Here is a 52,786-nt window from a genome sequence, read left to right as displayed (position 1 = left end):
AACGCAAATGCAAGGCCTCTAAAAATGTTACTTTTCACCGAAACAGTGTATTTTGTCAAAAAGTGGTGGGCTGACGTCACGGGTGTGCTCGTTAGCACCGTCAGCGTGCTTCCACACAAGCGCACGATCAACGCTGCTGCTGCGCGCCCATAGCGAGTGGCGCGCGGTCTTAAGTTGTTACGCCAAGCTTTTTCTTTTCGGGAATGCACTGAGGAAACAAAGGCATTAAAAATGTGCCCTTTAAGGGCGTCAACATTTATCCACTCACTATACATCCGTTTTGTGCATCCTTTTCTTCTTTACTCCTAAAGTCTTTGCGTCTCAAAGTCCAGTAATTATGAGAGCTGCCACAGTGGTGGGAATGACTCTCCGACAAAACGGAGGCCCCAGAAGTGGGACAAAACGAGGAGTCAGACTGTATTTTTATTAACATAACCCTCAAAACAATACAAAGTCCTCAAAACAAACAAAAATGTGGAAAAATGGTCCTTTCTGAGCCCACAGAGACTGAAATCAAAGTCCGAGGTCAACTTTGATGTCAAATTTGGCATCAGCATACTCTAAAACATGAGATATAATGTTAATTTCGACAGCAAAATTTTTGACCGACTAAAACCCTACCAAGATTTGAACCCGGGTTCCTTGGATTCGGTCGGAGGTTCATTAAATTGTAAAATATTGAAAGGGAGTTACTTTGAGCCATTATTAGATGCTTCACACCAAATTTGAAGGCTCTACGACCAAGAGTGGCAGAGAAATTAATTATAAGCGGCTAGAATGCGATTCCAGCCCACTGTGCGTCTGAATCCATTTCAACAAGCCTGAAGCTTCTCAGTTGGGCCAGTTCATTGCAATGGGATGGCGCAATGGACCCTTTCAGTCATCGCCGTGTGAAGAACAAAAGTTATAAAAAATTCTGAAACCAGCAGCGCGCCGTCTAGTGGCGGTTACCGTAAACTGACTAAAGCTGAATCCTGATTGGTCTCAAGCGTGGGTCTTGACGAAGTTCACAACAGTGGCCGCTGCACTGAAAATGAATGGTCGGACACTTGGCCGAGTTATGGCGTGACAAAAAGTCACGCCCAAAAATTGGCGTGACAACGTGTGCATCACGCCGTCATCTGGCGTGAATGCACCATGTGGGTTGGTGCGTTCAATGCGTTTTATGAGAAAAGTCGTGCCAAAACCCGGCATGACAGGAGAGTCACGTCAAAACTTGGCGTGAATTTCTGTCACGCCGCTGAAAACACTCTGTTTGGACCTATAGTTGCCTCGCTCACGGGCGTTAAGATTGAGATAAGTGAAGGCGGTTTGCGGCCAAATGCCCCTTGAACTCGAATCTTCCGTTGTTGGTACCTCAGATTTGGCCATGGCATAAAGAAAACGTGAGCAAAAGCCATGAGAACGTGAGATAAATAGTAATACCTACTTTTACTTTGTTCGCCTTTCCCACAAACAATTTAAGAATTATTTTTTATTTTTTTTGCATGCCCGTGGTACTGACCGTACACTCTAAATGTAGGGTGTCCAGAAACTAGGCGCCTTTGTCGCCTGCTCCACTTTTTAGGGTGCCAAATGTCGCCCAGTTTCTGGGCACCTTTGTCGCCTAGTCTCGGGGTGGGCAAACCATTAAGGAACCTCACACTAAATTACTATGTAGGTTTTTCTGCGCGCTAATGCACGAAATTGTACATGCACTTCGTAACGCACGAATTTGTGCGCGATAATGCACGATTTCGTGCGCAAGTATGCAGGAAATCGTGCATTGTCGCGCACAAATTCGTGCGTTAGGAAGTGCATGTACAATTTCGTGCATTAGCGCGCAGAAAAACCTACATAGTAATTTAGTGTGCTGCCTTCACCCATGGCTCAGCAGCGACTAAGGTGCCAAAGGTGCCCAGACTCTGGGCACCTTAGTCGCCCAGGAACTAGACATCTGTGCATGCTGTACCATGGGAGAGGGCCGGTTACTGCATGATTAGTCCACCCCGAGACTGGGCGACAAAGGTGCCCAGAAACTGGGCGACATTTGGCACCCTAAAAAGAGGGGCAGGCGACAAAGGCGCCCAGTTTCTGGGCACCCCATATTTAGAGTGTAGCCACGAGTGTCCTGATAATAAATTTTTAAAATTCCGTTTTTTATACTCAAACCGGAGAGGCGCAATCGTGGCAGAAGTGGACCAACGTCGAAAATTTATGAAGTGAACAGTCTCCCTGCTATCCCTTCCTCCAATATTGATTTCTTTGATTTGGTATGTTTTTTGACTGAAGAACCAATCTCATACATTTGATACTTTTGTCAGAATGATCCTTTTTGAAACCTCTGCATTATCACCGGTGTGCACCCTTCACGAATTCGTTTTGATATAGGGAAAGAATGTAGACATCGTCGGGTATGTAGCTCGAAAATGCACGGCAAAAAGAAATGAGAATAGGACAACAGTAGCACAACAAAAACAACACACTAAAAGTACAAGAGTTGTACAAACCAAAATGAGGGCTGGACTCCGCAGCACTAGTCATGCCGGTTCCATTGTACTTTGTACGACGATTGTTGTACTTCTAAAGTACAATAAATTCGTAATGAAAAATTTGCCTGGAATTTTTGTTGGGACTTTTGTTGTGGTTTCTTTCTCGCAGTGTGTAGGTTTTCCGGTGATTACTCGGAAACCAAATGAGGTATCCAAATGGCCTAGGTCTCAAAAGTTGCGAAATTTTACACTCTAAAAAAATTGTGGTAGAAATCCTATAAAAGTATCGGACGCATTTAACCTATTCGGTATAGGATTTTTCCCACACAGGACATGGTAATTTTACCATATGTCGATATGGCAAAAATCCTATACGTGTTGTTGGGTTTCTACTATATTAGGGTGTGGGAAAAATCCTACACCGTGTATGGGAAAAATCCCATACGACTTGTGGGATGTTTTCGTTACGTGAGGTGGTGAAACTCCTATTCAAGCATAGGAGAGCTTATTTACTGGATCATAGAACATCACTCGGGAGAACATGGCATCACCTCTCTCGGGATGGTGTTTCAAAAAATGACGTAGTGAGGACTCCAGTAGAGGTGACCTCCAACTAGAAGGACAGAGCGGTCCTTTCCAAGCTACTCCAATACGAGATGGACCGCTTGGCCATGAAGAAGATCTTGCGTGCACCCAACCTAATGGCCGACCGCAGTCGCCAGCGAGTGGCAACATGGAAATACGTTTTTCTCGACTATAGTGTAATATTTTGTTTAAAACTGGAAGCCAATGGCTAGGGCTGACACTTACTTAGGTAACAAATGATATAGTTGTCGAAAATTATTTACTTTAGTATCATTAATCGGAAATACTTGTTGGTGAACGGGCACGGCGCTCCAAGCGCCACCTAGCGGCAGGTTTGTGAAACCTGGCGCCAGGCGGCTAACAGTGGACCAAACCCTTACCCACAGTTCACGTTTTACAAGGTAACTTAACAATAGACGATGTCATAATGCTTTGGAGCGCTACGTTTATTGTCAGTCTCATTATAATGTCACGTAAAATTTCACGAGGATTTAAAACCATGGCTCATTTATATAGATAGTTCTCAGAGTTGCCGCGATTATCAGAGACGAACCCATTTCAAGTTTTACTGAAGAAGTCGAAATAATCGAAAACCATATGTGATAATGGGGTAGAACAAGATTCAAAATAACTTTAAACCGGTGTTAACGAATCGTCTAGTGCTAATTTCTATCCAACGGTTTGACGCACATGAGCTTCTGTTTACTTTTCTCGGGGCAGTTTTGCCGCCTTAGTCCTTGTGCGTGCAGCCTGTTATCATTGAATATCCGTTTTGTTCCCCTCTCTCCTGAAAAGATTTTTCAGAAATGTTTGGTATTCTTACTAATGCGTTGTAGGAAAAGCACTATACGACGGCCTGAAGTAATAGGATTTCTACTAAAGTGTGGCAAAAATCCGATCACGAGTAAAGGAAATCAAATTCCTATACTCGGTTCGGATTTTTACCACACCGCGTTGGCAAAAGAACGAAAAGCATAGGAATTTTCCAAATCACGTATAGGATTGTCGATTCCCATACCGAAGTTGGTACTTTTACCATACGACGGTGTAGTAGAAATGCCATTATTTTTTAGAGTGTATCCTCTTTCGATTGGCGTGACGCAGGACTTAAGGGCTACTCATTGCTGGAGCAACATTGTGATAATTTTGACTAGTGATTCAAATGTAAGGTATTCTAAAGATCAATACTACAATGAAGGACGCATAAATAACTATTTTATTACTTCAGCACAGTTAAACACAACTCTTGTGCGAAAGCCCGAAAGACTCACAATCACTACAGCAGGATATTTGTACTTCATCGCACAGAACGAGACGAACTTTCACAGAGTAATTGGAGCAAGGCCTCAGTATGAAACGTAAATAAAAATAAATTCTGAAAAGCTTTGTTTGGAAAAGTAAACTTCCTCGCTTCAACCTAATAAGCACTAGAAGAAGGAGATAATGATGCCGGTATGACAGCGCAGCAGACGCTCATTCTATGTTCAGACGGTGGTCGAGGTCGTTGCGTCCCGCGGCGCGTGAAGCCCTGCAAACACAATTACACTGCATGAAATTCATTTATAGTAAACGGTAGGAGGAAACGTGAGCCACGAACTAAGAAGTTTGCCGCCCTCAGCACACTAAGAATGAAAGAGTCACCACCATGGCCCTTTTATTGGGTGACGCACGCATCGTCGCTCAAATTTGGGTGACGAGCCAGCGGTGACCAAATTTTAGGCTGTCACAAAATCGTCGCCCAAATTTGGGTAACGTCGTCGGTGACGCCGTTAGGTCCCCGATGACGTTCTTCCGGGGCCACCACGATGACCGCCATGTGGCGTTGAGGCCTCCGGTCATCCTGGTGGCCCCGGAAGGACGTCATCGGGGACCTCATTGCGTCGCCGACGACGTTGCCTAAATTTGGGCGACCTAACGCCTGTTACCAAATTTCGGGTGATGAATTTTCGTCACCCAAAATTGGGCAACGAAGTTGCATCACCCGGGTGACGTACTCGTTTAACTAGGGTTGGTCTGGTACTTTTAACCAGACTTTTGTGTCCGAGGGCGCGTTACGTTCGCCCAATAGCCTATAATGAAGCAAGTACGTGGCGGATGATCGGTAGAGAAACCCAGAAGGAAAATCACGTGACTCAGTAATTTAAGTCAAGGCCAGTTCCAATGGTAGCGCGGTTCCATCGTTTGTTTAAGGCCACATAAGTGCACCGGTGACGATCGTGTCGATTGCTAATCAATAAGATCACGTAAATGGAAGATTGTGCACACTCATATTCCCTTCGAAAGCCTACGAACTGCCCCACCCTCCGTTATTCTCAAAATACTTCGTAAGATTTAAAGCGTGCACGTTAATTTAAGGGAATACGTACACACTATAAAACTTACACTGGAGAAAAATCCACGGGAAAAGATACAGGCACAGTCTGGTAGACAATTTGCCTGGTACCACCGTACCTCAGCCAGTACGGCTTTTGGGGTAGGGAGTACGGTTTTTCATAACATGGGCTCTTATGGGAAGCACGGTTTTTGGGTATGGTTGTACTGTACACCGTGAGGTACGGTCTAGCCGTCCCTTCTTCCTTGAAATGTACGGCTTTTTTAACAGTGTAACGTGGACAACTCCACACTTCCTGGTGTGGAAGTCTCCACACCTGGAAGAACAGAGTTTGCAGTCTCCACACTTTGAGTGTGGAATAGCTCACGGAGCCCTTATCTCTTTGCATGGTGCAAATGTGGACAACTCCACATTTTAAGTGTGGAGACGGCAAACTCTGCACTTCCAAGGAAATTGCAAATTTTAGCAGTCATAATTTTGTTCATGTCGTATCATCGTATCTTAAATTCAGCGCCTGAATTCGTACAACAACTTTAAAGTCGCTAGCTATGGGAGATACCCAATCTGTGTGATACCTCACCCTTAGTCTTGGTTATGACAATAATTCTCAGTGCAGAAGTAAAATAAAAGTCAACTTACGCCTCGCAAGAACGTTCCAATTCTTCCTCGGCAAACTTGACACGGAGACTGTTCACGCACAGCAAAGGGTAAGCCACCAAGCCTGGAAACAGAAGCAACCAGAAATAACACCTCAACCTACTTCACTCTCAAAACCTTGCGAACCGATTACTTTGATCTCAAAATTACGAACTACCACACACTTAATGTTAAATTTTGTACGAGACATCTCAGTTTTTTGTGCACACAAACTTTCCGTACAATTTTTGTACGGACCCAGCCAACACGGTCTATGACGTCATATTCGGAAATGTGACTTGTGTCTCGTTTTTTCAATGTGATGTCACATTCGTTTGGATGTTGATCCACATTCAAAGGGGATTGTCTAGTTGGACGGCTGAGTCATGTTGAAACGACTGTGACACCGTATTCGGATGAACGTGACACAATTCATATTTTAACGCATAAGACGTCGCATTCGGTGATTAACAGTGCACACTAAATGTCATGGGACTTTTTTTGTCCCACGGTTTATGCAATTTTAAGCACATCCGACGCTGATACAATTTTGTTCCCGTCTGGTGACACATTTTGTCCGGCGCCAGCTGCAACTTGTACTTTCACTAGACAATTTGTCCCGCTTGGCGGACACAAAATTGCATCACCACCGGATGTGCTTAAAATTGCATAAACCGTGGGACAAAAAAAGTCCCATGACATTTAGTGTGTGCTGTGCTGTCGGTGTGTTGACATACCAATGAGAGGCAGCGTCCCCAAGAGCGACACCACTGGCCACAGCTTCCCCGCCCAGATGGCCAGATGAATAGCCACAGCCACGCGCAAGTGCAGGAAAATCACGAAAGGCATCAGCTGAGTGTGGCGTCTCTGGAACATTCGGTAAGTAAAAGTTGAACGGTGGAGGCCCCGACGACCAATTAAAGTAGTACATCAGCTAGTGCTTCCCGCCAAAAAATTTTGAAATTGAAATTTGTCGTAATGCTCTGAGCTTTGCATCAAGTTACAGATAAAGCTCCAAACTCTGTTTTAAGTTATATGCAATTTTGATGTAACCCTACAGGGTTTTGACCAATTCAACTATGAAAACGGCCGAAGTCGCGTTTTGACCCAAAAGAGGGCATTTTTCGGACATTCTTTGTTCTGTAGTTCTCATCTATGGACAGGGACCCCCGTTTTTCTGGAAGGATTTTGATTCTATGTAGTGTTTTTTATCTAACTATAGTTTTTCATTGCCTTCTTATTACTCCTTATGTGCCAAAAGTAAACGTTAGCATGTTTTTTAGACCCATTCCCCATAAGACCCATGTTAAAAATCCCAACTTTGACTGCATTTATCTCAGAAACGAGTGCAGGAAGGAGAATTTTGTTTGGTAACACTGACTTCAGCGCATGATTTTCTATCGATATGGATCAAATGGGGAACTTTTTTAATACTTTGTTTGTTACTGATGTACTACTTTAACAAGATCGAGCGCAAGGCACGTGACTGGTGAGATAGGTCCGATCCCAACGAGTAGGACTGTTCGAAGCCGAATCGAATCGGCCCTGATTCAATCCGATGCCAGCACAAGTCGATTAGATAGCGAAGATTTGAACCAGTCCAAATTTGGGCTCTATTATTTTTGAGTTTAGGTAGTGCAGAGAGTGAATACAATATCACCCGTGCCTTAAAATTTCAGAGAAGGTTTTTGATTGTAAAACGGCTTTTAAACAGGTTTCTTTCTTACATGCAGCTCTAAGAGTTACGACACAAAAGCAGAATTGTTTAAAATTGGGTATGCAGAAGTTCACGAAAGCCGCTCGTTCTCCCGAACGAGTAAAAGTACTTCGAATGATTGACATTTTCGTTTAGAGGAATGTTTGAGATTTTTTGAGGACCCTTAGTATGTCAGCTTCGATAAAGAAGAACAATTTAAAGAAAAAACTTTGAAACTTTAATTCGTACGAACAAAATTTAAGGGGCAATACACTGAAAATGACCGAAAACTGACGATTGAGCACTTGAATACGTTTTGTTCCACGTTTTTTTTTTTTTTTTTTTATTTAAAATTTCCGTCGTAAGACCCTTTATAAGGAAGGATTGTAAGCCAAGAATGGCGGCGAGGAGGGAAGCAGCTTCCAATCAAAGTTTCATAAAAAAAAAAAAAAAACCAACTGGAGGAAGTCCCTCAGTCCGCAAAAATGAAGATGTCGCAGCCCCGTTAGCGCCAAAATGTAGATAATGCATTCAAATGCGACTAACAGTTCCGCAGGTAATCGCAGAGAACGTATATCCATTCACAAAAGGCGAAAAAAATTCAAACGTGCGCTACTCGGACCCCTTTAAGACTTCGATAAAAAAAAATGGGAAACTTTGATAGGACAATTAGACCAGTGTAGGGATGGTTAAATGCCGGTATTTTATATTTTGGTATTTTAAATCGGTTTTAAACCGAATAAAATACTGAAACATACTGGTATAAAACCGTAAAATACCAAGTAATTCAGAGTTCTCGGTTTAATACCGGGTTTAAAACCGTATTATACCGTAAAATACCGGAGCCATCCCTAGATCAGTGACCGATGCACTCTCAGAACCTTGCGAAGAATGTGTCCCCATTAAATACTAATTGGTTTGCAGCTTGCGAAGAAATTGGCTTTATGGTTTTACGAACCGGTGTTTCGCATTGCCAACAATGTGTCTGCAAGTGGTCATAGGTTGTTCCGCAAATTGAGAAGCACTTGTTCGGATGTTGCGAACTTCTGACTGGCAATACGGATGCATTCTTCGCAAAGTTTCAAGAGTACGCAAGTTTCTTCGTAATACGAAGCAATTCTACAATGCCTTCATTTTCTTCGTAGTTATGAAAAAAATCCTTCGTAGGCTATTAAGAGTGTGCACGTTATATCCCGTCGCGCTTTGTTTACAGGTTAACCTGTACTTCATACCTGATAGAATCCCATGAGGAAGATTATCGATGCCAAGAAGCAGACGAAGCCCTCGAAAATGAGAGTCATAATCCAGATGATACGGAGCAGAAGGGGAGAGAGGCCGTGGCGTTCCTCTGGCTGGCTGTACTGTCCTTGGTAGATCACGTTGTAGTCCGGAGTCCTCACCATAGGCTGTTCCATCTCGTAGATGGCGTGTCGATATGCTGCAGCACCACGCCTGGGTGTTGGAGGCCGAGGATAGTCTAAAGGGGGTGGAGTGTGGCGGTAGCCGTCGCCTGGACTCAGTACCAGCGCTCTCGGTGTAAAGCTGTCACCATGTTGACCACCCACGGAAACTACCACCAACAGTCCCAACATCACGCAGAGGCTCGCCACCTAAAACAGAATAGTTGCCAGTTGACGAACGAACCAGAGCACTGGTGAGGTCCCAACCCGTCCCAACCCAAACAAAACAAAAGGATGAAAAGAAAGCTTATAGAACAGGACTAACAATCAGTACGACTTTTCAAGAAGTTTCGTCCAAATCAGTGAGGTCAAAACTGGTTTCTGAATAACCCTCCTCAATTGACTGTGAGTGAAATGACGAAAATTTCTCGACCCTCGGCACATTGTGAAGAACATGAAATGTCAGAGTAGCTTCGGAAGGTAAGAAGTGAAACTAAGTTGTGAAACACGCATCATGAAATCTGTAATACTTTTTGTCCTTCCTAGATAAAGAATCACTCTTTCAGACTTAGAAGCCCCGTAACTTTTAAAAAGCTGGTCCTACGATTCGTACGGTTTTTTCGTGAATTGTAAGCGAAACGCAGGACAAACTCACCGCAGAGAAGTATCCGAAGACCTTGCAGAATGTCTCCAGAGAGCAGCACCAGCAGCCCTTGTCCATACGAGGAAGCCAACCCAATCGTCGGAATGCAGCCATGTTCTGTTAACACAAGATAAAGACAATTCAATGTGCCGAATACTTTAAAACGGCGTGAAATAAGACATGCAGGCAAATCGAGGATGCGCCGTCGTCGTGCCCCTCTGTAAATCCAAAGGCGATACTTTTAGTACCTTTTTCGGCGATACAATTGAGTATCGCCAAACGGCCTTACGGAAAAGTATTGCCTTCGAAACGGCGAAGGACGGCCAAAATATGGCGATACTCTACAAGCTGAAGTGTGTACTCAGTATGCATCTACAGATGCATACTTGCAAGTACACACCTACAGATGCATACTTAGCTGAGTACACATCTACAGATGCATACTTAGCTGAGTACACATCTGCAGATGCATACTTGGAGAGGTTAGGTATGCATCTGTAGGTGTGTACTCAGCCAAGTATGCATCTGTAGGTGTGTACTTGCAAGTATGCATCTGTAGATGCATACTGAGTACACACTTCAGTTTGTAGAGTACTTAGGAGTGTTGCCACGATTTGGCAATGAACTTTGAACAAATCAAGGGGACATGTTTTTAGTTTAATGACGTGGTTTTGGCGATACTTCGGTGTATCGCCGTTCTGAAGGCAATACTTTTCCGTAAGGCCGTTTTGGCGATACTCAATAGGGTACTTTCGTAGATCCTGAACCGGAAGCAAGCAGACCAGCAGACGCCAAATTGGCCGGAAACTAACCTCTCTTCGGATCTTAAACTATAGCTGATCTGTACAAATATTGCTCGCGAAACACATGTGCAGTGCAAGCAAGTATCAAACGACTGTTTATGTTCAAGTGTGGCCGATACTTTTGACTAACGTCTCTTACCCATGTCAAGTTTGGATCTACTTCCGCCAACATGGCGTCTGTGTGCTTCCGGTTCAGGGATCTACGAAAGAACCCTATTGTATCGCCAAAAAATGTACTTAAGTATGGCCTTTGCATATGCAGTGCCCCAGCGGTTGAATTTGAGTACGAGATATAAGAAGCCTTCTTGGTGGTTCGCGGGGATGGCACAAACGGTACGAAGGACTCTAAAGGATGATTTCGAAAAAAAAATCAATTAACTCGAAATTTTGACCAGTAGCATTGAGTCAATGAAAGCCTCCATGGGGGTTAGACCTTGCGTACTCGACCAAACAACCTTCAAGTCTGTAAATAACTGTAAACATGAACTGGGCACTTTGGGTTCGGTTAGGTCTCGCCCCGGACCGTCTGTCTAAAAATTCGAACAATTAATTATTCGATACCTTGCATAAGTACTATAGAGACGCCTATTATAATTAGAAACACAAATTACATAATAGGTGTACGCAACCCCAGGGGTGCCACTCTGATAATCGTGTGTACTTAATCCAGTGATAACTAGTATTCTCATTCTAATACTGGATATTTTCGCTTTATTTATCGGTGTTAACGGGGTTTCCTTGTAAGGAGTCAAAACATGCTGTCACCTGACCGAAATTTCAGGTTTTTGTTTTTGGAGACTTAAGGTATTCACTGGTATCAATATTAGTGTAGTGGACCCCTCGCACGACCAGGTCTTGTAACAGTAACAGGCGTCGGCGATTCGGGGCTCTCAGACCACTACTGATTCTGCCCTTTTAATTTGTGCAGTGCAGTTCCTACAATCATCATTGGCTGAAGACCCAGCCCAATTTAGAAAACCTGTTAGTCTCTTCTCTACTCTAACCATATTTGGCTCGAACGGTGGGTGATTTCAAACTTCATCTAAGTGCATCACAGTGAAATGCCCTACAGAATGGTGAACTAAAGGCTGAAGGCTGAAGCGAAAGACACGAAACAAGGCTCAAACTTGGTATCAAGACGGTTCACCCAATTCCTTTCACCCAAAACAGCAATGCCCACTCGTGTTTTGTCCATTACTTTTACATCCACCTCATTTAGCCCACCACCACTATAGCCCGCCAGCGTTTGTCCCACTGTACTTCCCCTTTCCCCCCAGTTGCACCCTCAGATCCTTACGATCCTTACAAAAACATACGTGTTTACGATAAAATTCACCGTGCCTTCCGATGAATCATGCGTTAGGACGGCTTATGCTTATTGCATAGGCGTGACAACCTTGTGATCAGTGTTGATGACCCTTGTAAGGAAAATAAGCCTTGAAATGGCCATCAACTGACAACCAAAATTTTCATTGTGCAGACATCAATACCTTACACTGGCAACTGTGCAAATTACGTAAGTGCCATTGACCGTACCTCACAATGACATATCATCGTAATACGCATCAAGGAAGTACAGAAGAAATGGGACAGGTTAATGGCTGAACTGGAACTGGGAAAGTTACAGACAACCAATATTCACGAAAAAAATAGAAAAATTCGGTTTGCAACTAACAGACAGTACCTTACCTTAGGCATGGCCTGCGGGAATAACGTCACTCTCTAGTGGGTTTCGAGGTACAAAGGTGGGCCAAATGGTGGTTGGGTCTCATTTTTTCGGAATAAAGATAGTGGGTCAAATATTGGTGGATTAAATTGAAGTGGGCATTTCTGCGGTGGGAGAAAGACTTTGGGCTAAATGTCGTGGATTCCTCAAACTTGAATCGGCGCGCTGACTTCGCTAGCCATCATATCGTTCAGAAATTCCTCTCACCGTCCGTATCAAGATTCAACGAAATACTGCTTGCTCCTGTGATGAATGCGGAATGTCTCCAAATTATGAAGTCGATCGATTGCGGTCCGCGCGACAATCTTAATTAAATGGATAACGCGTTAAAGTACATGACTAAAGCCAGGACAAGAGACACCAAGGACACCCTAAAGGGACACTCGAACTCAAAGAAGCTACGAAGAGTGTGTTTTCTATAGGTACTTCGAAGAGGGAAGTCTAGAGGTGAATGCGAGGGGGTAAACACTCCAGTGAACCTTGTACAGACTCCCTATTACGGGGTATTACACTTGTATTACGTATGTATTACGCCTCAATTTCATTGAAAAATGACATTTTTTTTATACTTTTGGTCCCAAAATGTATTACTATTACGCGTATTACGGCGTAATACCCGACTTTTGTGTACAGGGTATTACGCAAGTGTTTACCCCCTCGGGTGAATGGACACTACTAATGACTCATGTTATTTACACAACTACTTAAATATAACTTCAACTTTACGGCCGTTACACCTCAGAGTGGATTCTTAAAGTTCTCCCCATTCATAAATCGGCTTCGGGTCAAGTCATTAGAAATTTTCTATTACAAAACTCTGCGACGTTGGAGTAGTAGAACGAAAAAGCCTTGATTATCTGAACAGCTAGCAGCTTACGGGTTACTATTACGTTTTTTGTGCATAAGCTTCGCACGAAACTGGTGCATGCACGCTGATAAGCCGTCTAAAATATGAGACCTTAGTCTGAATTCTCACTGCAAAGTAAGAAGTCGGAACAAAATGGTCTGAATTCTGAGACTTTTTTAAACAGTGATGTTTCAAAGAATTGAGTGTTTCGAAAATTATTTCCGGGCAGAGGGAGTAAATTCCTTCCGACCTTATCATGTGTCCTTATTGAACTTCCATTTTCGACCATAATCACTTATTGGAGTGCAGTTTGAGGGAGCTGTTACGACTTCCACGAATTCTTCGAATGCACTGCCAAAAAAACACGTTTAGCAGGGTAACTTACATACCGCAATTTTCAGCCAATTTGTACGAGATTTCGCACAGACGCGTTTGAGGTCTGTATTTCTGAAGTGAATTACGATGCTTGCGATCAAATTGTTTTTACTGTAGTGTTTTGGTAAAGAAACGTGGGCTAAAAACAAGCTGTTTTCTGACTTTTTTTTTCTTTCCGTGCTGTTTTAAGCACTAAAAATTTTCCAAAATATTCCCTCGTTCACACCAGACGCTACACTGAGAATCCAAACGCTATGAGTATAGCGTCAATGGGTGCAATGTAAAAGCATTGCACATGAAGTGCAATGTCTCCACATTCCCATGCATTAGCATAGGGCATTTTCGGGATGCATTGCACGTAAGGTGCAATATGGCTGAGGCATTGCACGTATGGTGCGATATCTCAGCTGTATTGCACCATACGTGCTATACTCATAGCGTTTGGAATCTCAGTGCAGAATATGTATTCTGATAGTCCACCAAGTTTCAACCCTTTATGCTTGGTACAAATCACGCACACCAATAGTCTGTGGAATTGATGCAGTAGTTAAGAGAAATTGGATGAACTCGCAATAGCTGCTTTAGATGCACATCCAAATTTGTGATTTTCATCCTAAGTTTCAGTATCAAGAGATCCCATAATCAGTTTTGATGTCTAATAAATCCCCCGTCCACCTAAAAAATTCGCGTGAACAGCGTCTTTAAACCTTGCGTAGTGCACTACCACCTTAATATGCGAAGTTGTTCGAAATGGGTAATAACGTCAATAAAGGCTTTACTACAAAGCTCTTTTTATTCAATACCGCAGTCAAAAAAATACAAAGCAACTTTTAAAGTCTCCACATGTCTTATAGGCAAGCAAGATAACATTTAGTTCTTGGAGCCGAGTGTAACAAATCTGAGGCCAATCGGAAGTTAAGGTGGTTGGATCAACTCTCTCCCAAGAATCAACAGAGGTGTGCGGAGAACAAGCGCTCGAGTCCGATGTCGGAATGTCGTCAAAACAGGAAGGTATTGACATCGGGAAAAGTATCATATTCTTACGTTGGTCTTCGAACTACTTAACCCTAAAATGATTTGCCAGAAGAATGATCAGAACAGCTTCTAAGGCGCATCCGACGTCGAATGCCGAGATGTAACACTTAAACATGCAAAAGATAACTCTAGCACTCCATCGTCCACGCTTAACGTACCATTAGTTCCGTCTTAAAAGTCTGTGCTAGATAGCTGCATGCAAGCAAAAGAAAACAAATGCAAGTCAGTAGTCAGATAGTTCTAAATAAAAGGGTCCCTACTTCAGCAGCGTGCTGACCGTGCTCCAGTGAAAATAGCTATGAGCTTGTACAAAGCGGAAGATTTAAACAAAGAAAGTAGTTCTCCACTAAATTTGAATGCGGACAAAATATTGAAGTTGCACGCCATAGGCGAATCCGACTACACTACAAACCTGACTGTCACTTAGTACACACTTACAAATGCATGCTTGCAAGTACAGACTTACAAACGCATGCTTGGCCAAGTGCACACTTACAAACGCCTAAGCTTAGCCTGGAGTTATACGAAGCCTAGCATGCGTTTGTAAGTGTGTACTTGCAAGCATGCATTTGTAAGTGTGTTCTTAGTAGACAGTTAGGTTGGCAGTGTAGTTTAATCTACAACTCATGTAAATGAGACTCAAATGGGCCTCTTCTCAAAGGGACTTCGCAGTTGACACCGCACTTGGCACTTCCCCAATCAGAACTTCTACTGTCAACCAGATGTTCTACGCGTTTCCCTCAATGTGGGTTCGCAGATGCGTTATTCCGAGGTCGCTGCTCTGACTAAACCTCTTGCTGCAAACTGTAGTGGGTCTGGAGGTGCCTTCTGAGGTTCAAACCGTGACTGAACTTCTTGTTGCAAACTGTGCACTCAAAGGGCTTCTCGCCTGTGTGGGTCCGGAGATGCGTTCGGAGGTTGCTGATTTGACTAAACTTCTTGTAGCAAACTGTGCACTCAAAGGGCTTCTCTCCAGTGTGGGTCCGGAGATGCGTTCGGAGCTCGCTGCCTTGGCTGAACTTCTTGTTGCAAACTGTGCACTCAAAGGGCTTCTCTCCAGTGTGGGTACGGAGGTGCGTTCTGAGGTGGCCACCTAGGCTGAACTTCTTGTTGCAAACTGTGCACTCAAAGGGCTTCTCTCCAGTGTGGACTCGGAGATGCGTTCGGAGCTCGCTGCCTTGGCTGAACTTCTTGTTGCAAACTGTGCACTCAAAGGGCTTCTCTTCAGTGTGGGTCCGGAGATGCGTTCTGAGGTGGTCACCTAGGCTAAACTTCTTGTTGCAAACTGTGCACTGAAAGGGCTTCTCTCCAGTGTGGGTCCGGAGATGCCTTCTGAGGTGGCCACCTAGGCTGAACTTCTTGTTGCAAACTGTGCACTCAAAGGGCTTCTCTCCTGAGTGGGTCCGGAGGTGCTTTTTGAGGTTGCTATTTACGCTGAATGTCTTGTTACAAACTGTGCACTCAAAGGGCTTCTCTCCTGTGTGGGTCCGGAGGTGCTTTCTGAGGTCGCTAACTTGGATGAACTTCTTGTTACAAACTGCGCACTCATAGGGCTTCTCTCCTGTGTGGGTCCGGAGGTGCACAGCCAGTTTGGACCCGGACACATTTTTCTTACCGCGTACTGGACACCCGTGGCTCATTTTCAGTTTCCAATTGAGGAATTCCTGGAATATAAAAAACAATTTGTCACTCCAATAGAAAATGGTAGGTATGCAGAAGCTGTAGCGTCTAGAAATGCATTAACACTTAAGGGGCGACCCTGGTGAAACTTTCAAGTAGGCATCGAAATAATCCCAGAAAGATGAAACTTTGCTTAGTTATTAGGTTCATTATGGTGAGTTCCCAAAACAAAATTCAATCCAAAATGTTGAACGGTCTTTAAGAAAAGTGGCTTTTTAGTGTTTTTTAGAGCATTGGGGAAAAATCTTCTTGCGTCTTTCATTGGGACGGAAAGTCTTGTAAATTTTATTGGGTTATCCTAAAGATGTATAGAAGATATTTTAGTGACGGAATTTTTAAGTTCAACTTCTATCCTGAGATATGAGTTTTCAAACTTTAACATTTAAAAAAAGTGATTTTTCCCCCCGTTTTTTTTTCAAACTTTTAGGTGTTTGTAAAAAGAAGTAGGGCTGATATTAAGATTCCGTCACTAAAATTTGTCGACAAGTCATCAATGAATAGAGTCCATGCAAGACTACTCATGAAGGTGGGAAATACCCATTGAAGCCCCTTTTTTTAAAGTGCCTAGTTTTCATTGAAAACTCTTTCCTACCTTAAGGAGTTTAATTTTGTCTTGTAATGTGTTCCTTACAGATTCCGAATTCAGCCAGACATTTAACCCAAGTAGGGTCAGGGCGGGGAAAAACCGGACACGTGTAAGTTGAGGAAGAAACGCACACCGCACTTTCGCCACAAATTTGCGTGTTTTGGGACGTGCAAAGTATTCAGTATTGCTTATTGATGATCTGCTAGATTGCGTTTAAAAGGAATTTAGCCCACTTGAAGCGGAAAGTATTCAAAGTCACCTTTAAACGAGGTCTCGTTTAAAACACCTTAAAAACTTTCAAAGTTGGTGCCCGCAATATCTCCTTTTAACGACTCTCCGAGCCTACTGTGACGAATATTCTTATTGTAAACGAAAGTTGGAAGTGTGGAGCCCAAGATACGTTCAAATGTTTTAGCAGATTTCTAGCTGGATTACATATGAAGGGTTAAATACGAAACGGGGAAAAACCGTACACTGGTGCGGGGAAAAATCGAACACCTCTTTTTTCTATAATCATCGACGAATTGCCCTAACATCCCACCAAAGTGGTCGTAACAAGTGTATTTTAGCATTTCCCAACATATAGTGGGAAAACAAACACGGCTGTTGACGATTTCATACATTTTGGTCATTTAACCTCAAAAACGTGTCGCCACGGACCCCCTAACAATGCTACGATGATTTCTGTCTACCTAGGAATACTCGTGCGCCTGCTTCAGTGGGTATCGCAAGTGTTACCCCCAAATATCGTTCCCGAGAGATTTCTGACCTACTTTCATAGCTTTTTGTTAAATTAAAGCCTATGTACGATTTTTCCCCTTAGGTGTTCGATTTTTCCCCGTTTCGACGGGGAAGAATCGCACACTGTTTTTTCTCATTTATTACCGAATGAAGCCGCAAACGCACTCGCTGAGGGTTGAAATGTCTTTCTTTGAGGCTCGATCAACAGACCCAACGGATACATTGGCTAAAGATAGTCAATTAGAGTCAAAGTCGAGAAAGATTGCAAAACGTCCAGTTCTTCCCCGCCCTGACCCTACCCTATGAGTGTAGAAAACTTCGGCCAAAAAACAACGCTGCCAACCTGCGGTGCGCACGTTTTCTCGAAAAGTAATTGATCTCCAGGTCCAGGTATTCTGTACAGGATACTTGACACATATATCTGGTTCACACCGTCGCCCTTTTTTGAAAGTGAGTTCCAGTTTTTTGTAAACACGGCAGAAAAGTGCAAAAAATGAAGTATTGACTCTCTATTTTCACTTTTTAGACTTATTTACAAAAAACTGGAACTCACTTTCAAAAAAGGGCGACGGTGTGAACCAGATATATGTGTCAAGTATCCTGTACAGAATACCTGGACCTGGAGATCAATTACTTTTCGAGAAAACGTGCGCACCGCAGGTTGGCAGCGTTGTTTTTTGGCCGAAGTTTTCTACACTCATAGGGTACTTGGGTTAAATGTCTGGCTGAATTCGGAATCTATAAGGAACACATTACAAGACAAAATTAAACTCCTTAAGGTAGGAAAGAGTTTTCAATGAAAACTAGGCACTTTAAAAAAAGGGGCTTCAATGGGTATTTCCCACCTGAAGGTGTCAACCAGGAACGCAGGAAGTCTTTCTACGACAAATTTTTTTGTCGACTGAGCAAAGCTGTGAAGTTGAGCGTAGAAGCCAACAACAACTGATCTCAATGTTATTTCCTTCCAAATGATAAAGAAACTACCCACTTAGCTTAAAGGTGTTCAACCTGTTGAATCTGAAACCTTCTATGCACGTTTTTATCTATGAACTTTCAAAATACTATTTTCGGCAATTTTGGCGATTTTTTCACCAGGGTCCCCCCTTAAAGAGGCTCATGAATAATAAAAGCACTTTGTAAAAAAAATAATTGGGAGTTCAAGGATTCCGATTTTATGATTTCTGTATTAAAACACTTTTAGATAATTGAGTAAGCTTCATTTTGGCATAAAGTAAAGTGACTTTGGACCTTTTTTTAAATTGAGCAGAAACGATTATAATTTTGGTTCTCGTAAGATTAAGCATACTTGCTCAGATCTGTAGGGGAAAAATCAGGAAGACTCCTTTCTAGTAGTGTCATAGAATTGACTAGAATGGGCTTTTTATATGAAACAGTATTCGTGGAAAAAATAATAACCATTATTTTTTAATTTGCTTTTAACATGCATGAACCCCCTTAATTAATAAAGATTTAACGTCACGATTCATGTCTGGGGGCTTGCTTGAGTGATTGACAAAACAAGAGCAGCCTGTGGACATTTTGGAATATGGTCTGGTTTGGTGACAGTCTTATCATTTCGACCTCGTATCCGCTTTCAACCGTTCTCTCATTTACCGATACGTGCTCAGTTCAGTTTCAAAGCAGCCTTTATTGGGTCATTGTAATCCTTGCACCATGTTTTGCACTGGCTGCGAGGATTTGATAGTCTTTGTCTGCTCTACAGGGTCCTTCAACTAGCCTAAGATGGGATCATATAAATTAGGCTTATGTTTAAAGAAGATAAAAATTGGTTCACGCCATTCCAGGGGGGACAATCGTTTCCGCCTAGGGGGCCCCATGGGCCCTGCAGGGAATGTATTTTCATACCTTTGTTTTACAGATCAAACAAAGATAGTATGAGGACTTCGTTTCAAGGCTATATCAAGTTAAGGAAATTCACAATTCACAATTCACAATTCACAATTCACAGATGAGGGTAGGGTGGGGGTTCACCGCCGCCTAGATGTCAAGGAATCACGGCCGCCTGGACTCGCACGGAAACACCAACCGCAAAACAAATGAACACAGCAGTGATTTCTTCGGATTGACTTTGCGCGCGTACCACCGGTTATACTTTCCCCGTTCTTTATCATCTTTTGTGAGGTAAAATGGGAGATGATATGAATTATTCATTGCACGATGTAAACGGTGATATTTATCACATTTGGATTAAGAAGAGGGAGGCTATCCTCTATGACCAGGGTAAGGGCTTTTGCGTGATCTAAAGATGCCTCCCTTAGCAGGTTATGCTCGTAGCGCAAACTTAGTTTTATTTCTTTTCAGATCATCTGAGATGTTATAGAAGGTTAAATCAGCTGAAGAGAGCTGGCATCGCTCCATCGATTGTGAACTCCAGCATCGATGACTCATTCGCGCCCAAGCATAACTCCACTATGCAGTTAATGGTGCAGCATTGCCCGAGTCCCAATCCCGTGGAAGTAGATGGTAATTATGCTTTATTATTGTAATTTCGTTACCAGGAGACATTAATATTATCTTAGACTTGTAATAATCTTCGTTTCTCCCTAAATTTGCTCCTGACAGACCTGAGAAGTCCTGCCACCAAGAAGGGGCGGAAATCAAATGATTCCAACTTGAACGAAAGTTTTGAGCTCCTGAATTGTGAAGATGATGTTCTGGCGGAGCCTCTTCAAAATGAGCCGAGTAAGAATCTTTTCTGAAACTTCACCATAGATCATCTCAATGTGGTCAATAATATTTGTGCATTGTAATGTTTGCAGCAACCTTGCCTGAGCCCATCACCACATGGACTGAGGAGGCAGTTCATTTGTTTATCAATGAAATGGGGAAGCGAATTGACAAGATCAAAATGAAGAGAACCCCTAGATCAGTTTATACCGAGATTTCTCTGGTTATGCTGGTGCATGGGTTTAAGTTTGATGGCGATGCTCTCTACTCTAAAAAAAGAGGTTTGGATACATTCTTTTGCAAGGCTAAAAAGAAACCTGTTGAAAAGCAAGCTGAATGGCCTTATTTTGATGGTATGAATGCCATACATGCTGGAGTTTGGCCAGCAGGCTTCAAAAGTATCCCTCGCAAGGTGAAATGTGCTGGTAAGTTAATTCATTTGTCTCCTTGGCACAAATCGGTATAATTTTTGTCCTCAAAGATTACTTATTTAAAATCAATTGACAGAATCATCCAGGGAAGGTGAATCATCATCTGACCACATCAACAACACCATGTCCGAAGGCACAAATGACATGCAAGATGTTGAAGAGCAAGATGAGAACCACAACAACACTGCAACTGAGGAGCCAGAGCTAAATGAGCCAGAGATAAATGAGCCAGAGGTGCATGCAAATATGCCACAACAACAGGTGGCTAAGGCACAGGTGGCCACTAAGTTCGGTAAGTTCCAATCGTATAAGGGTCTCATCCTAATGGTTTATCGTTCATAAGCGTTATTATCTTATCATTTATTTACTGTAGAGTGGACTGACGCCAAAGATGCTGCCTTGATTGAAGAAGTAGATGAGGCCAGACAAAAATTCGATGGCAATGATTTATTGAAGAATGTGGATCTCTTCAATTCTGTCGCTCAAGAAATGAAGAAGAGAGGGATTGGACGGAACGGAGACGAATGCATGAAAAGATTCACAAAGCTCAAGATAAAATTCTATGAATTGCTTGATAAACATGGTGAAACTGGACGTGGCGCGTGCAAGTGGTCCAATTTCGAGGCCATGCATGACCTGGAAGGTGGCAGCGTTTCTGCAAAGGCACCTAAGACTGTATCCCTCGGTGCAGTGCCCAAAGTAACCAGAGCTCATGAGATTGCAGCCACTTTGACAAAAGGCAGACAGAGGCAACCAAATGCAACACGTCAAGATAGAACCCAGAGGTTAATGGGCAACAATTCCTCAGCTAAGGCATCGGGAGGAGCAATTGGGTTTAAGAACCGGGCTCTTGACATACAAGAAAGAAGGTTGGAACTTGAAAGGGAGTATTTTAATGAGTTTAAAACTTACAGATTAGAGGCAAGAGAGAGAGGTGGAGTGATCAAGGAAGGTGTGCAAATTCTGAAAGACTTAAAGTCTGAAAGGGATCTATTGAAGTCGAACAACTCTACTGAATCGAACAACTCTACTGATCAGTGATGTGCAGTGATTTGTTAAGGTGCCTCGGTGTGATGTGACTACTGCAGTCAATGTGTTATTGTTTGCTTCTGTGTTGCACTCCATAATTATTTCCACTGTTGACTTAATTTGGTCTACAGCAATTCTTCTTTTTTTAAATATTTTTTTCTGAAGCACAAGTTGTGCTGCATTCTTAATTGATGTTTATTTATGACTTGTTTCATCTCCTTCCATATTTATTTTTGTTCTCAAGCACAAGTCCTGTGCTGTATTCCTAATTGATATTTATTTACATTTCTTTAATGAATAACTTGTTTCATTTATGTTTTGTTTGTAAGTCCTGAAGTTTGCATGATTAAAAGCATGATTTTTCACGCTCACTTAGGGACATGTGTTAATTTTATTTTGTAATGTCTGCAATATCGTTTTGAGTGATTCAAAGCCTGAATTGTGACATATGTGACTGAGCTTATCCTGTAAGTTTTTATTTTTGTACAAGACTGATGTCTAGCTAATTATGCTGTTTCTAGATACAAGATTAATGTATTGTGAAAACTTTGAGTGTTCTATGGTGCGTGTTGGGATGTTGAAAAGTACTAACTGGTTTTAAAAACATCTGAATTTTGAACCATAAAGATTTTATTCCATCTAGTTGTGATTATTTTCCTCACTTGCTTATTGCATACCCAGTAATCAGTGCAAAATCAACTTAGTCATACCTTTCAAACTTTCTTCATTAAATATAAACAACTGTCACTCATGACAACAGAACTAAACATGAAACAAGATTACAGTGCTATTCAGGTACTTCTTCCAACCTATTGTAAATTACATTCACCAACTCGTTTCTTTTCTCACGCCCACGAGCTCTTGCTCTCCTTAACAGTTGATTCATGGGGACGTCAGGGTCATCTTCATCATCTCTTCTATCTTCATCTTCATCGTCATCATCATCGTCATCCCCATTACCTTCCTCAAATGTGAGAGTTGGATCATCCCAATCCTGCATAAAGAAAGAATTAGATGCAATTCCAAGAGTGACTTGTTCCACTCAAACCAGAAACTTACAATTAGTTGCTCTCCATTTAGGATCATGAAGTTATGCAACACGAAACAGGCAGTGATGTGGTCTATTGCGATTTCGTGATTCAACACATGTAGCATCTTCATTCGCCTCCATTGCATGAAAGCTTTTCCAAAGCAGTGCTCTATGCGTGCTCTTGACCTGCAGAGTGCATAGTTGAATGCGCGTTGCTCAGGGGTTAGATTACCCCTATTTCTGAAAGGTGTCATGACCTAAACAAAATTATTTCTTGACATCCCAATATGCATGTACACAACACACTGACATAAACACTCACAAAGTCAGTTAGTGTGTAGGCTTTGTCACCAATTATGTGCTGATCTGGGGCAAGGAGCTCATTTTCCTCATCATGGAGCAATCTCTGATACAATGGACTTCTTCGGAAAACTCTGCTGTCATGCATAGACCCAACCTCGCCTATATGCATATCTCTTATCAACAAATTGTCATCACAAATGACCATTGAATTGTAAGCAAACTGGTGATGCCTATTCCTGTATCGATTCTTTTCAAAGAGAGGTGCAGTCACAGTATTGAAGGTTCCATCAACTGCTCCAGCAACGCCTGGCATTCCAGAGTACACCAAAAATCTTCCTTCAATTTCAACTCTTTCTTGTTCATTGGGCCACTGAACGAACAGAGGGCCCATTTCTCGCAAAGCTTCAATTATGTAAGAATAGTGGTAATAAACTTCACCGGGAAGGTAGCCAAACTGAACTGCCACACTTCTGAATGTATCTTGACTGGCCAAGATCCATAATACCATGAGTAATGGTATATCAATCGGATTTCGTACTCTTACCACTTTACCAGAATCCATAAGGAAATTGGCTAGAGTTTCAAGAAGAACCTGCACACAGAAAACACATTGACATTGTACACTGTCAAACATTGGTTACAAGACATTACCAACAATAATTAAGAAATAAATAAATAATGCCGTAATCACTTCAAATGTGGGTTTTGAAAGCCTGAAGTGCCGTTTGAAGGAGGGGTCGCCCATCCTGCGGAAACCATCGACGTCAACCTCCACCTTCTCCCAGTAAACGCCATCGTCGTCATCTAAAAATCGTAGAACACATTAAAGCACAGAAAAATGATGTGAATGGTCCCCGTGCACGACATTGTAACCTCAACATACCAAGAAGGTCGGCATCTTCCTCCAACATCCCCATCAAACGTGCACCCATGCGCCCAGTTACCATGGCCACGGCGATTTCTTCATCTTCAGCTTCTATTAGCGCGGCTTCTAATATAACTATGGCACCAGAAATCAACTCTAAGTCCATTTCCATGATTTTGAACTTCGAAAGGTTTGGAGCCGACGGAAGATACACACACACACACATCAACAAACATTCATTTGTTTTTCGACTCGGTCCTCGACATCTAGGCGGCTGTGAGCCCCCACCCTACCCTCATCTGTGAATTGTGAATTGTGAATTGTGAATTTCCTTAACTTGATATAGCCCAAGTGACGTCCGTCCTAGCTAGCCACCATTCTAGCGGACACTTTTTCAGCGTACATTCCTTCGTGAAACCTTTGTTTCTTACCAAGAAAAGCCAAAAAGAATCGTAATATAAACAAATTCGTATCGTGTTTCCACAAGTTTCCTCGTACACTAACGCCAAACTCACTGTGAGAAATTTCAAGTGCGGGTGAAAGAAAATTGAGTGGAGGACGGAAAACTCGCATTCCTGAAACGCTTTGGAATATAGTCGACCGACTTGGTCACCGGGCCTTCTCTTCACTCTCGGTTTTGTCTCTCTCGCTTGTGCACTGGTAAAACTTAAGCGTAACTAGAGCAAAAGTTACGCTGGAAGACGTTACGCTTGAAACCAAGCATAGACCAGATGTTACCCCGTGCATTTAGGTAGGGTGAATCTTAGCGGATGAGCCTGTTTAACACCTAATAGGCTTGATTTCAAGCGTAATGTGATTACGCTACAAAACAGAGGGGTGCTACGCTTTAGTTTTGCAGGAGTAGTCCTCAGCTGCTCAGCAGTACTCTTTGAAGGTGGAATGAAAATCGACTGCCGAACCAGCAATAAAAGCACGGCTCTGTCCTAATAAGTTACCCTTCAGCACTCTGAATGACACTGACTGATCGTACACTCTCAGCACGTTACAGACATCTTTCTCATTAATTACGTATTCGTGTAAGCAACAATAATACTTAGTATTTTCTAAGTAAGAAAGTCCAGTTTCCTTTGAATGTACTAAACCAAATTACCAGAACATTATTTTATATTTCCTGAGTAGTTAATGCCAAAAGGAAATGTACGTATCATGGCTGCGCAAATTACTTGAACAAGTACTGACACAATGGGCCAAAAGTCAGTAACGTTCTGAGAGTGCATCGAAACGTAACCCATACGAGACGAGGACTCCACTGTGTCTTCGCGTGAGCATGGATAAGTGGATCTTTTGAATAGCGCTCCCAGACACTTCCACCAGAGCAGAGAAAATAAAAGTAAAAGAAGATCATACCCGAGAACGTACATTAAAAAGTCACAAATGCGTTAGTAATAGGTGCTTAAGTCAGTTTCCAATTAAATTGTGAACAATTGCCCAAGCAAACGGTTCTGTCCAGCTCACAAAATCATCTCTTTTGAAAGGTTTCGATGGATTTAGATTATGAAATTTCTCACCACTTTGTTAAACACAAATGAATACGGTCACTATGAGAAAAAGTACGGAACATATCTGGTCAATAATATGCCTGGACCGTCCGTACTTGCCAACTACGGAACGTTCCGCACTTTTTCTCCGAACCCATTTACATGGGTTCATATGGAGCAAGTACGGAACGTTCCGTACTTTTCTCCGTACCTCCGTACTATATTTTTCTGTACCATTTCCGTACAAAAGGACGGAATTTTTTACAGTGGTGCACACTAAACTTCTTACGGATACATCTTATCTGTATTACGGACATTTTTGTGCAATTGCAATTACGGATAGATTTTGCTTGTAATACGGATCAAATCATCCGTATTACAAAGAGTTTTACGTCCGTACCATACGGATATTTTCGTCTGTATGTTACGGACGTAAAACTTTTTGTAATACGGATGATTTGATCCGTATTACAAGCAAAATCTATCCGTAATTGCAATTGCACAAAAATGTCCGTAATACAGATAGGATGTATCCGTAAGAAGTTTAGTGTGTGGAAGTGCCTATTTTGAATGAAGCGAAACATACGATCCATGTGATTTTAAAGTTTTGTTACGGCGGGGCGACAACCGGACGCACAAGGCGTTTCAAACTTACCTCTAAGTTCTGCTTCTTGAAACTTCCTGTCAGACCGGCTGAACAACAGCACCCCCTCTCTTGTAGGTCAGGACACGGTGACATGCGTCACGCCACGCTTGGACCACGCCTTGGCGAAACAGCCTTGAAACTTGACTTATCTTACCGTACGTAGCCCGTCAGACTGTTAAGGGTGCTCGGGAACAATAAACCTACGGATCAGATGCCAGGACCCCCCCTTTTTCCTCCCCCCTCCCCTCCCCCCTTTCCTCCTCCCCCCTCCCCCTTTTCCTCCTCCCCTCCCCGTTTGTACCGCATCTGTATGTGGCATTTCGTAACGCGGAGAAGACACTGAATGGGGTAGTTAACTTTGCAAACTGTTCTCGGGCAGAGGAAAGTAGGAACGTCAAAACTGATAATGAGACCTTATTTGACTTTCAGTTTGGATCAAACTCACGTAGGTATGATGAGTGCAGTTGAGGCATCAGTTCCGACTTTCGCGAATTTTTCGAAACCACTGCAAGGGCACGGTTTGCAAGGTACAGACCTTAATTTCCAGCCGAGTCGTACAAGACTTCATAGAGACAAGTTTGAGCCGTAATTCTGGCGTGAAGTACGATAATTGCGATAAAATCTTTAAAAGGTACTGTAGTTTTTGGAAAGAAACGTGTGCTTAAAATATGCCGTTTTCTGCCTTGCTGTTTGAGGTACGGCAGAAATTTTTCCTAGCTCTGTAGGTCCACAGCAAGGTTGAACCTTTTAAATCCCACTGTTGGGTCTAAATCAGTCAAACCAACGACCTGTGCATTTGTTGCAGTGTCTTAGAGAAATTGGGGCCTAGGACGCTATAGTCTGCAAACATCTTACAATTAGTTTTGACTCCAGTGTGATAGTACCGAATACTACACTTTTGCACTGTAAAAAATTCCGGGGGAAAATTTACGCATTTGGACCGGGCAACGCTTGGTCCACCATCAAGCGGTAGTTATTTCTCATGTAATGTATAGGTAAATAGATCAGTACATGACGTAAGAAATTTCTGCACCCATTTCTTGTGAAATTTACGCACATGGACTGAGGGTCTATCTTTCCCGAGCCACAGGGGTAAATTTCTACCGACCCAAAATAACTCACGCCACAGGGGTAAAATTATCCTGCTGGCTTGCGCCAGTGGATAAAACCTTGTTAGGGTGACTAAACCTTGCCCACGTTGTTGACTTCAATGGGAGTCGAACCGTCAACCTTGTGATTCAAATCACACCACGCTATCCACTGCGCCACGAGACATCCTACAGGCAGGCCGCTGCGAGCTCTGTACTGGTCCGGCCAGACTGGCCGAGCAGAGGCGCGAGGAAATTTGCCCCTGTGGCGCGGGAAAGATGGTCGGCCACTCCAGGTGTAGAAATTTATTCTGACTTGCTAGGGTAATTTTACTGTCGTGGCAAGTGAAATCAGTTTATCATCCCAAAGAGTAAATTTACTTTTGTGGCTGATAAATTTCCCCACACTGTCAGTGGATAAATTTTCCAGCCATATGGTTAGTTTAGCTCTGCGCATCCATTACGTGAGAAAAATTTTTCTCAGGCCATGGAGTAAAATTTACCAGTGCAATGCACGGGTAAATTTACCCATGATTTTTTACAGTGTGTATTACCAGTGTAGTGGACTACCTTTAACTACGCTCATTTAAAAAATTATGATTTAGAATGGGTTCCGCGGCTTGAAATGTCTGAAATGGTGTAGTAACTTCATAATTCAAATTCCAAGGTCGTACGGCTTGCCGATACCTCAAGGGTCGAGTGTATGCGGTCAGGGGCCAGTTGAAGTTTTTTGGATTTTCACCAAAATAGTAGTTGTTGTTTACCAAACTAGTGATTTAAAGGTCCTTAGGAGAAAATTCTGTCCGTTCTGATCTTTCTCAAACTCCTTCATGCTGTCTCGTCCCCTGTACCCATTTTTAGGGGGTTTGCCCCCTCTTTTGATACCTATGATTTTTTTGAAGATACCTCTTAGAGACAATTGGTAAAAACCAAATGAAAGAACGCAATTTTTACAACATAAAAAAAACAACATTGTTTTGTCTTTAGTTGTCAGGGAGTTGTAGGGAATGCAACAAAAGCCTTCAAAACGTACAAACTTTCACTGCGCGACACTTTCCTCCGGAAGTTCTCAACTTTTAGGCAATCGGTTTGCGGCATCTTGAAGATGAAAAAATCCTCTTCACTTTACCCTGCAATCTTCCATGTAGCTCAAGAGAAACTTTTATAGAAACCATACTGAAGTTCGCATAGGTTTATGGTAACATTTTAAAAAAGTGTTTTCCTTTGCAAGACTCAGGAAGGTTTTTCCCCAAGGCCCTACAACCTGTACGGACTTCTTCCTCTCTTGATTATTAAGTTTTTTGAGCAATCGTAAAATGTACTATTCTCTCTTTAACTATACACAATTTTAATCCTTTTAAGAATATAACTGTCACTACATCATGTAGAAATTGAAAGGTACATTGCAAATGACAAAAAGTCAGGTTCAATACATTAAATACAACATACAATAGGCAAAATAGTGCATAGTTAAAGTGAAAAAAGAAAAAAAAGTACATATTACGTTAGCTCAAAAAACGTTTTGGCTAGAGATAAAAAGTCAATACGAGGCAGAGTGTAAAGGACACCGAAGTGGCACTTTCCTTAGTGACCGTTCAATATTTTGAATGGAATTTTGTTTAGGGGACTCACCATAATGGATTCAACCAACAAACCAAAGTTTCAACTTTCTGAGGTTATTAGAAAGCCTACTTGAACGTTACACCTGGGTACCCCCACCCCCTTATTACCGGTATAAAATGAAAAAACTATTACTTCGGGGAAAATCTGAATACGTTTAGCCGGCCCCTGACCCTTGGGCATCTAGCCAGGTTTCACCAGGATCCAAGTGATTAACTTATCTTCACTTAATCATTGATGTTAGGACAGTGAAAATAAGCAAGTAGAAGGATGCATAAGAACATGTTTAATATCAAACTACAGTTGGAGACTACCCACAACAAAAGAAGCACAATGATATCTTGTTGATGGCTTCTGTAGGTGCACACAATTGTTTTAAAAAGCTACTGCTGAGAATGAGACACGAATCTCGACAAAGAAATGTAAAGCATCCGTGTGCACAGGAAATTAAAGTAATATCTGAGAAGCTTCATAACAAATGGAAATTTTCTCGCTCCATCTAAACAAGTGCTAGCCGAAGGAAAAGTTCTTGACGATGGGACTGCGCAGTAGACAAACAACAGCTTCTTTCACGATCAGACGCAGTGGGCGCGGTTGTTGTCCAGGTTATGGTCAATGTTGTTCTTGCCAGGTGCGCTAGGAACCCTGCAAACCACAAAAGACCTCATTGAATAAAAAACTTCGCTTAAAAAAACATTTGAAAAAAAAAAATGTTACGATCGTTGTACACTAAATGTTTTGGTACAAATTTTGTACGAGACATCACAGTTTTTGGTGCACACGAACTTTTCGTACAAATTTGTACGAAATTTTGCACTAAAAGGGGAATTTTGTGCAGTTTTTCGTACAAATATTGTACGAAAGTGCACAAAAAACTGTGATGTCTCGCGTACAAAATTGTACATAACATTTAGTGTGTACTTATACCATATGAGCAACGATCCGTGCACACTAGATGTGTAAATAGAATTTTGAACGTGCCACATGCACCATTTTGTCCATGCGGGGAATTAGCATAATATTATGCGTGAAAACGCATAAATTTATGCAAATTTCTGCACAATTTATGAGAAACGTCACGCAGGTTAAAAATCGTGCATCACGACGTACAAAATTCTACATTAATTAACATTTCGTGTGTGATTCTTTGCGGATCAAACTAAATCGTATACAGTGAATGTGCGCTCAGGCCTCCGAGAGAGTACGCCACATACTATGCAGACGAAGGCTTGCAAGTTTCAGACCGATGCGACTAAGCAAGTGACCATGTTGCTGCACTCGGCAGCAGTGGAAGCGCCAGCCTGCCGGCCCGCCGCGCAGGTAGGCAAGCCAACTCACTCGGCTGTGGGTCGAAAGCGACTCCTCAGACCTGCAGGCTTACCCGAGGTTGAGGAAGAAATATAAGGTCTGAACTGTGGACCACAGGTCTGAATCAAGCTTTCTAGTCGCTTCAGGCCAAAGTGATGTGCGAAAACACCACAAATCCAATGCAAAGGGCAGACTTCTCGCCACAATGGGCGCCGCATCCTGCAATACCAAATTTTGGCAAACGAAGGCATTGTAACTCTTTCAAAGAATTGCTTTGAATAACGAAGGCCTTTTAATGATGTGATCTTATGAGTATTTCGGGTCAGGCTTTCGAATTTCACGGCAAGCACACTTCCATCGGCTTTGAAGTTAAGAGTACTTACGACATGCAAGCGCGCTCCAAGTCCTCCTCGGCAAACTTGATACGGAGACTGTTAACGCACAGCAGAGGGTAGATGATGAAGCCTAAAAGTAGGAAGAAAACACAATCACAACAAATACACAAGAATCAGATTTCCTAAGAAGAATAACCGTCTACGAGTGACACAGGCAACTCGACGATGAATCCCTTTTCTAGGATAACCACTGATGTCAATACTTAGGAAAATGGCCAAAATTTGGAAATTTGGAATGGACGATGAGCTAAGGCGAACTGAAATTTCATGCTCTTTCGATCTTTGCAATGCGTTTTACCAACAACAACGGCCAAGTTTGAATAACTTAGAGAAGTCCCGAACCTTTGCACTTCCGGAAAGTATGGTTTCAGCCGTTCTCTGCACTCTAAATGTCTTACAATCAAATTTGGCCTATGTCATTCGTATGTTACAGTGAACTCGACGCAAGCAAAACACGAAGCATTATTCCTTCGTCATCCGAGGAAAAATCACCTTCGCGTAATGCTTGCGCCATTTACTTCGTATTATGGGAATCACATTTAGAGAGTGCATCGTTGCAACCCCCGCTCAAAAGTAACCTGCCAAATTTTAGCACACTCTCAGCACGTTGTTGACGTTTTGATCATTTTGTCAGTACTTATGCAAGTAATTTGTGCAACTATAATACATACTTTTCCTTTTTTAAAGAACTACTTAGGAAATATTCAATTATGTACTGAGAATATTGTTTTGTACATAATTTCACAAACGAATAATTAGTCATACTTGGAAAATACTTAGTATTAATGCCGTTTAAACGAATACGCGAGGGGGCAACCACTCTAGAAATCTTGTGTCCCCTTAGCGCTAGAAATCTATAGGAAATCTGAAATCTTGCCCGAAGGGCAAAAACAAGCTATTTTAGCGGAATATCGTTAAAAATCTTGCGAAATCCGACGAAATATTTAGCCTTAAGAAATTTTGTGTCCCCAAACATCCAATGTGGTTCCCCCTCGCGAATACGTAATCAATGAGGAAAAAGTCAGTAACGTACTGACAGTGCAATATTTCTGTTCATCGCCTTTGAGGACAAACTTTTCGGTAAGGCCGATTGCTGACAATACACAATTGCACAGCTGAAAAAAAGTGCTCTAAGTATCGCCTTTGGATATGGGGTGTTCACGTGATTGTGAACGCCCTTGGGACCAGGGAGTGTACTCACCAACAAGAGGCAGCGTCCCCGGAAGCGTCACCACTGGCACCTCGGTCCCCACCCAGATGGCTAGATGGATGGCCACAACCGCGCGCAAGTGCAGGAAGATGACGAAGGGCATCAGATTGGACTGGCGTCTCTGTAAAATGAACATTTCCGCCACGTTGTTAATATATAATAATAATATTATTATTAAATATTAATAATGCAAACAAAATTCGTCAAAAGATCTGTAAGGTACAGTGAATTCTCTATGGTATGTTAAAAAGTCAGCTGCACCACCATAATATGGAACATTTTCACCATATGGAGAATCTTGACTGTACAACAGAGTCTGAATTCAACTTGTCTTAGGGCACATCAACAGTACCTCTCTAAATTAAGGACGCACATGAACGATTTGAACCCTGAAATCTCACGCATTTCTGAGAAATAAGAGATTGTGCACTGGCTACAGTTGTGGCATGAAAGCAGTTCAATACTCATAAACGGTTGGAGGATCACGGTTAAAACTACTGGGTCGAGTTTTGGTGCAAGTAAACTAATTTAAAAAAAGAATATGATCCTGTGACAGCACTTCTTTAACATCAACAAAACTATTTTGAGTCAGGGATCGGTAAAGCAAGCCATTTATCACCCGTTTAACCATAAAACCATGTGAGAGATCAACCTGATCTTGCGCGATAGATCTTATATTGGGTACTTTTCGAGATACACACTCAATTTAGGTATAGGTTCGCCGAGTTCAATCTCTTTTTCGCTTTACTGGTCCACACTTCGAATGCCCGTGGACTGTCATCATTGGCAAGAAATACAATAAATAATTACCTGATGTACTCCCATGATACAGATGACAGAGAGCACGAAGCAGATAAAGCCCTCGAAAGTCATGGCCAAAATCACTCTAGCGACGATCAGGAAGCCCCAATCGTAAGGAGTACCGATTGAGATGGCCACTAACATCACCACCATAACGACCAGGCTCGTCACCTGAAAAAGAACAGAACTTTGCATATTCGAGAACAATCTGGAAAGCTGTACACTAAGTGTTTTCTTGTGAATTTAGACTTCAGTCAAATTATTCACTGAAAACGTAATGGTCGGACACATGGCCAAATTATGGCGTGACAAAAAGTCACGCCAATTTTTGGCGTGACACGAAACTCCCGCCGAAAAACGGCGTGACATGTGAGTCACACCCATATTTGGCGTGAATGACAACGCGTTTCATGAGACAAGTCGTGCCAAAAAGCGGCATGACAAGAAATTCACGCCAAAAATTGGCGTGAATATTTGAGTCACGCCGATTTTTGGCGTGACTGTTCTGTCAGGCCGTTTAATGGCAAGACACTTAATTCACGCCTCAGCAGCGGCACGGAGTCACGCCGATAGATTTTCAGTGTTCCCCTTTTCCACACTCTCATTCCAGGAACGTGACATCACGTTACAACGAACGTGACTAAATGTTACGTTCGAGCATTGTGTCACGTTCTTTCGAAAGTGAAAGAGCTAATTTTTGGCCGATACACACCCAAACGAATGTGACACAGTGCTCAAACGAACGTGACATTTTGTCACGTTGACACGTTCGTTTCAACATGACGTCACGTTCCTGGAATGAGAGTGCACTTCGTGGATGAACTTTCTTACCACAAAACTGTCTGTATTGTGGAAACATACTGTCCACAAGTACTTTTAAGTGCAGTTTATCGTACAGAGAGTTCATTTGCACAGAAAAACTGTGACATCACATTGAATGAGAGCGATGGAACTTTCCTCTGAGATAACTGTAAAGTAAAATTATGGCCATCTTTGACAAAAAGTAACGTTTGATGGCAGCGGCATAAAATAGTAATTAGTTCAGAATGGAAAGAAGTCCTAGTTCGCATTACGGTTTATCAAGTAACGTTGTTGCCTTGCTAAAACGTGGCTAACATAACCTTGCTAAAACAGTTACGAATAAGGCGAACCTGACTGGTTCGAAATCGTAACTAGATTCTAGAGGCAAACAAAGCAGTTGTGTGTTCGCTCAAATCATTAGAACAAAGTGTATCAGGCTCATCCGCGAGGTTTTCCCCTCTCTGAATGCATAGGGAAATGTCCAGTGAATGCTTCATTTCCAGGGATCGTTAACTTAACTGAGCATTTAACTAACACTCACTGTCAGAAATTTCCGAGAAAAAAAAATCATGGAGTTTTTCCGAAACCTCTGCATAGAGCTAGCTCTCCATAAAGGCAAACTCTGGGCTTTCTCCGAAAAGTTTCGTAATTTTGAACAAACATGCATGCTTCACTATCAGGAAATCGCGAAAAAAAAAGGTTTGCAACCAGTTAAAAAATGAGGGAAAGGTGAACCACTACTTGTTTAGCTCAGTTTTCATAATATTTAGGAAAACCTACAGGATAGAAGTCAAATGAGCTCGAAGGAGATTGTCCCTTCTTTGGCCATTTCAGACTAAAGAATGCTTCAGCGAAGCCCTCTTTCACATATCTGAGAAAAAACATGCATTTTACCTCCCATCAGGACCCAAGAAATGCTCCGAAGAACATTTGTTTAAGCCCTGAAAAGATCTCTACGAAAAACGATGGAAAATGAATAATCTCCATGAACGTGATTATAGGGTTTTTCTCCATAGAATTTCGGAGCTAATTTCTAACAGTGTTCAGAAGGCTCCCTACTCACCACAGAAAAGTACCCAAAGACCAAACAGAACGTCTCCAGAGGGCAGCACCAGCAGCCCCGGTCCAAGCGAGGGAGCCAGCTCAGTCGTTGGATCACCGCCATGTTCTATTGTTCTGTGGCAACAAAGAAAACGACAAGTTAACAGATATTAAAGAGGGCACTTCGGAGAACAGCTGAAATGCAAGTGGAAAATAGATCACTGTTCTACCGCTTCTAGAAAGTATATTCTCGGTCTCCCTTCCCTTCTTCATGATTTTCGTTCCAGCTCTTCTCCGAAAGACCCTTGTTGTGCTTAAAATGAGTCACGATACGGATTCTCTGAGGTGGAGATGAGATATCCAAAACCGGAAGTGAAAAAGACCCGGCCAGACTGAAGTTATACTTATTTTTCAACCGTATAGGCTTCAAAGGACCCTTACGGGGTACTCTGTCAGCAATATATTGAGGATGGCAATCCATAAACACTACAGATATTGACAAATAACTCTCAAAGATATCTAAGTGTTTCCCCAAAAATTAACTACATGGCACCTGTATTGGTCCCGTGCATTAAAATGTTATCCTAGTGTCTGTCTTGACACTCCTGGAACCATTTCGAGGTGTCAGCATTACAAGAGTCTAGGCCAACGTTTTCTTGCTGTGTATGTGTGCCTAAATTCTTGTAATGCTGACCCTCACCTCGAAATGGTTCCAGAGTGTTAGGACAGACACCAGGCAAACATTTGAACGCACAGGCCCAATATCGGTCCCATTTAGTTAATTTTGGCGAAAAATCAAAATACCTTTGAAGGTTGTTTTGACAATATTTCAGGTGTTTATGGGTTGCCATCCCCAATATTTTGCTGACAGCTAGTGCACTTCTTCAGGTCCTTTGATGCCAACATGGTCGAAAAGTAAGGTGACGTATTTAGGGAATTAAAACATCGGTGAATTTTGTCAAAAACGTTCTTTCTGGTAAAGGCTGGGGTCCCAAACTTGTTTTTCACCAGATTATGTTGCCGTCCCTAACAGTTTTCAGCCTATTTGAGCGCCAATAAGGACAATTTTTTAACAACTCATAAAAAGGTTTGAAATTTTATTTGAAATTCCCAAAAATTACTATGGGCAAAATTCTGATTTTTTTCCCCCCAAAAAAATTAAGTGGTTGTTTCTAAGGCGATAGGCTATTATAGAAAACACTGGGGGCCGGATCTGAGCAAGTAAGTACGTTTGGGACCACGATAGTTCGACGTAAAATGCCCCGGTGTTTCTTTAGATATTTTCCTGCTTTCCTTTTTTGACGAACAGTTCCCCGTGTTTTCCAGGCAGGAAACGAGGCCAAAGGACGACTTTAAATGACCGATAGGGCTAGGCCAGAGCTTCCCCCTCCAGTTTTCGTTCCAATTCGGCAAAGAGAGAGATTTCGGAGAGATGAACCCTTGCATCTTGCCTTTAGAAAAGTTAACAATTAAAGAAGCGAAGACAAACACCCGTTGGCTTAAGTCGAACTACCAGGGATAGCTTAAGGTTTGCCTTTCCAACTGCAAGTTCACATGAAATGGCGACTTAGGTGTTCTGCCGTTCGTGAAAGATATCAAAGCTAAATCGGAATAGCTCCGGACGTAACTATGTGGTAACAGGAGAGCGCATGTATACATATGCCCATTGAATCACAACTGGAACCAGCTAGGGATAGTTAAGATACGGGTCCTAAAGGCACTCTATGACGTAACTACACTAACGTAGAGAAGAAGCTCAGTGGAAAAGCAGCACCGCAATGAGGAATCGACCAGAGGAAATGTTTATACGAAATATAGTCCTGAATCGTAGGATCAATACTTGAAGAATATGTTCCTGAAGAAATAACTCACAGATATACTTTGGTCTTTATAAAACAGAGTGCCTGCGGTTGATAATATTCCTGGGGATGTCCGGGTCGGAAGCCACGAGCCGCTCTCCACCGGTAAAAAAAGGCTCGATAGGATACCACAGAGAGGCCTGGACCGGAAACAAGGAGCCGTTGTCTTGGTCAGGAACTCATTCAAAAAAAAGGTTCGGAGTTCGAGGCGTGGCGCCGTGGCCCCAATGGTCAGTCGGGTTAATAGGGGACTTCGGCGAAGAGCTGGACCGGAAGTTGCAAAGAAATCAAAGACAAACACCAACTTGTGTGAGGATATGACTGCGGAAGCGGCAGAACGGTAACGCAGACGACGCTCATTCTCTCATAAGGAGTACTTCAAAGAAGGTCTGGCCCGGAAGAAGAACTATAAAGGAATTAAGTAATTGCAGTTACTATGAGAAATATACGCCGCGGACCTCATGCGCAACGTAACTTCTGATAGAAACTGCAATTTTTACTTCCGTTTGATCATCTTCGGGCCAGAGCTTCTTTGGAGTACTCTGCGCATGCCTTTTTCTTCTTCATTCTTAGCAACTTCCGTTCTATTTCTTCTGCGAAGGACCCTATTTCACGTAATCGGAAAGCTACACTACGTAAATAAACTGTGGCGCATTAAAAGAAGCACGTTAACCTCTAAGCGCCTCTAAGTTTCCGGTACAGTTAGCGACTCTGAGCTTCCGGTAAAGTTAGCGACTCTGTGCTTCCGGTCCAGGCCTCCTCTGCTCTGGAGTACCTTTCCCGATCAGAAGGGATGTATAAACACGACAGGAGAAGTGGCTTAGACATACACGCTACTTGCCTGGTGGTTTATAATTTTTGTCAATGTGTGTGCCGTTGCGCACTCTGAATATGTGAACGAGAGCAGCTACGGTGACTGAACGTTACACCAAGACTAAATCAATCGGAAGGCCGGATACATGAGGAGCTTCGAAGATTCAGATGATCGGCCCGGAAGGTCGATAGCGGTTGTCACAACTACGTACGAAAATTTGGGCCAGTTTACCTATGCGGAGCATGCACTTTGAGTTTTAAGATTCGGCAGGGTATAACAACAGAACAAGGGTAGATGTCTCGCTAACGAATCTGCCGATTGGCTGTAGTCACTATGTCTACTCCAGACTGGACGTTAGCCCCTCGAGAACTGAGAAGAATACGTTTCGTCAGGGTGGTTCAAAGAATCTCTGGACCGGAAGTCATAGAAGTTGGAACTAAAACCGCTGTGCTCATGCGCAGAGGCGGTTTCGATTTATACATTTGCCCTTGACTTCCGGTTCAGAGGTTCGTTTAACAACCCGGGCAACGTACGGATCCTCTTTGATGAACGAGATGAACACGGGACTGCAGGTTCATCAGCAGATTGTATAAACCTACACTCACAATAGGCACACCTAGCAAGGCCTGAAGTGAAGAACATAAGCTGGAACCAGCTGTCAAAGAACGTTTACTTATAGAGTACTCCTAAGAAGCTCTGGCCCGGAAGAAGAAGAAGACCAAAAACGGAAGTAGATTATTGCAGTATCTATGAGAAATATACGCTGCGCATATTTCTCATAGAAACTGCAATTTCTTACTTCCGTTATTGTTCTTCTTCTTCCGGGCCAGAGCGTCTTTGGAGTACTCAATTTGATGACGAGTGTTTATTCTCAATCTAAGTTCAAGGTAGGTAAGTTTTAGACTAAATTTGACTTAAACTTATTAAATCCTCCGAAAAGGCCAATTTCATATCCTGTATCCGGTCCATGAACTTCTTGTTCTTCACTACATGGCCCTGCTTGAAGTGTCTACTTGTTGATTGGTTTCTTACCAAAGTGAGGTGGGAAGTGCTCTTGGTCGGGCTGAACACGTCAGAGGGCAGTCCGTCAACAGCAAAGGCCGAGAGTTGGTTGGGCTTCGGGCAGAACTCCTCTCTAGGGGAGGAGGGTCAGAACCTGAATCGAAGCCGCGTTCCTCTGACGAACACACGATCTGGACGCCTCACACCTAACAGAACAGATCAAGGAAAGGTCACCCGTAACAGTCAGCGGGATGGAATGGAGTACTCCTAAAAAGCTCTGGCCTGGAAGAAGTACAAAAACGGAAGTAAGGAATTCCAGTTGTAATGAGAAATATACGCTGCGGAACTCATGCCCAGCGTATACTTATCAAATAAACTGGAATTTCCTACTTCCGTTTTTGTTCCTCCTCTTCCGTGCCAGAGCTTCTTTGGAGTACTCTATACAGACTGTGTCACTTGTTCCGCTACGATCCCTTTAACAGGCTAGCTATGTCTCACCCCCTCTGACTCCCCGCTTCTGCCTTCTCAGCAGCAACACCGAGCAACACCGCCGTCACTGAGCAATCTTGATTCAAACAAACTTTGAGTGAGTGTAACTTAACCCTCAAGACGAAACTAATAGCCACGCATATGCCATTCCCTTTAGAACTCTTCATTGGTGAGGACTTACCTCAATGAAATCAGGTTCAAGCCACCACTAAACTAAAATGAGACAACGCTCAGCATTCGTTCGGTTGCAGTGTTGGTTTGCTTGGCAACGGTGGCGTTGCGGCCAGTGCGTGGTAACTCCCAGGGTGGGGGAAAGGAGGTGGGCGCTTGGGGGGTTTCAGAACTGGAGGAGCAGGGATGGCAACCCTAGAACACTAAAAGCCCTCGCAAATATATATTATTTTAAATTAAAGCGAAATAAAGCTTAAAAATAGAAATGAATGACTTTAAAAATTATTTTAAGATGTTTGAGGAAAGTTCTTGGGTTATTAACGAAGTACTTATTAAAATTTTAAAATGTCGTGTTTTCTACCCTGCACTCCACTCCAGTTCAAATCACTTCATTTCCACGGTGCTACGGAACGGAAGGTACGTACATTTTCTGTAATTTTAAGATATTTGCTGTAATGTCATTAACGTATCGTTACTTTCGTATCAAGTTACATTTAATTCAATATTAATAACCCTATGTGTTCGAGTATCTATTAACATGTTCACATGTTTCCTTCATTATCAATCATAGCCTATCTGTTGGAAGCATGCTTTCTCACAAGGTTAACTCTTTTATAGTAAGAGTAACCGAATCTAGGCTTGAAGTTGAATGGAAAAGGATAGAATGGAGTCTGCCGCATTCATATAGGTTGCGTGTGACGTGTGTTATGGCTTCTTTGTTTCCCTATTTAGGTTTCAGAGCGATGCACTCAAAGCGTAGAGGATCTGAGGATGAGGCTAGAGAGGAATCCTTGGTACCGAAGAAAAGAAATGGAAAGAGATACTTTACACGGGCATCAGGCAGCAGCATTGTCAAATATGAAAACTGTGGAATGTGTAGCACAAACACAAACGACGAAGCCAGCTTCAAATGATTCCCTCACACGGATGAAAACCGGTATGTATAAGTCAATATAATTTGTTCACTCTTTTCATTCCAATGTTATTCATGTTGTAATGAAGTATACACAGTTCACAAGTTGTAATTTCAAGTGGCGATTGACCAATCTGGATAATCTGTTCAATATAACATTCAATTCGATGCATCCGTGAGCTGTGTCTACTTGGCATCAGCTTGGCTTTTGCTTTTGCTTGGCAAGCTTTTGCTTAAAGCCTCTTAACTTGTGTTTTTGTTTGCTCTGCTTGGTTTGCTAATACTCTTCTTTTTATCTGTTAGCCCTCTTCTGCCATGCACGCACAGCAGTTAAATATTTCTTTTCACTTAATCTCCCGTTGTTTTTTATTTCTAGGTACAAATTGTGGATTAATTTGTGTCAAAGTTAAACTGCTGCAGCTGAAGAAGTTTAGCAATAAATAGGTGTGTGCTAGGCGCTTTGGTCCCGATGATTTGCATCCTAGTGGGCAGCACAAGTGCAATGCTGTTCCAAGCATGAGTGAACATTACAAGACCTGCACTGAACTTGAGGCCAGAGGAAACAATTATTCCTGTAGGTTTTCCTTTTGTTTTCTCAAAGCAACAAAGAGAAATGGGCTGTGGTAGACTTTTTAACACTAGAAGCGCCGAACGGGCCAATTTGACCCATTTTGAGTTTTGAACTGTAGTTTCGACTTTTCAAAATGAAAGTGGCAGCCCCCTAATTTCTGACTTTTCCTAAAATGATGAAATGCGTCTACATTCGAAATCTGGACGTTCTCGGACCATATTTGACCGAGATAAATTGACTTTTACCATAGAGCGCCAAGCGGGCCAAATTGACCCACACGGCATTTTGACCACATTTTCGCGTTTCTACACAACATAACGAGCTATGAACTGACTCTTCACCACTAAAAATAACTTACGTCATATTAGGAATGCGTCAGGTCTGCGTCTATAACGAAGTAGGCAACCCGCAATACATTTTCTGCCTGGAGACATCGTGCAGCTTCCTTTGACGTAAACTGCCAATGTCTCAGGCATTTTGGGTAACCCGATTGACTTCTAAACGCCCTAGGGTGTCTCTCGAACACTGAGCCGCTAGTCTACCTTCAGTGGCACTCATAGCACGCTCAGCCCGAATCCTTGGGTCAAAGGACTCCATCATGCGTAAAGAGATAATTAAAATGCCGAGATCCGCTTTGTTGCTCTCGTGTCTAGTGTTTCAAGGTAATTCACTTGCCACATTTTACATTTAGTACATTTAGTACACTTTACATTTACATTTAGTACATTTTAACTTAGCTCGGCAACTATTCATTCCCTAGATGTCTGTACAAGCCGGTCAGGACGATGAACGACTCGGAAACCCATCTCAGGGCTACAGCAGGAGCAAAACTGGTTAGGACAGATCACTGAATGCTAGTTGACGAACGGACGCAAATTAGAACCCAATACGCGCCTTGCTGGTTGTGGCGAGTTTAGTGTGTACCCGAGGGTGTTAACACATGTCTCTTACATTCCAGCCTTTTTAGCACACACTCAATCGAGCACTCAATCCTCCTTACTATGAGCTCTCCGTTGCTATGAACCCTGCACTGTGGCAAAAAGGTACGGAAAATCCTGTTAATTTTTTTGCCAGGATTCTCCGTAGCCCTCTTATCAATATTCTCCGTAGGCTCTTACAGTATTCTCCGTAGGGCCGCACAGTATTCTCTGTAAATCCGCACAGTCTTCTCCGTAGGACCTCGAAGACTGTATAGTCCTACGGAGATCACTGTGCGGTCCTACGGAGAATACTGTGCGGTCCTACAGAAAATACTGTAAGAGCCTACGGAGAATATTGATAAGGGGCCTACGGAGAATTACCACAAGCTGTTAACAGAATTTTCCGTAGCTTTTTGCCACAGTGTGGTTTCCGGGCATGCCTTGCAGCTATGCTTTGAAGGTTTGGCCAGGTCTTAATGGTCTACGGTTCAGTAATTTCATTAAAAGTCACTATCTCGATCATAAGGTGATTACAATTATGCCATCTATTATCATTAAAAACGTTTCGGCAACGAGGCACAGTAGAAAACTCTAAGAACAGCAAATCATGGTTTGCGGGTTGCCTACCTCGTCCCCTGTGACCCCCGTGCACCAAATTTTATCCTTTGACTTGCTAAGGGTCTAAAAATCCGTGTAAGGTTCCCTTTGAGTCGAAATGACGGTTCAACAGTTGACATGTACGACGAAAATGCCCGTGGGTCAAATTGGCCCGCTCGGCGCTCTACGGTAATCCGAAAACCCGGCGCTTCTAGTGTTAAGTAATCTTTTCTTGTATGTCTAGGCTCTTCTTCTGAATCTTCTGGTCAAGACAACATTTCTGTATTCAAACGCAATTCTGGTGCTGAACATGCCTGTAATTGTGGTAGGTTCTAAGAAATATGAATTGCCATTTCTTTTATGCACTCAAAAATTAATTTATCTTTTTATTTATCCAGGCTTAATGGAATCCCACCCAAATGAAGGAATGGATAATGTTGATGACAGCGAAAACAACGACAACAATTCTTTTGACATGGGAACGGACACATTGAATGATCATGTCGTTCCAGACCCCATCCATTTTGCCCTGCTGATTATGATCAGTTGAATGTGCCTGGGTCACTTGAGTGCATGCTCGCAGGTAGACCGTTACAATGCTTTCTGGCGAGTGCATGCCTCTGAGCGCATACATGCAACATGCAGTTGTAAGTGTGTTCATGATCACAACTATGTACTTTTATGTACTTGCAAGCATGCACTCACAATTGCCAGGAAGAAGCACCATTTAGATAGACGCAAATTGGATCGCTAGGACACTAATCTTTGACTGAAGAAAGTGTCGCTGCGAGCACTGCAAGAAGACAACTTTCAATTTAGAGTGTTCATGCCATAGCTGCCGTCTTCCCCTGGTGGCAGAAGGCTTCGCACTTTTGTGTGCCTGTCGCGGCTAATAAATTTATAAGATGTGTCTGAAACAGCCGTTTAATTAATAAAAGAATGTTATCAAAAAGAATATATGAACATTGTTTTCTCAATCCCTTTTTCAAAAAATTTAAGGACATAAACTCTTATCCATCCAAGTAAACACCTAAAAATCTTGGCCCAAAGAATACTTAAAGGAGAGTTTACAAACATGGAGATGTTTACAAAAGCTTGTGTACAAACATGGAGACTACATTTCCCAAAAGTTTGTTTACAAACAAGCAGACGATGTTTACAAAATTTAGTAAAAAAAATAGCAGACAGTATGTTTTGTTTATTGTTTATATTTACTTCACAGACGACAACCCGTTTCCCACCAACCTACAAGCAAAAACGCTTGAAAAAATTTGAAAAGGTCTAAATTGGGTCTAAACAAACTTGTTTTAAAATAATTTTGTTTCTTTTACGCCTCCTTTCATTTTTACGCATTTTCTATCAAAAATACGTAAAATATCGATAAATAGCTCCGTTGCAGATTTGCCCCTAACACGGGAGGTTTTTTGTTTTTAGCCCGTGTCACTTGGCGCCCTGCTCCTCCAGTTCGGTCAAATAACAGAATCCTATAAGGCCGGAGTTACCACGCACTGGTTGCGGCTGAGGCGGTAGTGCTGGGGAGTAGTGGTGGGGGGAAGAACACGCTAGACTTGTAATGAAAGCACCGGAAGTCGCGCTGGTCAACCATAAGCCTCCCTCCGTCTAGTGTACGTGCTACCATAGATGGCCAGGGCTTCCGACTTCCGGTGCATTCGGTTTGACGAGGGATCGGCCGGAGGCCAACAGATTGCTCCATGCACTGTGAGAAAAAAGTACGGAAAAAGTACGGAACATGTCTGGTCGACAATTTGCTTGGAACGTTCCGTACTTTTTTCCGTACCCATTTGCATGGGTTCACATGGAGCAAGTACGGAACTTTCCGTACTTTTCTCCGAACCTCCGTACTATATTTTCCTGTACCATTTCCGTACAAAAGTACAGATTTTTTTTAAAGTGTGTCCCGAACCTTGAAAGGAAAGGTAGATCGACGCCTCCTTATAGGGTGTTCTCGCGAATCTCTGGACCGGAAGTCGAAGAACAAAAAGTTAGACCCAAAAGCGGTTCTGCGCAGACGCCCCCCTCCCCCTCTTCCCACTCCGAGTCAGTGCCTGCGCATGCTCATGAGTGGTTTAGGTTCTTACTTTCAATCTTTAGCTTCCGGTCCAGCGAAACGGTTAAATACCCTATAGAATGGTTCTGTCAGAGTGGATCCCAGACGATCCTTTCTGTACGATCTTATCTGTCAGTGCGGATTTCGAACTACAGAGGTACACAAAAGATTTCATGAACTACGTATTTTCACTGCATATCAGTTAATCTCGATTTCTCTGAAATACAACGTCCACGTTTCTATTCAAGGATGGACTATTTTGTAAGAAGTCCTTCGCCAAGCAATCTTGTGAAGTACGTGCACCTCAGCCTTTTACCGACTATTGGGTCATTCCATGTGAAATCGACAAGGTTCAAATCGACCAGTGCTCCGATTTTGATGAAACTTGCAGCGATTGTTGGTCTTATGGTCCCATTGAAGTTGCCAAAATATTTTGGTCGAAATGTCAAAGGGGTCTGAGTAGTGCACGATTCAATTTTTTTCACTTTTTGTGAATGGGTATCCGTTTTTTGCTAATATCTCCGGAACTATTCGTCGTACGACAAAAATGAGTACACCGTTGGAAAGAGGAGAAAAAACTGAATAAAATAAAAAAAAATTATTTTTTTTGGAGAAAAAAATTTTTCTTTTATACTAAACTCAAACTTTCAAAGTTATGTTTGAAACTGTTCCCCTTCATCAAAATTGACATGCTATGGCTCAAAAAGTAGCTTTACCCTTCCCCTAAACGAAAATGTCAATCATACAAAGTACTTTTTTTCGTTTGGGAGAACGAGCGATTTCCGTGGACCTCTGCACTGGATCCGGGCCTACCCTCTGCCTGAACGGTGCACAACGGCCCGGCGCTGTGGCACCGAGGTGTCCTGCCACCCACCCCCATCCCTTTCCGCAGTTCCCAGGGCAGAAGTAGGGGCGCCTGGAGGGTAGGCCGCACCCCGCACGCCGCCCCGGGCTCCCAGGGTCACCGCCCAGCAGGTAGGCAACTCATCCTACGTTACTACCCCTCTTCCCCTGTCCCCTCCCCCTACTCCATCTCCTTCTTGACCTTCAAATTTTCAGTATGGCCCTAGGCGAGAGTTTGTGTTGCACATTGTCAAATGTTTGTTACCAGACTGAGATTTCTTTCAAATTGTTAGGAAATTTAAATCGAACACAAACTTTTAAATGCTGGCTGACCTTCCTCTGAACCTTTAAAGTAGTATAACTGTAGCTGCAAGTTATACCTTGCTTCAAAACATATTTTTTTTCTTAGATTTTAATTTTACATCTGCTGCCTTAGCATCACTTACTCGAAGTTTCACAATTGTCCCTTTGGCTTGAAAGTACGGATTAACTAGACTTACAATGTCATGTAGACTAACAATTATAACAATATCAGTAAACTTGTAACTTCTTGGTTGTCCAGTAGCTTCCATAACTTGAACCGAAAAGTTTTCATCCTCTTCATGGAATTCAGATACGCAGCCTAGCTCCCAGGAATTTTCGTCTTCTGTAAATGTTACAAATCCTTTTACCTCACTATAGTCTAGTTCAAATTCTTTGGTACATATCTTCTTAATATTAAATTTTGTATCTTGTGAATACAACTTAAGGGGAGGTTCTGGTGAAAATGCTATTTTCTCCTAAATAGGTCCCACTGTGAAAATTTGTTAAAAATTTAATGTCTTATCAAGTATTTATTAAAATTTTTCATTGGGGAGGCACATTCTATGCCCTGAATCTAGTCGCAGAGCCTTTTTCTCCCATTTAGGCTATAACTTTAAAAATCTTCTTGCGCATACTATTTTGTCGTAAAAGGTTGGCTTAGACATTTTTCACTTCTTCGATTCATTCTTTTAAAATGCCGGCATGCCCATCTCAAAATGTCAATTGTATTTTTATTCGCAAGCTTTCTAACCAAGCATTTCACTAAAATTGATCAAAAATGTACAAAATAGACAAATTTTAGGGACTTTTCAGCTTAAAAAGCTAATAATTAATAATGTAATGGAAGTTTTGAGCTATGCATGCCGGAATCTTTTGAAAATGAGTCGAAGAAGTGAAAAATGTCAAGGTCAACCTTTTACGACAAAATAGTATGCGCAAGGAGATTTTTTAAGATACAGCCTAAATAGGCTCAAAAAGACTCTTCGACTGGGTTTACAGCCTGGCATGTGCCTTCAAAAGTCAAATTTTAGTCTCCCCAATGAAAAACTTTATATTCCGAACAAATTATGACTGTAGGATCCATTTGGAAAATGGCAAGATTTTCACCAGAACCTCCCCTTAAGTAAGATATCCTTTGATGGCACTCTAGGAATTAAAGCATGGTGGGATTTGATTCCATCAATGTCAAAAGCTGTCTCAAATCTCACAAGTAAAGCCTTTTCATTTTCAATAACTTCTTCTTTCGGAACCCATTTAGCAGCCACTCCTTGAATGTTTTTAGACACCCAATCATAGAAATCATATGCAATTGTTATTTGTGGGTCTTTTGCTGTTAAGCGTAGGCAATGCAACATTGTAGTATGTTTGATCATGCCGCCCACACCATCACAGGCAGTTTTTCCATGGCTCGTAGCATAAAAGTGCCATTCTGCAGGTACTCCAAAATCCCTTTCATGAAACCATACATTGGCGGCAGCTTTTTTTATTTTTGTACTGAGCAGCACAACCGTCTGAAAAGTATTTGATTTTAGCCAGCTTTATCTTGAGGTCCTCAGTTATATGACGGATCAATTTTTTCTGAAATGTATGCACTGCAGCAGTACTATGATCCAAGTGATCTGATATCAAAACAAATGCTGAGTGGCATACTTTGCTCTCTGCATCTTTATAATAAATCAAACAGGGTGCAATGTCGCCTGTTTATTATTAAAGTACCACCCCTGGGAGCTATTTTGTACAACAAAAGAGAAATTTTCTGCAAAGTCAACATTAACAACAACTTCACCATCTTTTAAATTTTCAATTGATTCCTTATAGAAATTTGCTTGCACTTTGCTAATAAAATCATGGGGTATGAGACTTTCAATCTGCGATATAAACTCAGAAATAAAATCATCAGTAGATTTACTTAAAGTTACAATATTTGCCCGGTCTGTGGACTCCCACTGGTTGTAAACCACAGTGGAAATCATTTCTGAGTCAAAATAAACTTCCAATTTTTCCTGTAAAACAGTGGAATCACAACAGTCATTACATCTTCGAAAAAAACAGTCTTCACTAGGCTCTGAGCATAAAAGCAACTTTTTGCACGCTTTTATATTTTCTAATCCAGCTTCACTTAGATTTCCCGCTTCAAACATAAGTTCTGGATTCTGATGATAGGTGCACACACAAATCACATGAGTCCCGGCACTACCAGCTAATACACACTCTTTTGGTCTCAGTTCACAAAATTTAGCTAAAGAGACTTTGTGATCAGGGTGTTCTTCTTTAAACTTTTGATGCAAGCAACTGAGAGTAGACAGCACTAGTCTTTTAGTTTTCTTCACTCTCTTCCCGTCCACTAAAACACTCAGTACATCTTTGGCTCCAGGGAGAGGCCGACTTATGTCGTCCCTGTAGTAGAATTTGGTGATCAGCTCCACTGTCTCAGGTGAAAGTTTGCGTCCCACTTTAGGACCCGGGCCACACAGAATACCCTTGTCTTGCACTAGTAGACGGCTTTTCCTCGCCATGTAGTTGGATACCCCAAATGTGCTTTCAATCCTGGAAATGCTCCAACTTTTTGGTACAACTGATAAAGCTAATAATTTTTTATCGGGCTGGGGATGACAATCAATAAATTGCTGTAGTTGGCCTATTATTTCTCTGAAGTATGCTGCATCTTCGTCCTCAGTTAGTTGTTGATCAGAAAATTTTGTCAGCGCTGCTCTTATTTTCTTCATAACTTTACGCCCATAGCTCTTCTGAGTCTTTAATTTCCTTTCATTAACAGGAGAGAATCCAAGAGAGGACAGCCAAGTATTTAATCCATCAATACTCTCCTGAAAAAACTCTTCTTTAGAAGCCTTTTTATCAGCAGGTACAGTGGGAGTTGTAATATCACTGGGGGCCAAAGTAGACCCTACACTAGGTGACGAAAATATAGGAGGGTTGGAAATTGAAGCCGGGTCAGGAGCGTTGCTTGAAGATTCTTGAGCAGCCTTTCCTGCGGCAGATTTTTCAGCAGCTTTGATTTTAGCGTTCAGGTCAATCTTGCACTTGACACACACTTTCTTGCCGGGCACCAAAGCAAGTCCAATAGTTTTGGCACTGTCCCGCATTTGGAGTGTAATAACATGCAATTGAGGAGTGCCACTTTTTTTCTTTTTGGCTGGAGGGCCATCATGAACAGATGTTGACTGATGAAGACAGCAGTTTTTCTGGTGTGCTTCAAAGCGGTGAATGAACTTAGTGAAATGTCCATCACAAACATACTGCAAACTCTTTCTGCAGCCACTTCTGATCTTGAGCAAACGAATCCTTTCTGGAGATAGGCTGGCTCTTGCAGTGAAATCCCCAGAGCAGGCACCAACATCAGGAAGATGTTGTACCTTTCTCAGGAAACACTTCTTGGTGTCTGCTCGGCCCATTGTGTAGGGGGAACCTGAACCACAAAGAAACCAAACCTCAAAATAAAACAAGAAGCGTCATCAAACCAAAGCACAATCCTATAATATCAGATTTTTTAAAAAAGAGAAAGAACTCGTACACAAGAAAAACGGACCTTTTCAGGGCATAAAATCGACTCAAAGTCAATGCTCAAAAAATATTTACTCCAACAAGTAGTCGGTGCAGAAAGTAAACAAACAAAGACAAAGAAACAACAACAAGTTCGTCTTGTCGCCACAGCCCAAACACTGGCAGCACCGTCGGGGGGAATGCCGTTTTCGCATCAACTTCGGCTGCGCCACGAAGCAAGGCTCGGGGTGAATAGGAAGGGTTGCCTACCTGCTGGGCGGTGACCGTGGGAGCCCGGGGCGGCGTGCGGGGTGCGGCCTACCCTCCAGGCGCCCCTACTTCTGCTCTGGGAACTGCGGAAAGGGATGGGGGTGGGTGGCAGGACACCGCGGTGCCACAGCGCCGGGCCGTTGTGCACCGTTCAGGCAGAGGGTAGGCCCGGATCCAGTGCAGAGGTCCACGGAAATCGCTCGTTCTCCCAAACGAAAAAAAGTACTTTGTATGATTGACATTTTCGTTTAGGGGAAGGGTAAAGCTACTTTTTGAGCCATAGCATGTCAATTTTGATGAAGGGGAACAGTTTCAAACATAACTTTGAAAGTTTGAGTTTAGTATAAAAGAAAAATTTTTTTCTCCAAAGAAAATAATTTTTTTTTTATTTTATTCAGTTTTTTCTCCTCTTTCCAACGGTGTACTCATTTTTGTCGTACGACGAATAGTTCCGGAGATATTAGCAAAAAACGGATACCCATTCACAAAAAGTGAAAAAAATTGAATCGTGCACTACTCAGACCCCTTTGACATTTCGACCAAAATATTTTGGCAACTTCAATGGGACCATAAGACCAACAATCGCTGCAAGTTTCATCAAAATCGGAGCACTGGTCGATTTGAACCTTGTCGATTTCACATGGAATGACCCTATTTCTCATTAGCAGACGCATTTCTGTAAGCGACCATAGTACTTAGTGTTTTTTGTCAGTATCACCTAACAATTGCCAATTACTGTACCGATATTACCGTTTTCTAAGTTAATTACAAAGAAATTTCTAAGTATTTAAGAACGAAATACTAAGTAGGGGTAGGTTGGGTAAGAAAAGTACACTCGAGGCTTGGGTAAGAAAAGAACACCCGTTATATCTCCGAACTTAAACTACACTGAACCATCACGATAGTGGTTTTAGAAAGATTGGTCATCCCGCTGACAAAAAATAAATTTAGCCCAGTTCTACCTATAATATTTAGAATCAAACTGCACGTTTGAAAATAACATTAAAAATAACTATGAAAATCTTTTTTTTAAATGTTTGTACTTTGAAGTACAGCTTCCTGCAGAATCAGCCGACAGTCCACTGTAAGGTACCGCCTTATAGCTTAGACCATCATCTTTGAAAAACAGTGCCGATCGACGCTCTTAGACTTCAACACAATTTTTTATAAGTGTAATAATGAAATGGGGAAGAAAAGTACAGTCGGCTGGGGAAGAAAAGTACAGGCATTGGGGAAGAAACAAGCTAGGGCCCGCCCTTCCGTCGAACCGAGTTGCCAGCTCCGCTTCGCTGCGCCGGCAACTCGGTTCGACAGGGGGCCGGCCCAGCTTGGCCTGCCGGCGGCCTTTTTTCGGGCCTTCGGCCGTCGCATCAGACCCAACTTGGCCAGTCGAAGGCCCGGGCCTTCGGCCCGCTCGCATCACACACACCGTGAGCGGGTAAAGCAAAGTTATCGATGTACCATCGTGACTTAGGCCCGCCCTTCTATTCACAATATGCAATAGTCCTTACACTTTTTACTCCAACTGTCCTTAGAATATGCCCATTTCATTTGTCTCTTCGCCCTCATTCCGAAAATACCCATATTTGCCATGCTACTGCAACTCCTTGCAATAGAGGCACAGCAGGAGCGCAAAACGAGTCCGTCGCACTTTTTCACATAACTCATGAAGGCGGGCTCCTGGACCCCCCTTCCGACCCCTCGTTGAAGAGGTCTTGCCAAGACCTATCCAAAACTTAAGTAAAAATTTTCAGTCGGTCGACCCCCTTTTTTCAAGATCCTGATGTGACTAATAGACGAAGTCGGGCTCCTGGACCCCCTTTCCGACCCCTCGTTGGATAGGTCTCGCTGAGACCAATCGAAGTCTGCAATAAATTTTTTTAGTCGGTCGACCCCCTTTTTTGAAGATCCTGATCTGGCCAACTTGTAAAAGCGGCCGATGGGGTCGGGACCAGGTCCATTCATCTTGTCTCGTCGCCCCGATTCCTAAAATACCCCTGTGCCCTGCTAGCACCAATAATGGCGGAAATCCCCCTCCCGCTCATGTTAACCACCATGATGCACCTGCAGCAGCCCTTGTGCGACCCGGACAGGATTTGCACCACCGGATTATTTGTTTGGACGGTACTCCTGAAGTTCCCCCCAAATCTGGTTACTCTAGCTCAACTCCTTCCTTGTACACAGACGCCAACAACAACAACAACAACACACAGACACAAAGGCAAATGCATAGGCCCTCCCCCTATTTTTTGAATAGAAGGGCGGGCCAAAAAAACACCCTCTAAGAAACTAAAAGCGGGATGAAAATTGAATTGATCACGGAAATAGATTTGATTAGGCGAGACAAGCAAAAAATGTCAACACAAGTTATAGAATTGGACTCGAAATAAACAAGTTAATGCGCATTTATGTAAAAAGGGGAAGAAAAGTACAAAAATGCTGTACCCACTTATCTCTGAAAAAAGGCTATTTTGACCTTCTGTGATGAGTCCATGTAGAATCAGAACCAATTGACCGATTTTGACGAAACTTGAACTAATGGCAAGTGAAAGCTCTCCACTTTAGGGGTAAACCTGTATTGAGCCAAGATTGGTGGTCTCCTGGTTCGAAATCGCAATTCTTTTCGTTGTACTTTTCTTTCCCGGTGGTGTACTTTTCTTACCCTTTTCGAGGAGTTCCGAAATCACATACATTTTGGCATTTTGTACGTAATGTGGGGAACTATAATCAATGAACAGTGATCCATTTCATTAGGAAGGCATTGGATTACAAGTTGACGAGAGCAGAATAGTTGAATCCTCATTTAAAACTTCTGTACAGTGCTAAGTATGCGTTTTGTACTTTTCTTCCCCAACCTACCCCTATGGTTAGGTTAAGTTAAGCCCGGGCTATTTTGTAGCTCTTATCAATATTCTCCGTAGCCTCTAACAGTATTCTCCGTAGAGCCGTACAGTATTCTCCGTAGGACCTTACAGTGTTCTCCGTGGGACTAGTCTTCCAGGTCCTACGGAGAATACTGTACGGCTCTACGGAGAATATTGTAAGAGGCTACGGAGAATATTGATAAGAGGGCTACGGAGAATCCTCGCAAAAATTAACAGAATTTCCCATACCTTTTTGCCACAGTGGGGGGTGTGGTGTGTATAAATTTTGCCCACCTACAGGGGCATGTGATGCTGGTTGCCTACTATCGAGCGTTTAGGGACCCCCCTGAAGTTGCCGAGGCCCAAACGTCCCAGATGATTCAAAATATCCCCCCCGGCTTTAAGCCCAGGCTATTTTGTAGATCCACCGAGAACCCCACCACCTTCGGAAGGCATTGACTTTCGGGCTTGGCCTAAAACAATGGCAAGCTAGGTCAACTGGTCAGAAAATCAGTTCGGACGCCTCTTATCGCATGGAGTGTCGTAACCCAGACAATCTTTGTTTCTAATCAGTGCGCGTCACGGTGGCGTGTAAGTGTTGGTGCTGCTCAGTCCACCAACGCGCCTCCGCCATGAGCACACGGAGCAAAGGTAACGTGGTTTCTGCTTCGGATGTCAAACTATCTTCGTTTTGATGACGAAAATAATACATTAATTCTCTGCTAAACCGCAAGTTGATGCGTTTTCACGTGTGGTAAATGCGAGATGTTTGAAGATGTGACTCTTAAAACTACGCTATATGCGATCTGCTCACCAGTGCTGTCAGAAAAGTAGGTGAAAAAAAGCCCGCGGCGAACATATCATCAGCAGTGGTGGAGAGTTGCCTAGAAGGCAGGAGGACTGCTGCCCGCCGCACAACAGTGTGTTTAGGCTCCTTTTGACCTACTTTTCTGGCAGCACTGCTGCTCGCCGTGTGCTTGCAGGCTCCGGATTTTGCGAGGCTCGGGAACTGTCGTCTTTCACCGTGTCTTGTTGATCAATTCCGTTTTTTAAGCGAAGTTTACTTTATCACACCAGAGATGGCAGCAGTGTGTCATGGGGTCGTCCACACCCGTAATCACGTGTTTTAGGACTTAAAGCCCCCCTCTCTCCCCCATGTGTCATCCATCAAACGTCGTCAACGGCTAGACACCTCCCTCCCTCCCGCAAGATTACGTAATCAAACAAATTTGAGAAATATGGTAAGTGCTTGCAGACACGGTAAAACACTACAAATCCAAAGGTCAGACT

The 52,786-nt window shown here is 42.6% G+C and overlaps 7 protein-coding genes and 1 long non-coding RNA gene across 26 annotated transcripts in view; 1 reads left to right on the top strand and 7 right to left on the bottom strand.

Moving 5' to 3' along the window:
• Nucleotides 1–4,249: 4,249 nt before the first annotated feature.
• LOC117652441 lies at nt 4,250–26,488 on the bottom strand. Of its 17 annotated transcripts, none has more exons than XM_034397366.1 (6): nt 26,461–26,488; nt 9,776–9,880; nt 8,953–9,330; nt 6,762–6,891; nt 6,028–6,109; nt 4,250–4,584 (listed from the first exon to the last, which is right to left on the bottom strand). In XM_034397366.1, exons 2-6 carry the CDS (start codon nt 9,875–9,877, stop codon nt 4,530–4,532), a joined length of 747 nt encoding a protein of 248 aa, XP_034253257.1. In that variant the 5' UTR covers nt 9,878–9,880; nt 26,461–26,488; the 3' UTR covers nt 4,250–4,529. The 17 variants fall into 17 exon arrangements, with proteins under 17 accessions (XP_034253257.1, XP_034253241.1, XP_034253243.1 ...); XM_034397350.1 differs by lacking the exon at nt 26,461–26,488 and adding an exon at nt 13,390–13,443; XM_034397352.1 differs by lacking the exon at nt 26,461–26,488 and adding an exon at nt 13,030–13,074.
• Nucleotides 14,289–26,516, bottom strand: LOC117652440 (zinc finger protein 782-like). 3 transcript variants are annotated; one of them, XM_034397347.1, is made up of 2 exons: nt 26,493–26,516; nt 14,289–16,213 (listed from the first exon to the last, which is right to left on the bottom strand). In XM_034397347.1, the coding sequence occupies exon 2, from the start codon at nt 16,187–16,189 to the stop codon at nt 15,335–15,337; it is 855 nt and encodes a 284-aa protein (XP_034253238.1). In that variant the 5' UTR covers nt 16,190–16,213; nt 26,493–26,516; the 3' UTR covers nt 14,289–15,334. The 3 variants fall into 3 exon arrangements, with proteins under 3 accessions (XP_034253238.1, XP_034253239.1, XP_034253237.1); XM_034397348.1 differs by lacking the exon at nt 26,493–26,516 and adding an exon at nt 25,432–25,454; XM_034397346.1 differs by lacking the exon at nt 26,493–26,516 and adding an exon at nt 24,418–24,519.
• On the bottom strand, nt 22,449–24,068 carry LOC117652703 (putative nuclease HARBI1). The gene is made up of 5 exons (XM_034397796.1): nt 23,921–24,068; nt 23,729–23,862; nt 23,057–23,629; nt 22,764–22,991; nt 22,449–22,698 (listed from the first exon to the last, which is right to left on the bottom strand). Exons 1-5 carry the CDS (start codon nt 24,066–24,068, stop codon nt 22,492–22,494), a joined length of 1,290 nt encoding a protein of 429 aa, XP_034253687.1. The 3' UTR covers nt 22,449–22,491.
• Nucleotides 26,517–29,020: 2,504 nt separating the features above from the next.
• On the bottom strand, nt 29,021–37,841 carry LOC117652425. The gene is made up of 7 exons (XM_034397324.1): nt 37,784–37,841; nt 37,590–37,639; nt 34,334–34,438; nt 32,479–32,640; nt 31,660–31,789; nt 30,447–30,528; nt 29,021–29,400 (listed from the first exon to the last, which is right to left on the bottom strand). The coding sequence occupies exons 3-7, from the start codon at nt 34,433–34,435 to the stop codon at nt 29,331–29,333; spliced, it is 546 nt and encodes a 181-aa protein (XP_034253215.1). The 5' UTR covers nt 34,436–34,438; nt 37,590–37,639; nt 37,784–37,841; the 3' UTR covers nt 29,021–29,330.
• Nucleotides 37,842–38,478: 637 nt separating this feature from the next.
• On the bottom strand, nt 38,479–39,069 carry LOC117652426. The gene is made up of 3 exons (XR_004588163.1): nt 39,008–39,069; nt 38,657–38,849; nt 38,479–38,551 (listed from the first exon to the last, which is right to left on the bottom strand). It is a non-coding gene; the product is annotated as an uncharacterized LOC117652426 (long non-coding RNA).
• A 5,821-nt stretch (nt 39,070–44,890) lies between these two features.
• LOC117652424 lies at nt 44,891–46,270 on the bottom strand. Its single transcript, XM_034397323.1, has 2 exons — nt 45,980–46,270; nt 44,891–45,301 (listed from the first exon to the last, which is right to left on the bottom strand). Exons 1-2 carry the CDS (start codon nt 46,232–46,234, stop codon nt 44,945–44,947), a joined length of 612 nt encoding a protein of 203 aa, XP_034253214.1. The 5' UTR covers nt 46,235–46,270; the 3' UTR covers nt 44,891–44,944.
• A 234-nt stretch (nt 46,271–46,504) lies between these two features.
• Nucleotides 46,505–48,493, bottom strand: LOC117652423. Its single transcript, XM_034397322.1, has 2 exons — nt 48,409–48,493; nt 46,505–48,288 (listed from the first exon to the last, which is right to left on the bottom strand). Exon 2 carries the CDS (start codon nt 48,272–48,274, stop codon nt 46,538–46,540), a length of 1,737 nt encoding a protein of 578 aa, XP_034253213.1. The 5' UTR covers nt 48,275–48,288; nt 48,409–48,493; the 3' UTR covers nt 46,505–46,537.
• A 3,553-nt stretch (nt 48,494–52,046) lies between these two features.
• Nucleotides 52,047–52,786, top strand: part of LOC117652287 (juvenile hormone esterase-like) — a 24,167-nt gene continuing 23,427 nt past the window's right edge. The window contains exon 1 of the mRNA XM_034397083.1: nt 52,047–52,147. Within this exon, the coding sequence (XP_034252974.1) occupies nt 52,129–52,147 (19 nt within the window). The 5' untranslated portion in view covers nt 52,047–52,128. The remainder of the gene's footprint in view (nt 52,148–52,786) is intronic.

This window comes from Thrips palmi, unplaced genomic scaffold (assembly GCF_012932325.1).
Source record: "Thrips palmi isolate BJ-2018 unplaced genomic scaffold, TpBJ-2018v1 HiC_scaffold_7, whole genome shotgun sequence".
NCBI classification, from domain to species: Eukaryota; Metazoa; Arthropoda; class Insecta; order Thysanoptera; family Thripidae; genus Thrips; species Thrips palmi.
Note: the sequence above shows the minus strand (reverse complement) of the source record. Positions and strands in the feature narration are given on the sequence as shown.

Coding starts and splice junctions, on each gene's coding strand:
- LOC117652441 (XM_034397349.1), bottom strand. CDS start 11,255: ATGAGAATACTAGTTATCACTGGATTAAGTACACACGATTATCAGAGT. Junction 6,892..8,952: donor TCCTCATGGGATTCTATCAG/GTATGAAGTACA, acceptor CGAATGTTCCAG/AGACGCCACACTCAGCTGAT. Junction 4,585..6,027: donor TTGGAACGTTCTTGCGAGGC/GTAAGTTGACTT, acceptor TTGTGTTTGCAG/GGCTTCACGCGCCGCGGGAC.
- LOC117652440 (XM_034397347.1), bottom strand. CDS start 16,189: ATGAGCCACGGGTGTCCAGTACGCGGTAAGAAAAATGTGTCCGGGTCC.
- LOC117652703 (XM_034397796.1), bottom strand. CDS start 24,068: ATGGACTTAGAGTTGATTTCTGGTGCCATAGTTATATTAGAAGCCGCG. Junction 23,863..23,920: donor GGAAGATGCCGACCTTCTTG/GTATGTTGAGGT, acceptor TTTCTGTGCTTT/AATGTGTTCTACGATTTTTA. Junction 22,699..22,763: donor TAAATGGAGAGCAACTAATT/GTAAGTTTCTGG, acceptor TTCTTTATGCAG/GATTGGGATGATCCAACTCT.
- LOC117652425 (XM_034397324.1), bottom strand. CDS start 34,435: ATGGCGGTGATCCAACGACTGAGCTGGCTCCCTCGCTTGGACCGGGGC. Junction 32,641..34,333: donor TCTTTGGGTACTTTTCTGTG/GTGAGTAGGGAG, acceptor GTTCTTTTTCAG/GTGACGAGCCTGGTCGTTAT. Junction 31,790..32,478: donor GTATCATGGGAGTACATCAG/GTAATTATTTAT, acceptor TTCATTTTACAG/AGACGCCAGTCCAATCTGAT.
- LOC117652424 (XM_034397323.1), bottom strand. CDS start 46,234: ATGATCAAACATACTACAATGTTGCATTGCCTACGCTTAACAGCAAAA. Junction 45,302..45,979: donor CAAAGGATATCTTACTTAAG/GGGAGGTTCTGG, acceptor CCTCCCCTTAAG/TTGTATTCACAAGATACAAA.
- LOC117652423 (XM_034397322.1), bottom strand. CDS start 48,274: ATGGGCCGAGCAGACACCAAGAAGTGTTTCCTGAGAAAGGTACAACAT.